Genomic DNA, 55,210 nt, shown 5'->3' with positions numbered 1-55,210 from the left:
CAGCAACTTGGTGAGCGCCTCGGCACCTTACGGAGAATTTGTTCCAAAATAAAATGGTTTGGGGTTGTAGTTCTGAAGTACAATGCCTCTGGGTTCAATTCCCAGTACCCCAAAACAAAATGCTGTTTTTCCCAAAGGGAATACACCAACGGCTATTTTTCGGTGAGATTTCGGCGCTCTTCTCTTCTGGGGCTTTCAGGTGCAGCACAGGCGACAGCGGCTCCCTCCAGTGGCCGGCGCGGGAGGCGCAGGGAGGCGCGCCGCCGCGGCGCCTGCGCATGCGCGCGGCCGTTGGCGCGGCCGGAACCCGATTTCCGGGCTGGGCGCCCGGCGGAGCGCTTTAGGTGACGCACCGGACGTCGGCGGCTGGCGGAGCCGGGCGGCGAAGCTGGAGCGGCGGTGGCGGCGGCGGCGGGAGGCCGGGGCCGGGGCTGAGGCCGGGGCCGGGGCTGCGAGGCCCGTTGGGCGGCAGGCGGCGGCGGCGGCCCGGGGGCCGAGCCCGGAGGCGGGCGCGGCCGCCATGTCCGAGAACATCGTGAGTGCGCGGCGGGCGGGCGCGGGCGCGGGATGAGGCAGCAGATTCGCCGGCGCCCTGGCGGGCCGCGGGGCGGTGCCCGCCGGCTGCCCCGCGCCGGCCCCGGGTGCCCGGCCGGGCGGAGAGGCGGGCCGGGGGAGGCCGAGGTCGGGGCCGCTCCGGGCCTCGGCCTCCTCCCGGCGGCGGCCGCGGCGCCCCGGCCCTCGGGCGCTCCGCCGCCGCCTCCCCCATCCCGGGGAGCCTGAGTCACGCCGGGGAGCCGAGGGGCTCGGCGCCCGGGGACCCTGCCCCGCGGGGAGGCGGCCTGGGCGCCGCGGGGTGGGGCGAACGCGACCACCTGTTCAAAAGCAGAAGTAGAGCCGCAATTAAGCAAAACAAAACAGGCCGATTACACGGTCACCGCACGCGAGCAAGTGCCACACTCCTCTTCCGCCCGAAAGTGAGAAATGTCAGTGCGGCGGCATGGAGAAAAAGCCGGCAGACGGTCGTTGGTTGACTTGTGTCTCCTTCCGAGGAGATGCGGCGGGCCAGTTGATAGTCTGGTTGTACGGAGGACTTCGGTCGACAGTAAGGAACCTGTGGGATTGCTGGGGAGAAACCCAGTAATGTCCGTGCTTTGGCCCCAGGACAGCCGCGCCTGGCTCTTCCCCTCTCCTCTAGGCTTCATTCAGGGCCCCGCCTGCCTTTGCCTGTGTTTCCCCCCCAGGAAGTGAGCCGGGCGAATACCTGGCCCCTTGATGCTTAAAAAAACCTGTTTACAGCAAGCCAGGCGTGCTGGTGCGCGCTTGTAATCCCAGTACTTGGGAGGCCGAGACAGAAAGATCGCAGGTTCAAAGCCAGCCTTGGCAATGTGGCGAGGCTCTCAGAAACCTAGTGAGACCTTGCTTCAAAATAAAGAAAAAGTCGGGCTGAGGGCATAGCTTGGAGGTAGAGTGCCTCTAGGTTCAATCCTTAGTGTCCCCCCCTAAAAATATGTTTACTGCAGCAACTTAGATCCCGTTTCAAAATTTAAAAAATAAAAATGAAAAAGGAATAGGGGAATAATTCGGAGGTAGAATGCCCCTGGGCGCAATCCCCACAAGCACAAACACAAAAAAAGTTTACTGGCCTTGATAACTTTTCTAGAAATAGGCTATGGACATTCATTTAGATATGCTTTCACATTTTCTACGTAGTATAATAATTTTTACTGAGTTAAAGTAACTGCATGGTGCTGGAATGTAGCTCAGTGGCAAATAGCTTGCCTGGCAAGTGCAGCCCTAGGTTTGATCCCCAGTCCAAAAAGATAAAAAAAATAAAGACCCCTTTTAAAGTAACCTTGCGTGTTAGTCATACTACTGTACTTTGGTAGGGCTGTCATGGGCAGTATTGGGTTCTGTGGTCAAGTTGTGCAGGTTGTGAGGCATGACAACAGACGTTTCTTCTGAAATTGATTTGCGTGTGTGTGTGTGTGTGTGTGTGTGTGTGTGTGTGTGTGTGTTTCTAGGGATTGAACCTAGGGGTATTGCATCTCTGAGCAACACCCCTAGCCCTATTTTTATTTTATTTATTTTTTGTGGTGCTGGGGATTGAACCCAGGGGCATTCTACCTTTGAGGTACACCCCCATCCTTTATTTTATCCTTCCTTTCTTTTTCTTTCTTTTTTTTTTTTTTTTGCAGTACTGGGGATGGAACCCAGGAGTATTCTACCTTCAAGCTACACCCTCAGTCCTATTATTATTATTATTATTATTTTTGTGTGTGTGTGTCTCTCACTCTGTGTGTGTATATATATTATATACACACATTTTTTTTGTGATACTGGGGGTGAAACTCAGAGGCTTTCTACTTCCAGACACTATTTTATAATTTATTTGGAAACAGGGTCTCACTGAGCTGCTGAGAGCCTGACTAAGTAGCTGAGGCTGGCTTTGAATCTGTGCGATCCTCCTGTCTCAGCCTCCCAAGTGCTGGGATTACGAGTGTGTTCCACCACACCCGACTAGTCTTTATTTATTTCTTATTTTTTGGTTGTATTGGGGGTGGAACCCAGAGGCTTTCTACCTCTGGGCTATACTCCCAGACCTATATTATACTTTATTTGGAAACAGGATTTCACTAATTTATTTTTAAATTTATTAAAAATTTTAAATTTATTATTACCTCTAAGCTACATCTCCAGCCCTTCTTTTTTTTTTTTTTAGTACTGGGAATGGAACCCAAGGGCATTCTACCTCCAAGCTACACCCCCAGTCCTATTTTTTATTCTTTATTTTGAAACAGGGTCTCACTAAGTTGCAAAGGACCTCACTAAGTAGCTGTAGCTGAGGCTGTCCATGAACTGCAATCCTCCTGTCTCAGCCTCCCTAATGCTGGGATTACAAGTGTGTGCCACCACGCCAGACTTATTATTATTTATTATTTTTGATGGTACTGGGTACGGAATCCAGGGCATTCTACCTCTGAGCTATACCCTCAGCCTTATATATTATACACACACACACACACACACACACACACACATATATATATGTATATATATATGTATATGTGTATATATACACTACACACACACACACACACACACACACACATATATTTCCTTTTTTTTTGGTGGTACCGGAGATTAAACCTATGGACATTCTACCTCTGAGCTACACCCCAGCCTTATTTCTTATTTTATTTATTTATTTATTTATTTATTTATTTATTTATTTATGGTACTGGGGGTGGAACCCACAGGCTTTCTACCTCCGGGCTATACTCCCAGACCTATTTTATACTTTATTTGGAAACAGGGTCTCACTAAGTTGCTGAGGCTGGCTTCAAACCTGTGTGATCTTTCTGTCTCAGCCTCCCAAACACTGGGATTACAAGAGTGTGCCACCATGCCTGACATTCTTTATTTTTAACAGGGCTCAGTAAGTTACTGAGGCTGGCTGTGAACCTGTGATCCTTTTGTCTCAGCCTCCTGAGTACTGGGGTTACAAACTTGTGTCACTACTCCTGACCTGAAATTTATTTAAAAAATATTTTAAAATAATTTAAGTAGAAGTCTCTTAAAATATCTGTGCGTACGATTTGTGTCTTGCCAGTTTTCCAGCTTCCCAAGAAGTTGTGTGTGTGTGTGTGTGTGGGGGGGGGTGTTGGAGCTATAACTCTAGTTCTTTTTTCCCCCCCACAGAATGGGGATTGAAGCCAGGAATGTTCTACCTCTGAATTACACCCCTAGCCCTGTTTTATATTTTGAAACAGGTTCTCAGTAAGTTGGGGAGGACCTAAGTGGCCGAGGCTGTCTGTGAACCTACGATCCTCCTATCTCAGTCTCCCAAGTACTGTGACTGCAAGCGTGCGCCACCATGCCTGGCTCTTTGTATTTTTGAAATGGTCTCACCAGGTTGATCAGTCTAACTCCTTGCGGAGGCTGTCCTGGAACCTGTGATCCTCCTTTTTTAGCCTCCCAAGTACTGGGATTACAAGTGTGTGTTGCCATGCTGGGCTAGCCCTTTTTATTTTTTGTCTCACGAGGTTACTGAAAGTCTCACTACATCGCTGAGGTCCTCAGATCTGTGATCTCCTCTTCCAGCCTTTTAGGAACTGGGATTACAGGCGTATATGACCACACCAGGCTTCCCCAAGAAGTTTTTCTGGATGATTTTATTTCTTTTATGTGGTACTAGAGTTTGAATTCAGGTCCTCTCGCATGCTAGGCAAGTGCTCTATGCCTGAGCCACTATCCCAGCCCTTTTTATTTTGAGGCAGGGTTTTGCTGAGTTTTCTGTCCTGGCTTCCAGTCAATTTGTGGTCCTGTTGCCTGAGCCCTACAAAGAGCTGGGATTACAGGCCTCTACTGCCTGGCTCTTGGCTTTTTTTTCTTCCTCTTATCTTAGTCTGACCTTGAACTCCTGAGCTTAGCTTAAGCATTCAGCTGAGTAGCTAGAGCTTACAAGCTTGTACTACTGTGTCCACCCTAGTTTTCTTACAAATAGTAAACCTGTTGCCCAAAGGTTGTGTGTCCGTGTGGCTGGGCTGGTCCCTTCCTTGTATATTTTGTAAATGAGAACATCCCTCAGTGTAAGTTTTGGTCATTTTTGTGAAGCCCCGACTCCCATGTCCTATTGTAGAGGATCAGATGGAACAGCTTGTGCTTTAGAGTGCTCAGTGTGACCCCGAAGCCCCTGTAGAGCGGGGGTGATGTTCTATTTCTGGGTGATAAGCTGAAGAAACATTCTCTGAACCTTCCACAGAAAAGCAGATTCCTTTACTTTTTTTTTTTTTTTTTTTGAGGGTCTGGGGATGGAACCCAGGGGTATTCGGCCTCCGAGCTACACCCCCTGCCCTATTTTTTCTTCTTTATTTTGAAACAGGGTCTCACTAAGTACCTGAGGCTGTCCGTGATCGTCCAGTCTCAGCCTCCTGAATGCAGGGATTGCAAGCGTGCGCCACCACGCCCGGCTAGTATCCTTTACTTTTTAACCTGAGTCTGTTAGAAATGGATTCCTGAATGAAATCAGTGGAGATATTTACCTATGGAAATGTTTTCCCCATGTTTTGAATCCAGAATGAATTGAACTCGAAATCAAAAGCCAAAAGAATTCATTGAATTTGTACTTAACACAGAAGAGTGAGAGAATAAAGCAGATGTGACCTAGAAGCTAAATGGCGTAGTACTTACACTCTGTGTGGCACTGGGGGGCTCCTGAGCCCTTCTGCCTCTGGGCCGCACCCCCAGACCCATTTTATGTTTTTATTTGGAAACAGGGTCTCCTAAGCCAGCGAGGCTGGCTTTGAACCTGTGCGACCCTCCTGTCTCCGCCCGGCTACTTTATACTCTGATAGTGATTATTCAGAGTAAAACCTTATAAGTCGAGCACATACAGGGGCCTAGTCAAGAGAAAGTATTAGAAGATGAGGAACGAGCTATTTTAGGAAAATGTAGATTATTCTTAATTAGTTTAATGAAAGTGGCAAAGTTCAGTAGCCCATAGCCATTGGGTTTTTTGCATCTCAGTGGAAACTTTGCTGTTTTTGTTTTTGTGTTTGTTTTTGTTTTTTGGTGGTACTGGGGTTTCTGGAAACCTTTCTACCTCCGGGCTACACTCCCAGACCAAACTTTGTTTTTAAACAGTGCCTTGTGACAGTTTCCCTCTGTAGGTCAGTAATTGCTGAGGGAAGGCTGGCCAGCTTTCTGGCATGCTCCCTCCCCCTGCTGCTCAGGTGCTAGGGCAGCAGCTGCCTTGTTTGCAGCAGGGCATGCCAGTTCGTGCGCTCTGATTAGAGCCAGGGCTGGTACGTAGAACAGCACCCACAGATGGGCTTAAGCCATGTAAAAATCAACCTAGGAAGTAATGTCCTTGTTCAGTAGGCTTGCAGGCCTGCTGAGCTTTTCTGCCGTGCTTTGAAAAAAGGTCTACATAGTGTTTGGCATTGAGGATTGAACGCAGGGGCATTCTACTTCTGTGCTCTACAACCAAACTCCCCAACCCTTAAAATTTAATTTTGAAACAGGGTCATTCTAAATTGCTGAGTTTGCAGGGCGTGGTACTGCCAGGTGTGTGGTGGCGCACGCTTGTAATCCCCGTGCTTGGGAGGCTGAGACAGGAGGATCACACAGGTTCAAAGTCAGCCTCAGCTGAGTGAGGCTCTTAGCAAATTAATGAGACCCTGTTTCCAAATAAAATATAAAATTGGTCTGGGAGTATAGCCCAAAGGTAGAAAGCCCCTGGCTTCCACCCCAGTACCACAAAAAAAAAAAAAAATTTTTTTTGAGGCTGGTCTTGAACCTACGTTCCTCCTGTCTTAGCCTCTCAAGTACTGAGATTATAGGTGTGGGCCACCACCACTCCCAATAGTGTTTTTCTTTTTCTTTTCTTTCTCCTTTTCTTTTTTTTTCTTTCTTTTTGGTACTGGGGATGGAACCCAGGGGCTTAAAAACACTTCCACCCCAGCCCTGTTTTTTTATTCTTTATTTTTTTTTTTTTTTTGCAGTACTGGGGATGAAACCTAGGGGCTTTTTACCTCTGAGCTACAGGTCTCACTGAGTTGCAGAAGGCCTCTCTAAGTAGCTGAGGCTGTCTGCGAACTGCCATCCTCCTGTCTCAGGCTCCCGAATGCTGGGATTCCGATTACAAACATGTGCTACCACAGCTGGCTTTTATTTTGAAACAGGGTTTCACTCAGTGGCAAAGGACCTCACTATTTTTTATTCCTTATTTTGAAATAGGGTCTCACTAAGTTGTGGAAGGCCTCACTCAAATAGCTGAGGCTATTTGTACAGGGATTATAAGTGTGTGCCACCATCCCCAGGTTGGTTTTTGTTTTTAATATATTGGTACTAGGGATTGATCCCAGGGCATTCTATCTGTGAGCTACACACCCAGCCCCCTCTCCCTTTTCTTTTCAGTGTCTTGCCAAGTTTCTAAGGTCTTTGCTAATTTGCTGAGGCTGAACCTGCAGTCTTCCTGTCTCAGTCTCCTAAGAACTAGAACTGGGATATCAGGTGTGTGCCGCCATGCCTGCTCTGTATTAGGACAGTGCTCTTATGCTGTCACCCATGTGTTAATGAATCTCACCCCTCTGCTGCTTCTACCTACAAAGATTGAGTTCAGTATTAAAACGGAAGGTGAAATTTTGCTTTCAATTTCAGTGACCCAGATACTAAAAGATGGCAGATTTTATTTTTATTTTATTTTATTTTTTTTGTGGTACTGGGGATGGAACCCAGGGTCATTCTATGTTCGAGCTACACCCCTAGCCCTATTTTTTTTTTTTTTTTTAATTTAAAACAGGGTCTCACTGAGTTGCAGAGGGCTTCACTAAGTAGCTGAGGCTGTCTGTGAACTGCGATCCTCTGTTTCAGCCTCCGGAATGCTGGGATTACAAGTGTGCCCACCACGCCTGGCTAGATGTAAGTTTTAATAATAGTTCAGCCTCACTAGGCAGTACAGTAATCATCATCTTGTTTCATTTACACTAGATAATTCGTGTCCAGTCCCCGGATGGGGTGAAGCGGATCACAGCAACGAAGAGAGAAACAGCGGCAGCGTTTCTGAAGAAGGTACCTGTGCGAGGGCACGTCTCTCGAGGTCTTGTTTACCGTGCTCTTGCTCCGTGTGGGCTTTCCCTTGTCCTCATTTCCTCTTTCCTCTCACGCCTGTCGTCTTTTTTTGGGGGGGTTCTGGGGATTGAACCCAGAGACGTTCTACCTCTGAGCTATGGCCCCAGCTCTTTGTTTTAATGCTTTATTTTATTTAGTTTTACTTTTTACTCTTGGTGGTACTGGGGATGGAACCCAGGGGCCTTCTACCTCCGGGCTACACTCCCAGATCTATTTTATATTTTTTATTTGGAAACAGGGTCTCTTAAGCCAGCAGAGGCTGGCTTCGAACCTGCGCTATTCTCCTGTCTCACCTCCCAAGTGCGGGGATTATAAGTGTGCACCACCATGCCCGGCTTTTATGCTTTATTTTAAAACGGTCTCACTAAGTTGCAGATAGCCTCACTAAGTAGCTGAGGCTACCATTTCAAAGATGGTAAGATCTTATTTTTTGCTGGCATGGTGATATTCAGCTATGATCCCAGTATGTAGGAGTCTAAGATAGGAGGATTGTTGAGGACAGCCTCAGTAAGTAGTGAGGCATTCGTCAACCTAGTAAGGCCCTTTTTCAGAATAAAAATAAAATATGGTTGGGGGTGTAGCTTGGAGGTAGAAGGTCCTGAGTTCAATCCCAATAAAACACATGCGTGGCCGGGCGTGGTGGCACACGCTTGTAATTGCCGCGCCTGGGAAGCGGAGACAGGAGGATCGCGCAGGTTCTAAGCCAGCCTCTGCTGGCTTAGAATAGGTCTGGGAGTGTAGCCTGAGAAGGGTTCCATCCCCAGTACCACACAAAAAACAACCAAAAAGCACGCGCGTGCGTGTGCACACACACATACACGAGGATTGTAGGTTTGAGGCTAGTCTCAGCAACTTAGTGAGACTCTGTTTCTTTCTTTTTTTTTTTTTTTGTCATGTCTGGGGATGGAACCCAGGGGCATTTGACCTCCGAGCTACACCCCCTGCCCTATTTTTTTTATTCTTTATTTTGAAACCAGGTCTCACTGAGTTGCAGAGGGCCTCACTAAGTAGCTGAGGCTGCCCACGAACTGCGATCCTCCTGTCTCAGCCTCCAGAATGCTGGGATTACAAGTGTGTATCACCACGCCCGGCTGAGACTCTGTTTCAAAATAAATAGGGCTGGCTGGGTGTGGTGGTGCATGCTTGTAATCCCCGTGCTTGGGAGGTGGAGACAGTAGGATTGCGCAGGTTCGAAGCCAGCTTTGCTGGCTTAGGAGACCCTATTTCCAAATAAAAATAATAAAAATATAAAAAATAGGTCTGGGAGTGTAGCCCGGAGGTAAAAGGGTTCCCAGAAACCCCAGTACCACCCCCCCCAAAAAAAAAAAATAGGGCTGGGCTTGAAGATAGAATGCCCCTGGATTCAATACCTACTATTTTCCTATCCCTGAAAAAAGTATTAGAGGTGTATCTTGGAGGTAAAATACCTCTGTGTTTAATTTCTGTTACGAAAGACAAACAAACATAACATACCACCAACATAGAATTTACCACCTGTATTTTTTTTCTGGTGATACAAGGGGCAGTCTATTTCAAAGCTATACCCCCAACCCTGTTTTGTGTTATTTACATTTAATTTTATTGGTACTGGGGATTGAACTCAGGATCATTCTACCTCTGAGCTACACACCTAGTCCAGTTTTAAGGGTTTTTTTTTTTTTTTGGTGGTACTGTTTTATCATTTATACAAGACCTTTCCTTCTCTTTTTTTGTGGGGGAGGGATGTCTGGGGATTGAAACGAGGGGCATTCTTCCTCTGAGTTACACTCCCTAACCCTGTTTTGTTTATTTATTATTATTATTTTTGTTTGTGTGTGTGTGTGTGTGTGTGTGTGTGTGTGGTACTGGGGATGAAACCCAGGGGCTTTTCTACCTCAGGGCTATACTCCCAGACCTATTTTTTATACTTTACTTGGAAACAGGGTCTCACCAAGTAGCTGAAGCTGGCTTTGAACCTGTGCGATCCTCCTGTCTCAACCTCCCAAATACTAGGATTACAGATATTACTATCACCTTCAGCTCTTCAGGCTTGTTTATTTTTGTTTTAAAACAGATCTCACGGCCAGCTGTGGTGGCGCACGCTTGTAAACCTAGCATTCTGGAGGATGAGACCGGAGGCTCGTAGTTCGCTGACAGCCTCAGCTACTTAGTGAGGCCTTCTGTTAATAGGCCCTCCGTAACTTAGCGGGACCCTGTTTCAAAAAAAAGAATAGAAAATGGGGCTGGGGGTGTAATTCAGAGGTCAAATGCTCCTGGGATCCATCCCCAGACCTGCAACATAATTAAATAAATAAAGCAGATCTCACTAAGGTCCTGAAGACTTGGCTAAGTTTCTGAAGTTGGCCTTGAACTTGAAATCCTACTTTTTGGCCTTCCAGGTATTGGAGTTAGAGCCTTGTGCCACCATGCCCAGCTTATTACCCTTCCTTCTTTGGTCCACTTTTTTGCAGTAGTAGGGATGGAACCCAGGGGCTCTACCCCTAGCCCTATTTTTTATTCTTTATTTTGAAACAGGGTCTCACTGAGTCGCAAAAGGCCTCACTAAGTAGCCACCATGCCCGGCTACTTTTCTCATTTGAATTGACATTTGTATGAGCAACACAAATTTTCTTTAAGTAGAGCAAAATAATGAGAAATTTGGTTAGTAAAAACTGTTTCTGAGCAGGGCATGGTGGCGCACGCTTGTCATCCCAGCATTTGGGAGTTTGAGACTGGTGGATCGTGGTTCCCAGACAGCCTCAGCTACTTAGTGAGGCCCTCTGCAACTTAATGAGACCCTTTTTCAAAATAAAGAATAAGAAATAGGGCAGGGGGTGTAGCTCAGAGGTAGAATGTCCCTGAGTTCCATCCCCAGGTCTTCAAAAAAAAATGTTTCTGGCCAAGAGTGGTGCATGCTCATAACCCCAGTACTTGGAAGGCTGAGACAGGAGGCTCGCAGGTTCACAGCGAGCCTCAGCTACTTAGTGAGGTCCTCTGCAATTCAGTGACACCCTACTTCAAAATAAAGAAGAAAGAAGATAGGCTGAGGGTGTAGCTCAGAGGTAGATGCTCATGGGTTCAATCCTCAGTACCGAAAAAAACAACAACCATAAGACCAAAAAACTGTGTCTGGCTGAGTGTGGTGGGACATGCTTTAATCCCAATACTTGGGAAGCTGTGATGGAAGGATCACAGGTTCTAGGCCAGCCTGAGAAGCTTGGTAAGACCCTCAGAAACCTAGCAACACCCTTTCTAAAAATAGAACTAAGATAGAGCTGGGAGCCATGTGTGGTGGTGTGCCTATTACCCCGTACTTGGGAGACGGAGGCAGGAGGGTCACAGGTTTGAGACCAGCTTCAGCAGCTTAGGGCCCCCATAAGTTAGTGAGACTCTGTTTCAAAATAAAAGAACATAGCCAGGCGTGGTGGCACACTTTTGTAATCCCAGCATTCGAGAGGATGAGGCCGGAGGATCACTGTTTGTGGACAGCCTCAGCTACTTAGTGAGGCCCTCTGCAACTTATTGAGGCCCTGTTTTAAAAAAATAAATAAGCCGGGCGTGGTGGCGCACGCTTGTAATCCCCGCGCTTGGGAGGCGGAGACAAGAGGATCGCGCAGGTTCAAAGCCAGCCGCGCTGGCGTAAGAGACCCTGTTTCAAAAATATAAAATAGGTCTGGGAGTGTAGCCCAGAGGTAGAAGGGCTTCCAGGAACCCCAGTACCACCAAAAAAAAAAAATAATAATAATAATAAATAAATAAATAATAAAAAATAGGGCAGGGGGTGTAGCTTGGAGGTCGAATGCCCCTGGGTTCCATTCCCAGACTCAGGAAAATAAATAAATAAATGAACATAGCTGGGCGTGGTGGCACACGCTTGTAATCCCAGCATTTGGGAGGCTGAGAAAAGGAGGATCACGGTTCTCAGACAGCCTCAGCTATTTAGTGAGGCCCTGTTTCAAACTAAAGAGTCAAAAATAAGGGCTGGGGGTGTAGCTTGGAGGTAGAATCCCCCTGGGTTCCATTCCCAGTGCCACACAATGGGATGGGGGTGTAGCTCACAGGTAGAATGCCTTTGAGTTCCACCCCCAGTACTACACACATACACACACAAAATACTCAGAATAATTTCTAAATTTAGAGTCTTTCATTTTCACTGATGTTTGATAGACTGTGGTATGTATAGCAATATTTATCTGATTAAATATCTGTTGTTTGGGGCTTTTTCTAGGTAGCAAAGGAGTTTGGCTTTCAAAACAACGGCTTCTCCGTTTACATCAATAGAAACAAGACGGGAGAGATAACAGCATCATCTAGCAAATCCCTCCATTTGCTAAAAATCAAGTAAGTACCTACCCAGGAGAACGGAGACGAGAAGACCTGGGCTCCTATGGCCCTGGAGGCTGTCCAGTATACTCTAGGTAGGGTGCCTGCACATGGTGAGCCCTGGAAAGACTGTCACTGAGTGGAGTTATTATTATTATTTTTTTGGTATTGAACCCAGGGCAATCAAGCTATATTTCCAGTCTGTTTTATATTTAATTTTTAATTTTTTAATTAATTAATTTGTTTATTTTTTGTGGGTCTGGGGATGGAACCCAGGGACATTTGACCTCTGAGCAATACCCCCTGCCCTATTTTTATTCTTTATTTTGAAACAGGGTCTCACTAAATTGCAGAGGGCCCACTAAGTAGCTGAGGTTGTCTTTGAACCGCAGTCCTCCTGTTTCAGCCTCCCAAATGCTGGGTTTACAAGGGTGCACCACCACGCCTGGCTATATTCTTTTTATTTTTGAAACAAGGTCTTACTAGGTTGCAGAGGGCCTCACTAAGTTGCTGAGCCTGGCCACCAACCTGTGATCCTACCGTTCAGCCTCCAAAGTACTGGGATTACAGTGTGGGCCACTTGCTTGGCTTGGGTGTTTTGCCTCTGAGCTACACTGCCAGCCTGGTTTTGTTTGTTTCTACACTAGGGATTGAACACACAGGCATTTTCCCTCCACATTACACTCCCAGCCCTGTTTTGTTTTGTTTTGTTTTTATTTTTATTTTTATTTTTATTTTTATTTTTATTTTTATTTTTTGTGGGTCTGGAGAAGGAACCCAGAGGCATTTGACTTCCAAGCTATACCCCCTGCCCAATTTTTTATTCTTTATTTTGAAATAGGGTCTTGTCTCACTGAGTTGTGGAGGGCCTCACTAAATAGCTGAGGCTGCCCATGAACCGTGATCCTCAGGTCTCAGCCTCCTAAATCTTGGGATTACAAGTGTGCGCCACCACGCCTGGCTTTGTTTTATTTTTTAATGTGGAAACAGGGTCTCACTAAGTTGCTTAGAGCCTTGCTAAGTTGCACAGGCTGGCTTTGATCTTGCGATCCTCCTGTTTCAACTTCCTAAATATTGAGATTACAGGCATGTGCCACCGCACTTAGCTCTAATTTTATTTTGAAATAGAGCCTCACTAAGTTGCTGTGACTGTTCTTGAACCTCCTATCTTCCTGTCTCAGCTTTCCAAATACTCAGATTGCAGATGTGTGCTACTGTGCTTGGCCGAAAAGAAAGTTTTAAGTATAGAACTTAAAAATTTTTTTAATTGAAACATAGAAATTGGGACAGGAAGATTTTATTCATTTATTTATGGTACTGGGGATGGAACCCAGGGGAATTCTACCTCTGAGCTACACCCCCAGCCCTATTTTTTATTCTTTATTTTGAAACAGGGTCTCACTGATTTGCAAAGGGCCTCACTAAGTAGCTGAAGTTTTCATCAAACTGTGATATTCCTGTTTCAGCCTCCTGAATGCCTGGATTACAAGTGTGCACCACTATACCTGGCAAGGGACAGGAAGATTTTAAGGTCAACCTTGATGATTAGGGAGACCCTGTTTCAAAATAAAAAATAAAGTTGGGTGTGGTGGTGCACACTTGTAATCTTCATTCATTTAATAATAATAACTGTTGTTGTTGTTGTTGTTATTATTATTATTATTATTATTATTGCGTTACTGGGTTTTGAACACGGGCATTCTACCTCTGTGCTACACTCCCAGCCCTATTTTTTAATCTTTCATTTGAAACAGGGTCTCACCGAGTTTGGAGTACCTCACTAAGTAGCTGAGACTGGTCACGAATCCGCGATCCTGTCTCAGCCGCCCAAGTGCTGGGATCATAGGTGTGCGCCACCACGCCAGCTCCTTTTTACTTTTAAGTATATCATTAGTGGCACATGCCTATAGTTCCTACCAGTTGGAATCTGAGGGAGAAAGAGTTCAAGTCAAAAGTCAAGCCGGGCGTGGTGGCGCACGCTTGTAATCCCAGTATTTGGGAGGCTGAGACAGGAGGATCGCGGTTTGCGGACAGCCTCAGCTACTTAGTGAGGCCCTACCTCTGCAACTCAGTGAGACCCTGTTTCAAAATAAAGAATAAAAAATAGGGCTGGGGGTATAGCTCAGAGGTAGAATTCCCTTGGGTTCCATCCCCAGTACTGCAAAAAAAAAAAAAAAAAAAAAAAAGAGTTCAAGTCTGAGGACAGCGTCAGAAACTTAGTGAGATACTGTCTCAAAAAATTAAAAAGGAGCTGGGTGTGGTGGCGCACAGTTGTAATCCCCACACTTGGGAGGGGGAGACAGGAGGATCGCAGAGGTTCGAAGCCAGTCACGCTGGCTTAAGAGACTCTGTTTCCAAATTAAAAAAAAAAAAACTATAAAATAGGTCTGGGAGTGTAGCCTGGAGGTAGAAGGGTTTCCAGGAACCCCAGTACCACCAAATAAATAAATAAGTAAGTAAGTAAGTAAGGGCTCTGGATGTAGCTCAATGGTAGAGGACCTGGGTTCCACCTCAAGTACTAGGTGCCTGGGATAAATCTTTGATTTTCTTTCAAATCTGCTGTTGGCGATGTCCTCACAGGGGCCATGCTGCTTCTGCTGCTCCTTCCTGGAGTGTTCTGGTCCCTGAGGCTCAGTGCTGCGGATGGCAATCCAAGCCCCGGAGTCTAGGGCTTCTGTTTCGGTCTGTTGTTATCTCGCCCACCCTGGCTGCTGCTGGCTTCCTAGTATCTTTTTGTTTGTGGGTATTTTTTTTTCTTTTTGGTGGTACTGGGGTTCCTAGAAACCCTTCTACCTCTGGGCTACACTCCCAAACCTAGTTTTATATTTTTTATTTGGAAACAGGGTCTACAAGCCAGAGAGTCTGGCTCCGAACCTGAGCGATCCTCCTGTCTCTGCCTTCCACCATGCCGGCTTTTTTTTGGTTTTTTTGAGAGGTTATATTTGACTCAGTTTTAGGGAATGCTGAAGGACCCGGGGCTTAGTGGCTTTTCTGCAGGCAAGGCTTGCATTTACTTCCGAGGCACACGGAGGTGCTGTGGAGCTGGGCTGCTGAGTTCCTGTGGTGTCCTGATTGCAGTAGTATCCTGGGTTCCACCTGGAGCCACACAGCAGGCTGATTTCCTGCTTGGTTCCTCACAGGCTACTCCCCAGCTCTGGTGGGAGGCGTTGGGCAGGGTCCTCACCCCGCCCTCAGGCTGTCGATTCCCCAGCTCTGTGGAGGCCTTCAGCGGGGCCCGCTGATCACTAGCTCTAAGCCTGAGGAGCCACGGTTCTGGCCCTGAGTTTGGCCAGTGGCAACTCCACGCTGTTCCCTTCTGTCCTGGTTGACTGTTGCTAGCCTGGACCAGGGGGGATTTCCTTCATTTTCTTTTCCTTTTGTTGTGGTACATGGGAATTGAACCAGGGACATATGCCTTTGAGCTACACTCCGTAGCCTTATTATATTTTATCTTGATACAGGGTCGTCACACTAAGTTACCATGCGTGGCTTTGAGCCTGCAGTCTTCCTCTCTCAGTCTTGGCTTCCCAAGTACTAGGATTCCTTTATTTTCTTCAGAGTTGAGTTGTTTGTTTGTTTGTTTATATATATATTTATTTATTGGTGGTACTGGGGTTCCTGGAAGCCCTCTACCTCTGGGCTACACTCCCAGACCTATTTTATATTTTTTTATTTGGAAACAGGGTCTTTTAAGCCAGCGAGGCTGGCTCTGAACCAGCGCGATCCTCCTGTCTCCGCCTCCCAAGTGCGGGGATTACAAGCGTGCGCCACCATGCCCGGCGAGTTGAGTAATTTAAAAAAATATTTTTTCCTTTGGTACTTGGGGATTGAACCCAGAGCCATCCTACCTCTGAGCTATACCCTCAGCCCTTTGTTATTTTTCTGTTTTGAAACTAGGTCTCACAAAGTTGCTGTGGGCCTCTCTAAGTTGCTGGGCCTGACTTCTGTGATCCTCCTAACTCAGCCTCCCAAGTATTGGGATTACGGCATGTGCACCATTCTTGGCTGAAATCAGTTATTTTTTTTTTCCAAGTGTGTTTGTTAAAGTTGATCTGAAGTGAGCCAAGTATTTTATTAGCAGAGAGTGTCTGGTGCTGTCACACTCTGCAGTGGAAGCAGAAGTCTTTGATTGCGTTTGGCAGTCACGTCACCTCTGACCCATGGAGGACGAAGGAGGGAAGCGGGGCCGTAGTCACGCCCCTCAAGTGCACGTCTTTGCGGGTTTTGTACTTTTGGCTACTGCTCCTCTGGTTTGCTGTGTGCTGTGCCAGTCCTCAGTCTTCTTTCTGTGCATCTTGGTGAGGAGGTGGCATTTTTTTGTTTTTTTGCAGTACTGGGGATGGAACCCAGGGGCATTCTACCCATGAGTGACACCCACAGCCCTATTTTTATATTCTTTATTTGGAAACAGGGTCTCACTGAGTTGCAGAGGGCCTCACTACGTAGCTGAGGCTGTCCGCGAACCTGGATCCTCCTGTCTCAGCCTCCCCAGTGCTGGGATGACAAGCATGTGCCACCACGCCTGGTTTAGGAGATTACCTATTTGCCAAGTGGGCCGTGCTGCCTTTCCTCCAAGGTCGGCCCTGATGGAGTGCAGGAGCTACCTGTCACAGGTGCCCCAGGGTGCTGCTGTGAGCAGCTCGCGAGGGGAAATCTCCGTTAGCCGTGATTGGTAGGCTCCACAGGTTGCAGCGTGAGTCTGATCCTTTATACAGAAAGTGACAGACAGCAGATATTACCATGGGAATGAGACTCACGACAGCCTTTTTGGAAAGTGGCACTTCAACAGCCTCAGAAGCAGAAAAGGGCGGCCCTTGAGAATCTGCCCCGGGGGAGTGCAGTCTGCCTGTGGGCGTGTGCGGGTGCTGGGGAGACGGACTGTCAGACAGCACTCACCGGCAGTGTGATGGGAACCTCCGGCAGCCGGGTGTGTGCGTAGTGGAGGCATTTGTCCACGGGGCTTTGGTGGCGTGTTGGGGGAAGGAAAGGTGTGAGTGAAGCGATGCGGTTTTACCAACTAGGCTCTCCGTCTGTGTATGGCCTGGTCGATCAGTTGGCAGGCGGCCGGCCCTGACAGAAGGCGGAGGCGCCCCTCAGGCCCAGGTGAGCTCGGTGCTGATTCTTCATGTCTGTGAAGCTAGATGGCAGCATTGTTAGAAAAATGAAAAGAACCTGTTGCCTGTCTGTATTTATTGACTTTTTTGTGGTACTCAAGATTCAACTCAAGGGCTTTTTATAAATTTTTAATTGGGACTGGGGGTGGAACCCAGGGGTTTTTCTACCTCTGGGCTAGACCAATTTTATACTTTATTTGGAAACAGGGTCTCACTAAGTAGCTGAGGCTGGCTTTGAACCTATGTGATTCTCCTGTCTCAGACTCCCAAGTGTTGGGATTACAAGCATGCGCCATCATGCCTGGGCCTAGCCCGCCCTTCCTTCCTTCCTTTCTTTTTTTCTTTTTTTCTTTCTTTCTTTCTTTCATTTTTTTGTGGTACTGAGGGTGGAAAAGGGACTTTTCTACTCCCAAACCTATTTTATACTTTATTTGGAAACAGGGTCTCACTAAGTTGCTGAGAGCCTCACTATGTAGCTGAGGCTGGCTTTGAACCTGTGCGACCCTCCTGTCTCAGCCTCCCAAGCGCTAGGATTACAAGCATGTGCCACCATGCCTGGCTCTTATTCTTTATTTTGAAATAGGGTGTCACTGAGTTGCAAAGGGCCTCACTAAGTAGTAGCTGAGGCTGTCTGCGAACTGCAATCCTCTTGTCTCAGCCTTCGGAATGCTGGGATTACAAGTGTGCGCAACCACGCTCAGCTAACCCAGGGGTATTCTATCTCTGAGCTACACCTCCAGCCCTATTTTTTTGTGTTTGTGTGGTATTGGAGATTGAACTCAGGGGCATTTTACCCCTGAGCTGCACCCCCAGCCCTATTTTTTATTCTTTAATTCGAAACAGGGTCACGTAAGTGGTGGAGGGCCTCACTAAGTTGTTGAGGTTGGCCGAGAACTTGTCATCCTCCTCTCTCAGCCTCCCGAGTACTGGGATTACAAGTGTGTGTCACCACTCCCAGCTGCCGGTCTTTATAGTGCCAAGAAACAGAAAGAGAATTTTGGTGCTCTAATATTGGGAACGTCATCGGTCTTCAGCATGGTAGCACTGGCCTTTGTAGATGTCAGTTCACATATTCAAGTTGAGCTGTGCAGCTCAGGTGGTAAAGAAGGTGACATTGGCTGCTTTTCCTTTGAACAGGCATGGCGACTTGTTGTTCCTGTTTCCTTCGAACCTTGCTGGACCCTCCTCTGAAATGGAAACGTCGGCCACGCTGGCATTAAAAGCCTATGGAGCTCCCAGTGTGGTGGAGGATGAGATTGATCAGTACCTCAGCAAGCAGGATGGGAAGATTTACAGAAGCCGAGACCCACAACTGTGAGTGTTCTGTGCTCACTGTGCGCTGCGTATGCATGCCTGTGTGCGTTTATTGGGGTGAAGCCACGGGCATTCTGCTTCTAAACTACACCCTTCAGCCCTTTTTTATTTTGAAGCAGGGTCTCATCAAGTTTCTGAGAAACTTGCTAAGTTGGTGATTTTGTTACGATCCTTTTGTCTCTGCCTCCCAAGCCCTGAGAGGTAGAGTACATGCCTGTGCCACCATACCCGGCTTTGCCTTGGTCTTACCAAGGCATTAGGAATATGTTGATAACATATCCCCTGGTAATCTGGGCGTGGTGGAGCGCGCTCATAATCCCAGTATTCAGGAAGCTGAGATTGGAGGATCGTGGTTCGCGGACAGCCTCAGCTACTTAGTGAGGCCCTCTGCAAATTAGTGAGACTCTGTTTCAAAATAAAGAATAAAAAATAGGGCAGGAGGTGTAGCTCGGAGGTCAAATGCCTCTGGGTTCCATCCCCAGATACACACACACACACAAAATAACACAAAACCATATCCCATATTAATAAGTATTTGATGAAAACATGGAGGTTTTGAGTTTGATTATCTATTTTTAGAATAAATTTCATATAGTTAGCCAGGCATGGTGGTATTTACCTGTAATCCTAGTACTTGGGAGACTGAGACAGGAGGTTGCAGGTTTTAAGCCAGCCTCAGCAATTTAGCAAGGCCTTCAGCAACTTAAAGTTTCGAAATAAGAAAAAGTCAGGCTGGGTATGTAGCCCGTAGGTAGAAGGCCCCTGGGTTCCGTCCCCAGCACCACATACACATACACACAAAAAAAAGATTTGAAAAGTGACCAGGGAATCGGACATTGTGGCACATGCCTGAGAATCTAATACTTGGGCGGTGGTCAGGGAGATCACAGGTTTGAGGCCAGTATGCCTTAACTTAGTGAGACCTTGTTTCAAAAAAGTGTGTGTGTTTTTGGGGGGTGATACTCATGTTGCTCAGAGGTAGACTACCCCTGGGTTTAATTTCTAGTACTAGAAAAAGAAAAAAAAAGAAAGCGATCCAGGGGCAAGCAGGGGCTCCTGTCCCCTGGCACAGAGGTGAGCTGAGGGGCGGATGGTTGTGTGCTCCAGTGTAAGGGCATATTCCCAACGTCGGCCTTGGTGACCCGGTGACCGTGGCGCCGTGTGCACGTGTGTGCTCTCCAGCCCTGGCGGGACATCTTCGAATGTGTACTTGCTACCAGGCATACACAATGTTGATGCGCGTGTGGGGTGTTTAGAATTTTTGCAATTCTTTTTAAAGAAATCAGAAACATCTGAGTTGGTGATGGTGCAAAATTATCTGAGCAGGCCGTTTGTGTAGAGGAGTCTTTTTAGAAGCTCACTCTGTACATGTGGTGGGTGCTGACAGAGCTACTGGGATTTCAAGTGTGGCACTGGCAACTTTTCGTGTGTTGTGTGGTCCTGGGATTGAACCCAGGGGTGTTCTGCCTCAGAGCTACACCCCCAGCCCGATTTTATTTTTATTTTGAAACAGGATCTCACTAAGTTGCTAAGGCTGTACTCAGACCTGCAGTCCTCCTGTCTCAGCCTCCCAAGTACTGAGACTACAGGCAGGTGCCAAAGTGCCGGCTAGTGCCATTAAACAGTAATACCCATGAAATAAGATTTGATGTGCTGGTCAGTTTTTTCTAATATGTATCAAAGTAGATATTAAACTATTAAAAACATTATTTGATGTAATATGTCTCAGGCTTAGAGAATTTTTTTTTTTTTTTTTTTTTTGTGGTACTAGGGATTGAATCCAGAGACATTCTACCTCTGAGCTACACCCCCAACCCTATTTTATTATTTTGAAACGGTCTTGCTAGGTGGATAAGTATCTTGGTAGTTGCGGAAGCTGTCCTTAAACCTGTGATCCTCCTATCTCAGCCTCCCAAGTACTGGGATTACATGCATGAATCACTATGCCCAACTTGAGAAATGTTTTTTATTAAAGTATGAGGTATATTTTAAATATCAAAAGTGATGAGAGCTAATACTCACTGGGATTACAGGCTTGTCCCACTATGCCCAGCTCTACATAAAACTTTTTTGTTTTTTGCGAGTCTGGGGATGGAACCCAGGGGCATTTGAACACAAGCTCCACTCCCAGCCCTATTTTTTTTATTCTTGATTTTGAAACAGGGTCTCACTGAGTTGCAGAGGGCCTCACTGAGTAGCTGAGGCTGTCCGCGAACCGCGATCCTCCGGTCTCAGCCTCTCCCACGCTGGGATTCCGAGCGTGTACCACCACGCCTGGCTACATAAAACGTTTTAAAGCGTTTGGATGCTAAGATTTGAAAGGTGGAGCTGGTTCTGGTATTTCGGGTCTATAATCCCAGTACTTGGGAGGCTGAGGCAGGAGGATCATAGGTTCATGTGCAGCCTCAGCAACCTAGTGAGACCGTTTCAAACTAAAAATGAAATGGGGCTGGGGGTGTAGCTCAGAAGTAAAATGCCACTGAGTTCAATTCTTAGTACCACAAAAACAAAACTAAATAAATGAAACCCAGAAAGGGCTATGGGTAAAGTTCAAAGGTAGAATGCCCCTGGGTCCTATCCCCAGTGCCAAAATATGAAATGTTGGGAGGCGGCAACAGAAAGGTAACTTGCCTCTTGCTCTGCCTTCGCCCTCTGCTCTCAGATGCCGCCATGGCCCGCTGGGGAAGTGTGTGCACTGTGTCCCGCTGGAGGTGAGTCTGCTCAGAGGGAGCTGCCAGCCAGTCAGCGTGCTGGGCCACTGACGCCAGGTCTGTCCAAGCAAGAACCTCTCCATCTATTGCCCTGGGCCTCCTCCCCCTCACAAGCAGCAGACGGGACCTTGGTTTATGGGATGACCTTGTGGGTGGTTAGGAATGGCTGAAGCGTTTGTGTGGCTGTGATGAAGGGGCAGCGTGCACACTCGGCTCCCTGGCAATCCTTCTTAAACGTGACACTGAGCCGGCCTGTCACTTTGAGCTTGTCATTTTTTGATTTACTGTGTTCTGAGTCTCACATCTCCTCTGCGGATGTGTCCTGGTGAGATTGAGAGTCCCCGTAATAATGCTGACTGGCAACCAGGCGACACTGAACTCATGGGAGCAAGGCCAGCTCTTTCCTTTTCTTCCCCTCCCTTCCCCTCCCTCCTTTCCTTTCCTTTTTTTTGGTGTATGTGTGTATGGTACTGGGGACTGTACCCAGGTGGGTTGTGCCTCTGAACTATACCCCCAAACCCCTTTTACCCTATGGGGATTGAACCCGAGTGAGTTTTACCTCCAAGCTACACTCCCAGTCCTTTATAATTTTTGCTTTTTGTTTTTGTTTATTTATTTATTTTTTTTGAAACAGGGTCTTGTTGGGTTACTGAGAATCTTATACTGTTGCTGATACTGTCCTCGAACCTGCAATTCTTTTGTCTTAGCCTCCCAAGTGCCGGGATCACAGATATGTGCCGTCATGCCCGGCTTTTATTTTTTATTTTGAAATAGGTTCTTGCTATGTTTTATTTTGTTTCCTTTTTTTTTTTTTTTTTTTTTTTCTGTACCAGGGATTGAACCCAGGGGCATTCTACCTCTGAGCTACACCCTCAGCCTTATTTTTTTATTCTTTATTTTTATTTTTATTTTTTTGGTGGTACTGGGGTTCCTGGAAACCCTTCTACCTCTGGGTTACACTCCCAGACCTATTTTATACTTTTTTATTTGGAAACAGGGTCTCTTAAGCCAGTATGGCTGGCTTTGAACCTGCGATCCTCCTGTCTCCACCTCCCAAGCGCGGGGATTACAAGCGTGCGCCACCATGCCCGGCCTTTTATTCTTTAATTTGAAACAGGGCCTCACTGAGTTGCAGTGGGCCTCACTAAGTAGCTGAGGCTGTCCACAAACCGTAATCCTCCAGTTTCAGCCTCCTGAATGCTGGGATTACAAGCGTGTGCCACCATGCCCGGTTTCCAGCCCCATTTTTTATTCTTTATTTTGAAACAGGGTCTCACTAAGTTTGGAGGGTCTCATTAAGTAGCTGAGGCTGGCTGAGAATCTTCGATCCTCCTGTCATAGCCTTCCAAGTACTGGGATTACAAGCGTGCCCTACCACGCCCAGCTCCTTCCCTTTTTTTAACTCCCCCAATACTGGGGATGGAACCCAGAGGCATTCTACCTCCGAACTACACCCTCAGCCTATTTTTTATTTATTTATTTAATTTTATTTTATTATTTTGTTGATGGTACTGGGGTTCCTGGAAACCCTTCTACCTCTGGGCTACACTCCCAGACCTATTTTTATACTTTCTTATTTGGTAACCGGGTCTCTTAAGCCAGCACAGCTGGCTTCAAACCTGTGTGATCCTCCTGTCTCTGCCTCCCAAGTGCGGGGATTACAAGCGTGTGCAACCACGCCCGGCGACAATTTTGTCTTTAATAGATGTTCATTGTAATCTTGAAAAGGTAACTGGCACACAGGAGCTTGGTTCTAATGTAGATGACTGCTCGTCCTGCATTGCCTGTGTGGCCCTGGCGCAGGGCAGCCTGTGCCCCTGACCCGCAGGCGTGTGACCACTCGCTTCCTGTGTGTCTTGGCAGCCATTTGATGAGGACTACCTGAACCACTTGGAGCCTCCTGTGAAGCACATGTCCTTCCATGCCTACATCCGGAAGCTGACTGGAGGGGCTGACAAGTAAGCAGCCGCGGAGGCCTTGGCCAGCAGGAGAACTCTGGTTCTCCTGGGCATGGGCATGGGCATGGGCATGATCCGCTAGGCACAAGCTTCGGGATCCGGAGTCTTGCCCCTCCTAGAAGCAGCTGGGGAGCTTGCCACGGTCACCTGCCGCACTCTGGAGGGTGTGGCCGTCGTGTCCGTGGGTCTGAGCTCATTCTCTGCCTTTCGTAGATAGGGCCACCCCAGAGAATGTCAGGCCCCCATGTCAGCTGCGGCGTCCTGCCCCAGGGCCTGCTGCTCCTCAGCTCCGGTCCACGGGCCGGGAGGGCGGGCAGGCGGGCAGCGGGTAGCCTGCGCACCGCAGTGGCCTGAGGGTGAATTGGGAGCATTTGGTGGTTTTGCCCCACCCCAGCTCGTCCCTCAGCTGCGCTGTGTCCGTTGTGCCGGAGCATAAGGGACCTCAGAGGGACTCTTGTCACTCCTGTCAGTTCAACGGAGGCGGCGCCCAAGTCAGCAACATCTGCTGGAGAAGATCACATTGGCCTGATGTATCTCTGACAACCTGCTGACATCCTAAAAAGACTTTAAAAGTGTTAGACCAAGAGAAAAACACCACCACAACTCACTTTTGCTGTCTGTGGGAAAGCTCTGGGCTCCCTCGGCCAGGGCCTGGCTGGCGACAGAGCGCGGAGTGGGGCCCTCAGCCCTCGCCAGTGTGGGTCAGGAGCAAGCTCCGTGGAGGTCTGTGGGTGCCACTGACTTCACTAAGGCTCCCAGAGTGGGTGGTGTGTGTGGCAGCCTACACGTTAATTAGCTTGTCAGCATTTTCACAGGGGAGATATATTTCAAAACACAAATGCCAAAAAATACATAGTTTTTATCTGCACACGAAGACATTGCATCATAAACCTTACATATGTATGACTTTTTTGTCAGTTGTATTTCATTAAAGCCTGGGAATGGTGCAAGCCTATAATCCATTTCTTGGGAGGCTGAGACAGGAGGACTCCAGCTTTGAGGTCAGCCTCAGCAATTTAGCAAGACCCTGTTTCAAAATAAAAAACTAAAAGGACTAGGGTTGTAGCTCAAAGGTAAAATTAACCCCTGGGTTCAATCCTCAGAATGACTGGAATTACTCGAGTGAGCTGTCATTGAGATAACCGGTGTTGCTTACACAGATTCACTCCAACTTCAGAACAGTTCCTTGCTTTTTGGTGGTACTGGGGATTGAACCCAAGGGCATTTGACCTTCTAGCTGCACCCCTAGCCCTTTTTACTTTTTATTTTGAGACAGGATCTCGCTAAGTTGCTGAAGCTGTATAGAACCTGCGACCTTCTGGTCTCACCCTCCCAAGTGCTGGGATTATAGCTGTGTGCCACCATGCCTGGCAGGAATTGTTGGATAGGAGTCTAAGTACTGAGCTCATAACATCACAGTTGCTGAGGAATTTATGGAGCTTCCTTTGAGCAGCGCATATTAGAGTAGTAGGAACGTGGCCGTTTTCTCAAAACCTTCCTGCCTGTTAGAATTCAGAGGAAAAGCTGCATGTCTTAGGAGGAGAGCGAGTGTCCTGTGCAGCACGGAAGCCGGCTGTAGAGTGAGCCAGGGCTTGAGAGCGCGCCTCCTAGAGCGCTCTGGCGCGTTCCCTGCACGCCCAGCCCCGTGGGACACCGTCCAGGAGGTGCGAGGTGTCGCCTGCCCCACGCCAGCCTCCTGCCAGACTTCTCACCGCCATCCTGTGTGACTCAGTCGTTCCTCTGCTCCCTTAGGGGGAAGTTCGTGGCTCTGGAGAACATCAGCTGCAAGATTAAGTCAGGGTGCGAAGGACACCTCCCATGGCCCCACGGCATCTGCACCAAGTGCCAGCCCAGTGCCATCACGCTGAATAGACAGGTGAGACGGCTGGTGCCGCCAGTACTTGTTCTATCGCAGGGAGGGGATGTTCTCTAGGAGAAGAACTGCCACCAGCAGTATGTGTCACACACAGCAGATTCCTAGGTATTTTGGTTTTAGTTTTGGGGTTTTTTTGGTACTGGGGATTAACCCAGATGCTACACCCCCAGCCCAGTTTTATTTCTTATTCGGAAACAGTGTCTCATTAGGTTGCTGAGAGCCTAGCTGAGTTGCCAAGGCTGGCTTTGAACCTGTCATCCTCCTGTTTCAGCCTCCCAGGTACTGAGATTTAAAGTGTGCACCACCATGCCTGGCTTTGAGTGTTGTTTTGAAACAACTTGATAGAAGATATTTTGGAGTGGTTTGTTTTAGAAAACAATTTGGTTTCAGTGGAATATTATTATTCAGCCCTTTGTTGTTAACTGCAGAAATACAGACATGTGGACAATATCATGTTTGAGAATCACACTGTTGCTGACCGCTTCCTTGACTTCTGGAGGAAGACAGGGAATCAGCACTTCGGGTACTTATACGGACGGTACACGGAGCACAAAGACATTCCCCTGGGCATCCGGGCCGAGGTGGCTGCGATTTACGAACCCCCTCAGGTATGGTGCAGCCCGTGCTTCTGGGCGTCTGTGTCCTCCCTCCGCGCAAAGGCTGTGTGGGAGCCCTCCCACTGGCATCTGCCCATCTGCGTTGTCACACATGACACGGGTGCTTTCTGAATTACTGTAGAGTAGCATCACACTCCCGAGTGTGGCTGTGCTCTGACATAACAAGTATGTTTATCTGTTTAAGCAAATTGAACCGGTACTGACACAGCACTTTGACCTGTCCTCAGGCCACGGTGTGCAGTTGCACAGGACTGTGGACCAGTTGCCTCGGCTCCTCTCCATAGTTTTGGCTCGCACCTCGAGCAGACAGCCACTCTGTGAGTGGTAGGACTTGTAGAGCAGCAGTGCCCCAGACTTACTCATGTTCTTTGACCACACACAGGTGCCAGTCTCAGAATAGCCACCGCCAGAATAGGGCAGCAAACAGCTGGAGGTTTCCCTGGGGTAGAGTTGTCCCTCTGGATTCACAGTCACTGGCTTAAAGGCACTGAAGGTCCTCGCTGTGTGAAGATGCCACCGATCAGCTATCCATTTTATTTTCAGTTTTTAAAATTTGTTTTGGCTAGGTGTGGTGGCACATGCTTGTAATCCCAGCATTTGGGAGGCAGAAACAGGAGGATCGCAGTTCACGGACATCCTCAGCTACTTAGTAAGGCCCTTTGCAACTCAGTGAGACCCTGTTTCAAAATAAAGAACAGAAAATAGAGCCGGGCGTGGTGGCGCATGCCTGTAATCCCTGCGCTTGGGAGTCCGAGACAGGAGGATCACACAGGTTCGAAGCCAGCCTCGGCTACTTAGTGAGGCTCTCAGCAACTTTGTGAGACCCTGTTTCCAAAATATTAAAAAAGGGCTGGGAGTATAGCCCAGAGGTGGAAAGCCCCTGGGTTCCACCCCCAGTACCACCCCCCCAAAAAAAAAAATTGGTTTGTACTTATATATACCTATAAGTTTTAATTTGTTTTATAATTGTGTGTTTATATGGTACACTTAATTATATTGATTTTATTGCAAAAACAACTAAATACCTAATTTTAGCTAACGATATGCATGCTGACACATTTAGAGGGAGGTGAAGATATATCTGTGCTTCATTGTGAAACCCGACCAAAAGCCACGTCGGGTGTGTGGGTGCGCAGAGCGGAGTGTAGTACGTGTTCTCCGTTGACTCTCGGTGGGTGGAGATGTCCGCTGTAAAATCTTAAAACTTGGCTCTAGGTTGGAAATTTTGTTTTTTGTGGTACTGGGGGTGGAACGCAGGGGCTTTTCTACCTCCGGGCTGTACCTCCCAGACCTATTTTTTCTACTTTATTTGGAAACAGGGTCTCACTAAGTTGCTGAGAGCCTCACTAAGTAGCTGAGCCTGGCTTCGAACCTTTGGCAGGGGCATTCTACCTCCGGGTGACACTCCTAGCTCTATTTTATTTTTATTTTGAAACAGGGTTTTGATAATTGCTGGAGCTCTCTTCCAACCTGCAAGCCTTCTGCCTCAGCCTCCCAAGTACTGGGATTACAGAGGTGTGTCACCATGCCTGGTTTACAAGATTATTTTTTTGTACTGGGGCTGGAACCCAGGCCTATTTTTAAATTTTTATTTTTTTATTTATGTATTTACTATTATTATTATTATTATTATTATTATTATTATTTTATTTTTTTATGGGTCTAGGGATGGAATTCAGGTGCATTTGACCTCTGAGCTACACCCCCTGCCCTATTTTTTATTCTTTATTTTGAAATAAGATCTTGCCAAAGACTAGCTCCAATTCAGGGGTTCTCGAAGGTGGTGAGGAGTTGGCGACTTGAAGGGATGAGAGACAGCCTTTTTGGGGGTTTGGACACACTCCTCAGTAGAAGGACCTTTCCAGCAAACAGGCAGTATAGGCAGCTTGGCTGCGCCCGAGTCGTCCTGTGAGCTGGACCCGGAGCTCTGTGGCACCGCCTGTCTTTTGAAGCTGCAGCATGTCCTTGGCATGTCTCAGGAGGAGAAACACTGCAGGGAGCAGGCTTTTCAGTGTTCCGCTGCCCCTCCCTCCAGCAGGAAGGAGGCCCAGCTGCCCAGAGCCCGGGGTGGAAGGGCACGGAGGTGCTACATTGGGCTCTGTCCTGATCCCATCTCCTCTCTTTGGTTCTCAACAGATTGGTACACAGAATAGCCTGGAGCTTCTGGAAGACCCCAAAGCTGAGGTGGTGGATGAGATTGCTGCCAAGCTGGGCCTCAGGAAGGTATGGAACTTCTGCTGGCTGGGCCCTGTGCTGGGCTGTCCAGGTGGGCAGGTGTGTGGCCAGGCCTGGTCTGGGGCATACCTGCGCAAGGTCAGCTGTGGGCTTGACTATTTGGAGCCATGCTTGTGTTTGTTGGGCACAGCTAGCTTTGACAGTCCTCTGACTTAGAGAGAGGTGGAGACATTTCCTTGAGCATTAAAACACAATCCCAGAGCAGCTGTCTTTAAACTGCCAGTCACATTTGCTAAGGATCGCCACGGGGAGCTGCACTATGCTCTTCTCACTCACGCTCGTCTTAATTTCTAGGATAGGTAGAAAGTGTTTCCTTCCCGAGTTGGTTGATCTGGCTCATCTCGGACTCTGGGTAAAGGTCCTGGGAAAGTTCTATCAATTTTTACAGACACACTGAGCTATGAATTTGAACTCATCTAGAATGTTAGTATTAGGGAGCCCGAGACAGGAGGATCATGGTTCTCAGACAGCCTCAACTACTTAGTGAAGCCCTTTGCAGCAGTGAGATCATGTTTCAAAATAAGGAATTAAAAATAGGGCTAGGGGGGTGTAGCTCGAAGGTAGACTGCCCCGGGTTCCATCCCCAGTACCGAAAAAAAAATAATTGTATTAATCGCTATGTACATTTTATACTTTATTCCTAATGAGTTTGGACAGTGAGAAGCAATCTGTATGGATGATTTTATCCCTAAGGATAATGGGGGTGGGGGCACGGAAATGTGACTTAAAAGCCCAGGAATATGCTGGGGGTGGTGGGCACGCTTGTAATCCCAGAATTTGGGAGGCTGAGATGGAAGATCATGGTTTGTGGACAGCCTCAGCTACTTAGTGAGGCCCTCCGCAACTTTGTGAGACCCTGTTTCAAAATAAAGACTAAAAAACGGAGGTCGAATGCCTCTGGATTCCATCCCCAGATCCCTCCCCCGCCACACACACAGCCCAGGAATAGCTGGAGGTGGTGGCACATGCCTGTAATCCCGGTACTTGGGAAGCTGAAATTGGAGGATCATAGGTTCATAGCCAGCCTTAGCAAGTAGTGAGGCTCTCAGCAACCTAGCAAGATCCTGTTTCAAATAAAAATAAAGTAGGGCAGAGGTATAGCTTGGAGGTAGAATGACCCTGGATTCAGTCCCCACCTAAAAAAAAAAAAGTTTAGGAATGTTACAGCAATATCAGGGTGAAATTTTACCCCGCCTTTTTTTGTGCTACTGGGGATGGAACCCAGGGCCATTCTACCTCCGAGCTACACCCTCAGTCCCATTTTTATTTTTTATTTTGAAACGGGGTCTCACTGAGTTGCAAAGGGCCTAAGTAGCTGAGGCTGTCTGCGAACCATGATCCTCCTGTCTCATCTCCCAAATGCTGGGGTTACAGCATGCACCACCATGCCCAGCTCCTGCAGTCCTCCTGTTTCATCCTCCCAATTGTTGGGATTACAGGTGTGTGCTACCACCTGTGGCTCAGTAGAACTCTTTCTATGGTAAGTAAATGAGCTCTGCTTTTTGCCCACCCAACAGCATGCAGGAGAGGGCACTCTTGCTGAGCCGGTTTGAAAGTTCTGTATGGCCTGGCAGCTTAGCGGAGGAGCCCCTCACCCAGGCTCCCACTGTTCTTAGGCTGCCTGAGCAGAAGCCAGGAACCATTGTCGTCTGTGGTAGGGAGACCGAGACACTTTCCTTTTTCATTAAGGTTGGCTGGATATTCACGGACCTCGTCTCAGAAGATACCCGGAAGGGCACAGTTCGATACAGTAGAAATAAGGTGAGACGGAGACAGGAATGTTTCCAGGCCCTGCAGCCTGGCACACAGCCCTTACTCCCATCTTGGGGTTTCTGTACATCTCCCTCCAACTTCAGATCACATTATCTCAAGGTAGTCTCCTTTGTGAGTGAGGGCTGGGTCTGTGGGTTGTGTCCCTTGAGCGCAGCCCACGTCAGCCGCACAGGTCTGTGTGGGTGGGTTCCCAGTGCTTGTGGCTTTGCTGCGTGGGAGGCATTCTTCAAGGCCCAGCATGGCGGGAGTTCTGCTCTGAGTGTGAACACAGCCTCTGAGACGCTGCACTTTAGCGCTTCCTAGTCACTCAGGAAGAAAGAGCCATCGTGACGTGATGCCGTACGGTGTCTCCTCTCATCTTAGGATACCTACTTCCTGAGTGCAGAAGAGTGCATCACCGCAGGAGACTTCCAGAACAAGCACCCCAACCCCTGCCGCCTCTCTCCTGACGGGCACTTCGGGTCCAAGTTTGTGACTGCAGTGGCCACAGGTACCGGGGCCAGAGTGCTCCAGTAAATGACTGCCTCGGCGCCTCTCCTCTCCAGCAGTTTTTCCTCCTCAGCTCAGTTGCATTAGGGCTTCTTTTTTCCCTTTTTTTTGTGGTGCTGGGGATTGAACCCAGAGGCCTTCTACTTTGAGCTACACCCACCCTAATTTTATTCCTTATTTGGAAACAGGATCTCACTTAGTTGCTAAGACTGGCTTCAAACCTGCAATCCTCCTGTCTTAGCCTCCTAAGTACTGGGATTACAAGTGTGCCCCGCCATGCCTGGCATAATAGGGTTTCACCAGTGCACATGTGAGTGTGTGTGTGTTTTACTGGGGATGGAAGTCAAGGACATTTTACCTCTGAGCTACACTTTCAGCCCTATTTTATTCTTTACTTAGGAACAGGGTCTCACTAAGTTGTGGAGGGCCTTACTAAGTAGCTGAGGCTGTCCTCAAACCTGCAATCCTCCTGTCTCAGCCTCTTAAGCACTGGGGTTACAAGCGTGTGCCAACACGCCTGGCTTGTTTCTTTTTTTCCTTTTTTTTGTGGTACTGGGGGTGGAACCCATGGGCTTTTCTACCTCTGGGCTATACTCCCAGACCTATTTTATATATTTTTTGGAAACAGGGTCTCACTAAGTTGCTAAGAGCCTCACTAAGTAGCTGAGGCTGGCTTTGAACCTGTGCGATCCTCCTGTTTCAGCCTCCCAAGTGCTGGAATTACAAGCGTGTGCCACCACGCCTGACTGTAGTAGGGTTTCTGAATGGACCTGTTCCTCCTTTGTTCTGTGGTGAAAATACTGACACTCTCATCCACAAAGCTGACATTGCCAGGGTCTTAGCACAGCTCCCCCTTGTCCAGTGCTCACCACACATCCAGGTTAACTCTGTGAGTGTGGTGGTGGGGGGTGTCGAAGTCAGGGGTACTCTATTTTATTTTTAAGACCTATTTTATTTTTATTTTAAAACAGGGTCTTCCTAGGTTGCTGACAGTCTTGCTACTTGCTGAGGCTGTCCTTGAATAATCCCAGGTACTAGGATTGCAGGTGTCCAGCGTCACGCCCGGCTTCCAGGTTAATTCTTGACATTTAGAGCTGAGCCTGAGGGCTGCCTATGCCTTTTGCAGCAGTCAGAGGTGACTGCTGTCTGCCTGCAAGAGAAGGCCTTACTACTTCCATAACTCATGCCATGGACATTATGAATGGGGTTGGCATTCTAGAAGCCCTTTCTGTGAAGCTCTTTGTAGGGTGAGCATGTATGTGTGGGGCGCTCTGTGTTACATGTCACGTATATCATAAGTATATAAAGATTACAGATTGGGGTGATAGAAATATGCCATGAAGTCTTATAATGTGCTTGAGATGCATGGCTTTTTATTATTTATTTATTTATTTATTTATTTATTTATTTATTTATTTGGTGGTACTGGGGTTCCTGGAAACCCTTCTACCTCCGGGCTACACTCCCAGACCTATTTTATATTTTTATTTGGAAACAGGGTCTCTTAAGCCAGCGAGGCTGGCTTCGGACCTGCGCGATCCTCCTGTCTCTGCCTCCCAAGCGCGGGGATTACAAGCGTTCGCCTCCACGCCCGGCATGGCTTTTTAAATATGCTTGTAATATGCTAGCCAAAAAAAGCCAGACATAGGATGATACAAATAAAAGGAATAAAGCCGGGCGTGGTGGCGCACGCTTGTAATCCCAGCATTCGGGAGGCTGAGATCTGAGGATCATAGTTCGCGGACAGCCTCAGCTACTTAGTGAAGCCCTCTGCAACTTAGTGAGACCCTGTTTCAAAATAAAGAATAAAAACTAGGGCAGGGGGTGTAGCTCGGAGGTCAAATGTCCCTGGGTTCCATCCCTAAACCCACAAAAAAAATAAAAATAAATATGCTTGTAATATGTTGACCAAAAAAAGTCAGACATAGGACAATACAAATAAAAGGAATAGGGCTGGGGATATATGTTTTCCAGTGGTAGTGTACTTACCTGACAGACACAAGGTTCTGATTCAGTCCCTGGTATCACACACAAAAAGGAGTTTAGAAATTAGAGAACCGAGTCATAAATGCAGCGTGTTAGGTCAAGTTATTTTTTGTCTTGTTTTTTTTTGTTCTAGGGATGGAACCCAGGGGCTCTCTGCCACTAAGCTACATCCCCAGCCATTTTCATTTTATTTTTTAAAATTTGAGACAGGGACCGGGCGTGGTGGTGCACGCTTGTAATCCTAGCATTTGGAAGTCTGAGACTGGAGGATCGCAGTTCACAGACAGCCTCAGCTACTTAGTGAGGCCCTTTGCAACTCAGTGAGACTCGGTTTCAAAATAAAGAATCAAAAATAGGGCAGGGGATGTAGCTTGGAAGTCAAATGTCCCTGGGTTCCACCCCCAGACCGGCAAAAAAAAAAGAAAAAAAAAAATTGAGACAGGGATCTGAGTGTGATTTAGTGTCACATGCCTATAATCCCAGTATTTGGGTGGCTTAGACTGGAGGATCCCAGGTTCGAGGACAGCCTCAGCCATATATCGAGTCACTCAGTAACCCAGTGAGTCCCTGTTTCAAAAGAAAAAATGGTCAAGTGTGTGTGGGGCATGCTTATAATCCTAGTACTTGAAAGGTTAAGAAAGAAGGATCACAGGTTCAGGTCCAGCCTTAGTAATTCAGTGAGGCCATCTGCAATTTAGACCCTATTTCAAAAGAAGAATAAGCTGACATGGTGGTACATGGTTGTAATCCCAGTACTTGGGAGGCTGAGACAGGAGGATTACAGGTTCGTGGCCAGCCTCAGCTACTTAGGCCCTCCACAACTTAGTGAGAGTCTGTTTCAAAATAAAGAATAAGCCAGCCGTGGTGGCGCACGCTTGTAATCCCAGCACTTGGGAGGCTGAGACGGGAGGGTCGCACAGGTCCATAACCAGCCTCAGTCACTTAGTGAGGCTCTCAGCAACTTAGTAAGACCCTCTTTCCAAATAAAGTATAAAATTGTGGGAGTATAGCCCAGAGGTAGAAAAGCCCCTGGGTTCCACCCTCAGTACCACACACACAAAAAAAGCCGGGCATAGTGGTGCACGCTTGTAATCCCAGCATTTGGGAAACTGAGACAAGAGGATCGCAGTTCGTGGACAGCCTCAGCTACTTAGTGAGGCCCTTTGCGACTCAGTGAGACCTTGTTTCAAAATAAAGAATAAAAAATGGGGCTGGGAGTGTAGCTTGGAGCTAGAATGCCCCTGGCTTCCATCCCCAGTACTGCCAAAAAACAAAACAAAACAAAAAAAAAGAAGGAAAATAAAGAAAAAAATAAGGCTGGGGTGTAGCTTGAAGGTAGAATGCCCCTGGATTCTATCCTTAGTATCACAAATAAATAAGTAAATATAATATAAAGAATAAAATAGGGCTGGGTGTAGCTCAGAGGTAGAGTGCCCCTGGGTTCAGTTCCCCATACCAAAAGAATTGATTTTGAGACGGTCTTGCTGAATTGCCGAGGCTGGCCTGTACCTTCATTTCTAAATCGGAGAGCACAGGTGTGCGCCACTCTACCCGGCTCTCGGTCAGATTACTGTGTGTGGTACTGGGACTTGGCCCCTACCTCTGAGCTACACCCCCAGCCCTGCTTTATTTCGAAATGGCCTCCCTGGGTTCATGAGCGTCTCACCACTTACCCTTGAACTTGCCATGCGTCTCAGCCTCCCACATACTAGGATTACCCGGCTGTTTTGATTTAAGCACTACCTTGATCCTCTGGAGGCCTGGTCTCTACCTTTAGGGACATGATAATCCAGTTTTATGAAAGCAACCCCAGTAACACAAACTATTCCAAACAGCTCTCATGCTCTTGTTGAAGAAACTTTCACGCCACCAGGACTTTTTTTATTGGTGGTGCTGTTGGAGGTGTAACTCAAGGCCTTACCTCTGCTAGGCAAAGGCTCCCGCGCCCGCCCTCTGACTGCCCAAGTTGTAAGACCTGCTGGGTGTTAGTGAGGCGTGGTCCTTGATGTGGGACCATTTGCCCTGACGGGGAGCAACGTTGGCAGCGTCTTCCCAGTCTGTGTTGAGGACTCCTAATCATCAACCTCGCACGGGGTTCATATGCCTCTGTTGTTTTGGGCCCACGCAGTCCTCCTTGCACCAGGGCTGTGGAGAGAAGAGGCCCGGCTAGGGGTGCTGGGTGGGGAGAGGAGGCGTGGTGAGCTCCGCGAGCGTGAAGGTTGCGGGGCGCTGTGCGTCCCTGTCTCCGCCACCGTGGTTCCGTGGCGGAGAGTGGTCGTTCTCACAGCTGCCAGGCTCACCTCCCTTTTTCGGATGCTCAGTGACATGGTTTGCTCTGGCTGAGGCACATGGGCGCCGTAGCCTGCCTGCACAGAGCCTGGAGAGGAGGCAGAGGGCCTAAGGTCAGCGTGAGGAGAGAGCACAGGAAGCTGCCCGGCTCGCTCCCTGTGTCCGCCCCTGGGGACCATGGTGACCACCCTGGAGAGGAGCCGGCGCTGCCCTGTGCGCCTGGCTGGCAGGCTGCTGGCCGGGCTCGAGGCAGGGTTGTGCTTTCCTGAGCCATTCCGTCCTCTGCAGCCGGCCAGGCGCTGCATGTGCCCTTCTCTCCGCCTGTGTGCCTGCAGTCCTAGGGAGCTGAGCAGCTGTTGAACATGCATGTATGTTTGCTGGTTACTTATAAAAGAGCCCTGATTCTAAGCTCAGGTCATGATAAATACAAGTTTTGCTTATATAAGTGTGTAGGAGATGTTGAAGGTTTTTTGTGTGAGATACCTCTGTACCAGGCAAGTTGCCTGCCATCTTGAACTCCAGCCCGTGAAAGCTGGCAGCGTTCCCATCATCAAGACAAACCGGAAGCACCTCAGAGACACGACTCGCCTTCACACCAGGAACTGCAGCGTCTGACTTCCAGGCTCCTGTTTCTGTGAGAAATTGTCTAAAGAAATGGACTAGCTGGGCGTGGTGGCGCACGCTTGTAATCCCAGCATTCAGGAGGCTGAGATCACAGTTTGTGGACAGCCTCAGCTGTTTAGTGAGGCCCCCTTCAACTCAGTGAGACCCTGTTTCAAAATAAAGAATAAAAAATAAAGTAGGGGTAGTATAGCTCGGAGGTCAAATGCTCCTGCAAAAAAAAAAAAAAAAAAAAAAACTGCCAAAAAAAAAAAAAAGGACTAAAGAAATTGGCACATTTTTTTTTATATAGTACTAGGAGTGGAACCCAGGGGCTTTTCTACCTCAGGACTATACTCCCACCCCTATTTTATACTTATTTGGAAACAGGGTCTCACTAAGTTGCTGAGAGCCTCACTGAGTAGCTGAGGCTGGCTTCGAACCTGTGCAATCCTCCTGTCTCAGCCTCCCCAGCGCGGGGATGACAAGCGTGCGCCACCACGCCCGGCTGGAAACCGGCACTTTTAAAAAGTTAGTTTCCAACGTTTTGCTCCCACCTTCAGTTACCGAATGACACCTCTTGTTGAGATTCTGGAAATCATAAAGCCTCAGGAATTGGCACTAGGGGAAGATGCTGGAACCCCGAGGCAGTGACTGGCCTCACTGATAGTAAGGTCTGCGCTCAGCTCTCTTTTGTGCCCGGCCGGATGGCCCTTCGGTGCAGGTCTGCCTTTCCAGGCATTGTCTGAGGATTGCCTGCAGACCCTCCCCTGAGGTTCTGGTCGCTGCAGCTAGGACCCAGGTTTTTGGATTCTAAAGAATGTGTGCGTGCTTTTCTGTGCACCAGCTCCCTGCCCAGGGGCATTAGGCAGCCCTGGAGCTGCACAGAGTGAAGAGAGTTCTCACGGTTCCCTCCGCGCAGGCAGGCCGGCCCTCACACCGGGGCCCATGCTTGATGGCACTAGACAGTTTCGGGGTGGGTGTTAGCGAATGCTCACTGTCTGCGTTCCCGGCTCTGACAGATGGGTCACAGGCGGCGTGGAGGCGTGAGCAGAGCCTGGAGCTTAGCCAGCCCGGATCGCCTGCGACACTCGTGAGCATGTGCTTTTGGGTCCCAAGCGTCTTGCAGACACGGGCTGGTCTGACAGACTCTCTCTTGCAGGTGGTCCAGACAACCAAGTCCACTTTGAAGGGTACCAAGTGTCCAATCAGTGCATGGCACTGGTCCGCGACGAATGTCTGCTTCCGTGCAAGGATGCCCCTGAGCTAGGCTATGCCAAGGAGTCTAGCAGTGAGCAGTACGTGCCCGACGTGTTTTATAAGGTAAGAATACAGTGGCACCAGGGATTCAGGACACAGAGGACGTGCAAGCCTGTCTTGTCTCCTCTAATCTTATGCGCTCTGATCCTATTAGCCAATCGTTGGCCATGGGGGTTGGAGCCTGGCTTGTGGACTGTGGTGGCTGTCACATTCTAGGGCTTGTTATTAGCTACTCAGGCTTGTGACATTGAGGTGTTTAAAAGTGGACTTATGCTGGGTGTGGTGGCGCACCCTTGTAATCCCCACGCTTGGGAGGCTGAGACAGGAGGATCGGGCAGGTTCGAAGCCAGCCTCAGCTACTTAGTGAGGCTCTCAGCAACTTAGTGAGACCCTGTTTCCAAATATAAAGTAGATCTGGGAAGATAGCCCGGAGGTAGAAAGCCTCTGGGTTCCATCCCCAGTACCACAAAAAAAAAAAATTGGATTTATAAGCCGGGTGTGGTGGCGCACGCTTGTAATTTCCGTGCTTGGGAGGCGGAGAAAGGAAGATCACACAGGTTCGAAGCCAGCCTCAGCTACCTAGTGAGGCTCTCAGCAACTTAGTGTGAGACTCTGTTTCCAAATAAAGCATAAAATAGGTCTGGGAGTGTAGCCCAGAGGTAGAAAAGCTCCTGGGTTCTACCCCCAGTACCACACACACAAAAAAAACGTGGACTTACTTGTGCCGTGTTTGGGATACATGACACCAAGTCAGACCGTTGTACCCAGACAGCTTCAGTGTGTAGATGACGAGAGATGTTTGGGACCACTTAGAACTCTGCCTTCCACAGGCACTTCTAGTGTGTGTGTGTGTGTGTGTGTGTGTGTGTGTGTGTGTGTGCGTGCGCGCATGCGCGCGCGCGCTCTCCTATAGAGACGCTGATTACACATGCGTTTGGCTGGCTGAATTTGCATAGTTCACTCAGTTTATTATTTATTTATTTACTTTTTTGCAGTACTGGGGATGGCACCCAGGGGCAGTCTACCTCCGAGCAACACCCCTAATCCTATATTTTATTCTCTATTTTGAAACAGGGTCTCACTGAGTTGCAAAGGGCCTCATTAAGTAACTGAGGCTGTTTGTGAACCGTGATCTCCTGTCTCAGCCTCCCAAATGCTGGGGTGACAAGCGTGCGCCACCATGCCCGGCTGGCACTGAGTTCATTTTATTTTAGTCTTTTTTTCTGTTTCATTTTGGATTTTTTTATTATGTCTTCATAAATCTTCTGCAGTGTCTAATCTGTTAACCTCTAGTATGTGTGATATGTGTGTACATATGTATGTATTACACATGTATGTACATATGTATATATGTATGTGCTTATTTTCTTTTTTACTAGGGATGAAACTCAGGGGCATTCTACCTCTGAACTATACCCCTGAGACCACCCCTTTTCTTTTCCTTCCCTTTTCTTTCTTTCTCTTTTTTTCCCCTGTATGTGGGCACTGGGGATTGAACCCAGAGGCATTCTTCCTCCAAGCTACCCCCCAGCACTTTTTAATTATGTATGTATGTGTTTATTTATTTATTATTTATTATTATTTTTTGGCGTGTCTGGGAATGGAACCAAGGGGCATTCTACCTCCAAGCTACATCCCCTGCCCTATTTTTTATTCTTTATTTTGAGACAGCGTCTCACTAAGTAGCGGAGGGTCTAAGTAGCTGAGGCTGTCCACGAACCGTGATCCTCTAGTCTCAGCTTCCTGAATGCTGGGATTACAAGTGTGCGCCACCATGTCCGGTGTGTTTTTACTTTTAAAATTATTTGTGTGTACTGGGGGTGGAACCCAGGGGCTTTTCTACCTCCGGGCCATACTCCAGACCTATTTTATACTTTATTTGGAAACAGGGTGTTACTAAGTTCCTGAGAGCCTCACTAAGTAGCTAAGGCTGGCTTCGAACCTGCACGATCCTCCTGTCTCAGCCTCCCAAGTGCTGGGATTACAAGCGTGCGCCACCACACCCGGTCTAATTTTTGTTTTAAAACAAGGTCTCTCACTAGGTTGCTGAGGGTTTGGCTAAGTTGCTGAGACTGGCTTCCAACCTGTGTTCCTTCTGTCTCGGCTCCCAAGCGCTGGGATTACAGGTGTGCACCACCGTGCCCGGCTCATCTAGTATATTGCCCTTCTCGGACATTGTAGTTTTCATTGCTAGTTTACCTTGTCACTTCATTATTAGTTTTTGTCTTTTTTTTTTGGTACTGGAAGTTGAACATAGAAACATTCTTCCTTCAAGCTACACCTTTGGCCCTTTTTATTTACTTGTTATTTATTGTGTGGTTTTTTTGCGTGTGTGTGTGCATGCATGTGTGCATATTACTGGGTATTACATCTGGGGCGTTCTACCTCTGGGCTCCACCCCCAGCCTGATTTTTATTTTTTATTTTGAAACAGGGTCTCACTATGTTGTGGAGGTCCTCACAATTGCTGAGGCTGGCCATGAGCCTGCCACCCTCCTGTCTCAGCCTCCCAGGTGCTGGGTTACAGGTGTGCGCCAACACACTTGCTTTTATTTCTGTTTTGAAAAAGGATTTCACATGTGGTGGCACACGGCTGTAATCCCAGTACTTGGGAGGCTAAGATAAAAGGATTGAACCCAGAGGCATTCTTATCTCCAAGCTACCCTTTCCCCTAGCCCTTTTAAATTTTTTGTTTGTTTTGTTTTTGGTGTGTGTGTGTGTGTGTGTGTGTGTGTGTGTGTGTGTAACCCCAGGGGTTTTCTACTTCCGGGCTATACCCCAGCCCTATGTTTTTTTTTTTTTTTTTGCGGGTCTGGGGATGAAACCCAGGATCATTTGACCTCCAAGCTACACCCCCTGCCTTTTTTTTTTTTTTTTTTAAATTCTTTATTTTGAAACAGGGTCTCACTAAATTACGGAGGGCCTCACTAAGTAGCTGAGGCTGTCCACGAACTGCGATCCTCCGGTGTCAGCCTCCCAAATGCTGGGATTACAAGCATGTGCCACCATGCCCAGCTCCCAGCCCTATATTTTTATAATTATTTGGTTCACAGCCAGCATCAGCAACTTAGTCAGGTTCCTTAACAACTTAGACCCTGTTTCAAATTAAAAAATAACATAAGATAGGGGGTGTAGCTCAGAAGTAGAATGTGCCTAGGTTTAATCCAAATGCTACCAAAGAAAGAAAGGAAAGAAGGAAGGAAGGAAGAACGAACGAAGCTCTTGTCCTTATCTCCTGACCCCGTCACCTGATTGGGCAGCTGGCAGAGTCTCCTGCATGTTTGAGGCTTGTCTGAGCAACTTAGTGAGACCCTATTTTAAAATAAAAAATAAGCCGGGCATGGTGGCGCATGCTTATAATTCCAGTACTTGGGAGGCTGAGATTGGAGGATCACAGGCCCAAGCCAGCCTCAGCAACTTAATGAGACTCTGTTTCCAAATAAAAAATAGAATAGAGAGCTGTGTGTGCTAGTGCACACCTGTAATCCCAGTTCTTGGGAGGCTGAGAGTCTAGCCTCAGCAAGTAGAGAGACTCTTAACAATTTAGTAAGACCCTGTTTAGAATAGATATGGGGGTGTAGCTCAGAGGTAGTATCCCCTGGGTTCCATCTCCAGTACAACAACAATAACAGGAAGGGAGGAAGGGAGGAAGGAAGGAAGGAAGGAAGGAAAACAAAAAGGGCTGGGGATATAGCTCAGTGGTGGAATGTCCCTGGGTTTAATTTCCAGTCCCGAAAAATAAATAAAATAGGGAAATAAAGAAGTGCTCCTCGGGTTCTGTGCCCACTTAGGGCAGCAGGTTTTATTGTTTTGCACTTCAGCTCTGAAGGCTTTGGCACAGAAACCTGTGTAGATCCTGGGGCCAGTCTGTTAGGATGGGCTAGAACAACTTTTTTTTTTTTTTTTTTTTTCACTACTGGAGATGGAGCCCAGGGGTATTCTACCTCTCTGAGCTATACCTTCAGCCTTATTTATTTATTTATTTTGGTGGTACTGTGGTTCCTGGAAACCCTTCTACCTCCAGGCTACTCCCAGACCTATTTTTTTTAATATACTTTTTTATTTGGAAACAGGGTCTCATAAGCCAGCTCGGCTGGCTTCGAACCTGCGCGATCCTCCTGTCTCCGCCTCCCAAGCGCGGGGATTACAAGCGTGCGCCACCACACCCAGCTAGCCTTTCTTTTTTGAAACACGGGCTCACTGAGTTGCAAAGGACCTAAGTTGCTGGGGCTGTCCGCAAACAGCAATCTTCCTGTCTCAGCCTCCCAGTGCTGGGATTACAAGCCTGCGCCACCATGCCTGGCTTGGGACTTCTTTCCTGTCTGCGTGCTGAGCACAGGCATGACCCACAGCATTTAGAGCAGATGTGACGTCCAGGCGTGAGGCGGTTATCTCCTGCCTTTGCCTTCAAAGACAATTTAGTTAGCTCTTTAGGCCATGCAGCCTGCTCACCATAGCTCCCCAACAAACAGAAGACTCCGTGTCTCCCCCTCAGTCCTAAGATTCAGGTGTGTCCCTGTAACATGCACAAAGCTTCGAGTTTCCCTTTTGAACTGGGCTGTCTGCTTCAAGGCCCTGTGTCTTAGATGCTGCAGAGACACATGCCCCTCTGGGCTGTGTTGAGCGGCCTGGTCTGTCTGGTGTGGCAGCCTGAGGGAAGCACTGGGCTCTTCCACTCAGGCTCTGGGCGTTGCAGTGCTGAAGAATTGCCCCAGTTGAGGCCTGCGCTGGCCGGGGACTGGACACGAGGTGTGTCCTGCCCGTGCGTGCTTTGTGCAGAGGAGCACAGCTCGTCTCAGCCTGTTCACAGCTCGGTGCAACCTGAGCGCGTCTTGGGGAGCCAGCAGTGTGTGGCGCTTCTGAGGCTGCACCTCTCCAGGCGGGTGCTTCTGGGAGTGTGCTGTGTGAGCGTGTGCTGAAGGTGTTGCACGTGACCCTTCTGTTCACGGCGATCACCTGGCCTCTGGAGCTTCGTTCTGAGTCCCTGCAATGAGCCATGGCTCTCCACCCTGAGTCTGACCACCACCTTGTTGGTCTCCACCCTGGTTGGTGTGCTGCCTCCACGTTGCTGCCCCTCCACAGGGAGCCTCATGTTTGCACTGGCAGGAGGTGTCCTCGGCTCCTGGGGCAGGGTCCGCTGTTGGTGACCTGAGGGAACTGCTTAAGAACAGGTGATGGGGCCGGGCGTGGTGGCGCACGCTTGTAATCCAGCATTCAGGAGGCTGAAACCAGAGGATCGCGGTTCGCGGACAGCCTCAGCTACTTAGTGAGGCCCTCTGCAACTCAGTGAGACCCTGTTTCAAAATAAAGAATAAAAAAATATAGGCAGGGGGGTGTATCTCGGAGGTTGAATGCCCCTGGTTTCCATCCCCAGACCCGCAAAAAAAAGGAAAAGAACAAGTGATGGTTATCCTTCAGAAGGGACTGGCTGTTCAGTTCTGTTGCGGCATGGTGATTCATTGCCTGCTTTTAAAAATAGGCATTTCCTCTTCCTTAAGCGATAACCTCTAGCTTCCGGTGAAAATAAGCTGGCCCACTCCAAAGCTGGGTGGTGTCTAGCCCAGGGCTCTGCCTGTAATTTTGCAGGTCTGCACTGTGGTCTTTTCCAGGTTCCTACTCTACCGTGGCCTCCAGGGGGCAGAGAGACTCCAGGAGGTGCAGGCAGGCCTCCCCCTTCCTTCCTCATGGTGGTGAGCTCTGCAGCTGGGGTGTCATTGGCTGCTGCTGGGCTCCATGGACCATAGTGGAGGCCTTTCCCTTGGGCCTTGTCACTGTCCAGCACTGGCAGCCCTGGCCCGCTTTGCTGCGGATGCCCGCTGAGCATCCGTTCACCTGTGTGGAGCGAACACTTGGGAACTATAGCTAGTTTATTTTGCAAGAGTGTAGGAAATGCCCAAGAACTGCTTGGCACCACTTTGGGAGCCTCAGATCCATTGAGAATAAGGGTCTTCCTGCCCCTGGAGTGGGCTGTAGCAGAGAGAGGTGGCTGTCAGCTGACGTGGGACAGGCCTAGGGCTCCGATGTGCAGTTGAGAATGGAGCGTTTTAATAGGGTAGAGCAGGTGTTGGTGGGACCGACCCTGAATGTGCTCGGATTATAGGCGTGCGCACCACGTCCGGCTGTGGATTGCTTTTAATGGTATGAAATCAATTTTATTTTATTTATTTTTTGCGGTACTGGGGATGGAACCCAGGGGCATTCTACCTCCGAGCTACACCAGCCCTGTTTTTTATTCTTTATTTTGAAACAGGATCTCACTAAGTTGCAGAGGGCTTCACTAAGTAGCTGAGGCTGGCAGCAAACCAAAGTCCTGCTCTCAGCCTCCCATGTACTGGGATTACAAGCGTGCACCACCATGCCTGGCTAAAATCAAATTTATTTTAATGAAAAAGTAGAAATTGTAAACTCATTAGAAGATGGAGCTTAGCCGGGTGTGGTGGCGCATGCTTGTAATCCCAACATTCAAGAGGCTGAGACCGGAGGATCGCGGTTCGCAGACAGCCTCAGCTACTTAGTGAGGCCCTCCGTAACTTAGTGAGACCCTGTTTCAAAAATAAAGAATAAAAAATAGGGCAGAGGGTGTAGCTCGGAGGTCAAATGCCCCTGGGTTCCATCTCCAGACCCGCAAAAAAAATAAAAGAAGATGGAGCTTGTTATCTTTGTGTGGTAGCTAATACCTATTATCCCAGTACTTGGGGGGCTGAGACAGGAAGATTGCAGTTTGGACATCAGCCTCCGCAACTTGGTGACACTCCATTTCAAGATTAATATAAAACAGGGATGGGGGTTAGCTCGGAGGTGAAGTGCTCCCGGTTTGATCCCCAGTACCAAAAAGAAAAAGTGCCTGCTGCATGCCCTTCACCCATGCTTCGGGGACTGTGGCTTGTGGGTCTACACCATTTATAGAAGATGGCCCTGGGCCTGCCGCCTGAGTGGGTCACTCCTGCACTCTCTTGCGGTGGCCGTGTACCCCCCATGTTGGGCAGGGCAGGCGGCAGCCCAGAGCCGAGACTTGGGGCCGAGGCAGCAGCGTCCACGCTGCTCCTCGGGAGCCGCGTGCACCCGGGAGGCCATCGAGCCAGAGCGGTGGTAGGTGGTGAATGGTGGCCAGGAAGGCACAGGGACAAGGACGGGGGTTCTGGGCTACTCCTGCTGGCATGGCGTGAGGAGGTCAGCAGGAGGCAGCCCGTGCTGTGGCCTGGGGCAGAGTGCAGCTCTGAGATCTGTGGACAGGCACCGGCAGTGGGGCTGGGCGGTGAGGTCTGTGCTCTATAAGTTCCCTTCTGGAGCCGGGCATGGTGGTCCACACCTGTAACCCCGGTTCAGATAGGAGGATCACAGGTTCAAAGCCAGCAATTTAGCGAGGCTCTCAGCAACTTAGACCCTGTTTCAAACTAAAAAATAAAATAGCATTGAGGGTGTAGTTCAAAAGTAGAATGCCAAGCTGGGTGTAGTGGTGCACACTTGTAATCCTAGCACTTGGGAGCCTGAGACAGGAGGATCGCAGGTTCGAGGACAGCCTCAGCAAGTAGTGAGTCTCTCATTAACCTAGTGAGATCCTGTTTCCAAATAAAAATAAAACACGGCTAGGGGTGTAGCTCTGAGGTAGACTGCCTCTGGGCTCAATCCCCACCACCACCAAAAAAAGAAGATCCATTCTGGGGTGCAGGGTGGCGTTGGGAACCCAGTAGAACTGGTGCTGCTTCTGATGTCTGGCTTTCAGGCATGTAGAAGTTACACGGGTGGAGCCCAGGAGCGAGAACAGAGCTCTGGGCTGTGGGAGGACAGTGAGTCCAGGTGGAGGCTTGGTGTCTGGGGACAGGACGGTAGCCCAGGGGCAGTGGTCATTGAGGCTGGGAAGCCTGGCAGAGATGGGGGCTGGTCTCAAAGCTGCCTATGCAGAAGGCTAGAGTGAAGCCTTGGAAGAAGAGGCAGATTGCCAGCGGAAGCCTAGGTAGCATGTTGGGCACACCGGGACTCGGCCCTGCAGGGGCCAGCCACAGAGGCTGCCAAAGGCGATGTCTGGTGGGAGGGCATAGCCTGCTGACCAGCAACCTGGGCAAGGACTGTGGGCTCCGAATGCAGCTGTGGCGCACCATTCTAGCAGCTGGCTGTGGTGGGGAGCTCCTGAGCCACGAGCTGCATTCTCAGCAGAAGGCTGTCTTGGCGTCTGCTGTGAGCAGTATGGTGGCTTGTCCTTCTCTGCTTCCAGAACTGGAATCACTTTGTGGAATGTCACCCAGGGCATCCTACCTCGGAGCGACACCCCAACCCTATATTTTATTCTTTCTTTTTTTTATTTTTCATTTTATTTGTGTGTGGGGAGGGTACTGGGGGTGGAACCCAGGGGCTTTTCAACCTCCGGGCTACACTCCCAGACCTATTTTTATATTTTATTTGGAAACAGAGTCTCACTAAGTTGCTGAGAGCCTCACTAAGTGGCTGAGGCTGGCTTCGAACCTGTGTGATCTTTTTGTCTCAGCCTCCCAAGCGCGGGGATTACATACAAGCATGCACCATCATGCTTGGCCTGACCAATAATTTTTGAAATCTGTGAATGACTTGTGTATCATCTTGGTGCCAGGTAGAATCCAGTTTTATTTCTCTAAATGATTGTTCAGGTACTGAAGAGTACACTTAGCCTAGATCCATGTATTGGTGTCTCTTGCATCTTGACACAGTAGCATGGCGCTGTCAGGCCCAGCCTGAGGCTCTAGGTCTCCGAGAGCAGGCAGGAGTTGGGTCTGAGTGTACCCTGACCCTGAGTGCCAGCTGGAGTGAGGAGCAGAGCCGAGAGCTGCGCTCTGAATGCAGATGGCCGCTGGGTCTTGGGCGTGGCTAGTCTAAGTCACCTCTTGTTTCTTGCTGTTCATCAAAACAGCGGCAGAAGCGCAGTGGTGAAGGCCAGGTGGCCTGGACCCTGGGCGTTTGGCCAAGATGGCACGGGCGAGTCCTGAGACCTCCAGCTGGTGCTCCTGTTTGCTTCTTAAGGGCGCCCTGCGGACATTATTGGCCCGCGCTGCGCTCGAGGCCCCAGGGTCCAACAGCGTCTCCGGTCGGGTGCTGGTGCCCTTCACAGGAGAAGCTTCGTGCTCACAGCTCTACTCCTTTTCTAGCAAGAGGGCGCAAAGCATCGATGCCCAGCCACGCCTCCCCGCTTCCACATGCCGCCTGTGGCTGGTGCTGGGGTGTCAGGAACCACGGTTTCTACTCCTGGTGTCTTGTTCCAGCTGGAGATAGGACTGCTGACACCTTGCTGGCTGCCAGACTCAGATTCAAGACAGCTTCTTCCTCACATGCTCCTCTGACATTTGCTAAAGCCGTAAAAAGTAATGGCCTTTAAAAATGGTGTACAGGACTTGGGATTGGCTGGCAAAACATCCGAGTGGAGGCATGGGGGAGAGATAGAAGCTACCTGTTTTTACCCCAGGGAAGAAAGGGGCTACAACACCTTTATTTTCTTGGAGAGCAGAAAAGGTACAGTTGGGTAGTTAAATTTGAACGAGAAGAGCATGATACACAAAAGAGAGAGGGCATTTAACAAGAAAATCCCCTAGGGGGGAAGATTAAAGTGAACAGGTGCTGGAAAATGTTTCTGCATATTAGAGCTTAATTAGATTTGAAGATGAATTCCAGATGGGCTAATTATGTGTGAGTTGTTGCAGGTTATTTCTTGTAGGGCCAAGCATGTATTTTTGGAAATGGTGATTTAGTTTGATTGGATTTGATTCTTGCCTCCTACCATATCTCCTCCATCAAGACACTGCCTCTTTGGGGCTCTAGGACCCCACACTGTGGGCCCACACTTTTGGGGCTCCTGTCACAGCCAGCAGAGCCACAGAATGTGGAGCTGCCCTGCCTGCGCAGCCGCTCGTATGGGGAAGAAAAGCGATCCTTATCCAGGTCGACTGCGGAGTTATTTCAGCTTCAAAGGAGGCACCCGGAACAAAGCTGTGTATTTGCTGGAACATGGCATCTTCAGGGTAGGGAACAGCCTACTTAACATAAAAACCAGGTCGAAGTTCCCTCGTCCTGCATTGCTACTGGCGGGATGAATTTGGGCCATTTCCTCTGGGGCGGCAGAGGCGAGTCCTGTTGAACAGCAGCCCTCTGGGTGGCGAGTAGAGAGAAAAGACAGGAGCATACTGATAGATGCAGACATGTTTCCAACCTGAAATTGTAATGTTGAAGGAAGGGGGTCACTTGGGCCAATGGCATCCTGTTAGGATGGTGGGCTGGGTTTGGCTTGGGGAAAGCTTGCTGCGATGATTTCAAGACAGCGTGGCTCTCTGCCTTCCCAGAAGGTGTTGGATGTGCGGCCGGCGCCTCGCCACACACCTTGGGGCGTGCGCTTGGCAACCAGCTCAGGTCTGGGAGCCTCAGTAAATGTAAACTTTTATGTAAGGCCCTGTAATTGGAAGTTATGGATGTATAATTTATGTATGGCTCAGTGAATGATTTATATAATGTTAAGTGATGATTTAGATAGAAAATATGACCCCTCTTGTAGAATCTTTAATGAAAAGCATCGGCTCTTAGGAATTTATTTCTGGAGCTCTGTTGGAACTCAGCATGTTTGACATAAATCAGATCTAATTGTCATCTTATGATTAATGAATATATGCTGGCCATTTTTCCCCATAATTAAACTTTATGTTCCGTGCATTTGACAAAGCAAAACTTAGGTTTAGACTTTGACAGATTAGTGGCTGGGGTCTACTACATATTCGTGCACGTATGTACTTATTTGTGGGTCTTTATTTTGTTAGTGTACACGTACTTGGTTTCCAGAAAGTCCGGTTTCCGGAAGCATGAGTTTCTGCGGTGAAGTGTGGGGGGAGGGCCCAGGCCTCACCTGAGGAGGCGCACCTCAGGCGCACCGCCCAGCAGGCACTGCCAGTGTGGTTCCCGGCTGGCTGTGGCGCTGCTCTTGAGAGGAGGCCTGCGGGCTGATGGGCTGCAGAGCTGCCTTCCTTCCTGCCTGGTGGCCTCAGCAGGAGTAACAGCCCCTGACAGGCGGGGCTTGTGTGGGAGGGGCACGTGTCCTTCACTCAGGAATACTCGCCTTTTTTCAGGACATCGACAAGTTTGGAAATGAGATCACCCAGTTGGCCCGGCCCCTCCCTGTGGAGTACCTGATCATAGACGTAAGTGCTCCCTCGAGGACCGGACACTGCCTGGGGGCGGGTGTTGGATCAAGGTGTCTGTGCGCTGCCTGGCTGGTGGCCGCCTGGTGTCTCCTGGTGCAGGGGCTGCTCTTGGAGCACAGTAGCTGTATGCCCCGGGGCACGCCTATGACTGTGCCCTTGAGAAGCCAGGGCCAGCAGTTTCCTGGGTGGGGCTCCAGTAGCCATGAGGTACGGCGGCTCCCTAGAGGCAATGCGCCTTCCCGAGGTGTTCATGGTGCCAGGGATGTAGCCCTTCCACTGGCCGCCGGGCAGTGCACGCCACAGAACAGTCTGGTGAGCATGCAGCAGACGGGCGTCACTGCACGCCGAGGCCGTGTCCAGAGTGGGAAGTGGCCGTGTCCAGAGTGGGAAGTGGCGTTGCTGCATGCCAGGGGCTGCGCAGCCTGGGCATGTGATCGGGAAGTAAAGCATCATTGCGTTTGGAGCAGCAGGTCCCCTGAGCCAGCCCACTGACGCTCCCCACCGCATTGACAGCTCTCGAGAACATATTTATTACCTAAGCCGTAAAGGCATCTGTGTTTTAGACTACCTAGGGTGTAATTAAGATGGAAACAGATTGATGGGACATACACTTGGGGGCGTCGGCAGATTTAGTATCCGCTTCCTCAGGCCTTCTCCCCGGCCGCGCCTCCCATCCTGCCTGCCTTTCACACAGGAGGCGGGGTTCTGGCTGCAGTATACTCTTGGAGCACTGTGGTGGCCAGGGGCGCATTGCCCGCAGCCCTTTGGCCCTGTGAGGCGAGTGAGCCAGAGTCATGAGAGCAGCACCTGCAGAAGCGTGTGCGGCTCCTGGCCCGGCATCTGCTGTCCTTGAACCTAGGGTCGGGGCCGCTGTTGCAGGCAGGAAGGGGCTTCTGTGGAGCTGTCCGACTGATGACCCCAAGGCCGGCTGGGTAGGGAGGGCTAAGGCCCGGGACAAGGAGCTGGGCCCCCGGGGTGGCCGCATGGGCTGTATGGACTTGGGTGCCCTTGCCTCCAAGGGCCACTCACAAAGCAACTAATGGCTCAGTGGAGTGCACTAGCTTGCTCACTCCCACTCCCACTGTTCCTGCCTTCCCAAAAGGAGGGCTGGGCAGCCCCAGGCTCGGTGTCTGCAGTGAAGGGGCACTCCCAACACTGGAGCCCTGTGTGAGGCTGGGAACGGGCTGCGTGCGTGGTGCGGCCAGACGCCTGTCTCCCAGAGGAGCAGCGAGGCCACGGTCCAGCGTGTGTAGCCGTGGCCCCAGCTCACACCGCTTGCCTCTGAAGGACCAGCGGCTCGGGTCAGGGGTGCGCCTCCTCCCAGAGTGCTGACGCTGGTACAGCCAAGTCCAGAGAGCCAGCCGCCTTTGCTGATGCAGAAACAGACCAGAACAGTGTTTCCATTCTTTTTGTTTTTGTTTTTGTTTTGTGGTGGTACTGGGGTTTCTGGAAACCCTTCTACCTCCGGGCTACACTCCCAGACCTATTTTTTATATTTTATTTGGAAACAGGGTCTCTTAAGCCAGCGAGGCTGGCTTCGAACCTGCGTGATCCTCCTGTCTTCGCCTCCCGAGCACAGGGATTACAAGCGTGCGCCACCACGCCGGCAGTGTTTCCGTTCTGTAATAGTCTCGTGACCCTCCACTGCTGGTCGTGTGGAGGGCGCTGCAGCAGTGAGGTAGTTTAGAGCTCACATGCGGGCGTTTTCCTACGTAGTGCATCTGACAAACGGGATGGAACCTGTGTCTGAATTGGCTTCTACACATCCCCCACTGCCCTAGCTTCTGCTGATAACATGTTAGAGTTAAGATGCCCGCTGCCACTTTTAGAGCGCATCTGAACCAATTGAAGGACTTGGCGCATCTTGGCTAGAGGCTCTCAACTCGTGCTTACCCATCTCCAGGGGAGGGGCCTGCGATCCTCAGCCCTGCCTGGAAAGCCCGTGATCAGCTGGGAAGCTTCCCGGCAGCTGCTGGAGGGCTCGCTTTCTGAGATTGGGCAACGGCTGACTGTGCCCCCGAGCCGCCAACGGGAGCTTTGCGTCTCAGCAGCGGCCTCCTGTCTCCCTCCTTTCTCCTCCTTAGTTCTGTTAGCTTGGGCCAGAGGCAGAGCAGCCTCTCAATCGCTGAGGCAGCAGGGCAAGCGCTGGAACACGAGGCTCATGCCCGGGGCGACCGCTAGACACCACAGAGCCGGTGCTGCTGGGCAGCACACTTCCGAAAACAGCTCTTGAGTTTGTCTCTCCCTGACAGAGTTTTGAATTTTGGACTTGGGGCCAGTACTGATATGGAGCTCTCCATTCCACTCTGAGCTCGAAGGGCTCTGGGAACCGCTGTGCATGTATGGCCGCCCTGGCCTGCGCTGGGCTTGGGTGGGCTTCAGTGTCCCCATGCTGTTTCAGCACAGCTTATCATGGTTTATGTTTTTGCTCATTAGATCACAACAACCTTCCCCAAGGATCCAGTTTATACTTTTTCTATTTCGCAAAATCCATTTCCTATTGAAAACCGGGATGTACTGGGTGAGACCCAGGTAAGCTCATTGTTTTGGAAGCTTAGCTTAAAGTGGCTGTTGGTCTAGCATCAGACTCATCTCTCCAGAATGTGCCGCGCTCCCAGGCTCCTCCATGCCCTTGTGACAAGCCCCAGGCGTCCCCAGGTGCCCCTCCTTGGCCAGGTGGTAGATGGCCACGGTGAACCCCGAGAGCCCCCGGGCCTGTAGACTTGCCAGAAGTACCATTCTCAGCTGACTTCTTAGATCTTCCAAAAGTCACTCGTGACTTTGTGTCCTCTGCCACAGTCTCTTCCTGGCATGTTAGTAAATACGTTTATGGGGCCAAGCCAGGAGACGGCCTGGCTTCCCTGCCCCAGTCCCGTTTCTCAGGCTCCTGTACAGGCATCAAGCTGTGTGGCGCCACTGTGGCCTAGTGCGTGGTGCCAGTGGACACGGCTGTGTCCTGCGGCTGGCCCTCCCTCCCTCCCAGTTAGGCCAGGTCCAGCTGGCCCTTGCTGCCACGTGCACACGGGCTTGGCTGAGGAGCGCCTTTCCTGCAGTTTTCTGAGTTGGTGATTTGCTGGTGCAGCCTCTTCAGTGCTCTGGCTCCTCACTGCCCAGCCGCCCAGGGGCCTCCTCCTCTCCACCCTAGGGCCGACACCTAGGGACAGCTCCTGCCTTCCCTCCTCCCTTGGCACTACCGCGTTTAGGGTGTACTGGTAGGAGATGGTTCTCCTTCTGGTCTGCACTGGGCACTTGTCATGGAATACTGCTGTTTCCTTCTCTCTCTCCTGCCTCCTTTGCTCCAGGACTTCCACAGTTTGGCCACCTACTTATCCCAGAACACCTCGTCTGTGTTCTTGGATACCATCTCGGATTTCCACCTCCTGCTGTTTCTGGTCACCAATGAAGTCATGCCTCTGCAGGTACGGACTCACTGCCAAGTGGGGCCCCTGGTCTCCCTTCGTCTCCTCGAGCCAGGCTGTGGTGGGAAGCTGGGTGAGGCCTGCCCTGAAGGGTCACCTTCCCTGATTCCCTTGGGGTAGTCGCCTGGAGGTGGAGTGGGTGAGCTCCGCCCTCAGAGCTGAATTCGTAGTGGGCGACAGTTCAGGCCACCCGGCTCGACGGTCTCAGCGTCAGCTTCTGTCCTTGCTGGCATCCTTCCTCCCAAGGCAGTGCTGGCATGTTGCCCTGGCTCAGGCCTGGCGTGCACAGCTGGCACTTAAGACGTGCCGAGGGACGGAGGGAGCAAGTGCTCGCAGACAGCAGGGCGGGGCCGCAGGCCATCGGGCAGCCTCTGCATGTGCCGCGCGTGGCGTCTGCGGCAACACCGGACAGGGAGGTGCCCTGTGTGCTGCCTCAGTGCCTTTCCCCAAAAGTGACGGTGCAGCCCTCCCTCCTCGCCGCCTTGCAGCCTTGTGATTTGCCTGTGTCTGTCTGTCCCTGAAGCACCACTCATACTCAGCAGTGGTTACCCTGCGGCTCCTCGTCCTGTCCTTCCCTAGCCAGCCCGAGGAGCTGCCCTGCCGTCTGAGGACAGGCAAGGCTCCCTCTGCACGGAGCTCCTCGTTCCTGAACGTCACCACTGTGCAGTCACTTGTTAGAAAACACTTCCTGGCCAGCGTGGTGGGCACGCTTGTCATCCCAGCATTCGGGAGGCCGAGACCGGAGGATCGTGGTTCAACAACAGCCTCAGCTACCTAGGCCCTCTGCAACTTAGGGAGACCCAGTTTCAAAATAAAGAATAAATAGATCTGGGGGTGCAGCTCGGAGGTAGAATGCTCCTAGGTTCCATCCCCAGTACCGCAAAACAAAAAAAAAGGAGACAGAAAACACTTTCTGGAGGTCCCGGGCCTTGGCTGTTTTCAGCCTCTCACTATAGAAGCTGCTTTGGTTCTTTGCCATCGGCCCTGGAGATCCAGGATGTAGAGTACAATTTCCAGACACGGAGCAGAGGAAGGGCCGGGGCACAGCGTAAGGTAGCAGGACGAGTCTCACGGCCCTGGCTCCCTCCACTGTCGGCCTCGAGGACCCGGGGTGTGGGCTTCAGCCCATGGCAGAGAGGGGCGCAGTGCCCACCCAGGACTGTGCGGGGAGAATTTAAATTTGGGCTTTCTTTAGCACTTGAATTTATAGAACTAAGTTGTAGCCTTTTGCATGTTTTATCATGTCAGTCTATAAGATTGTTTAGATTCTCTTTCTTTTCTGCTTGCTTGGTATGGTGGCACACACCTGCAATCCCTGTGCTTGGGAGGCTCAGACAGGAAGATGGCAGCTTTGGAGCCAGCCTCAGCAATTTAGCAAGACCCCACTTCCAAGTAAAAAATAAAAGAGAGCTGGGGCTGTAGCTCAGAGTAGAATGCCCATGAGTTCTCTTCCAGAACCACACGTGTGGCATGCGCTCATGCGTACGTGGTCTCGCTAAATTGCTGAGGTCTCACTACGTTGCCAAGTCTGGCCTCCATCCTGTGATCCTTATGACTTAGCCTCCCAAGTACAGGTTTTACAGGCATGTGCCACGGAACTCGACTTGAAATATGTTTTTCTCTTCTTTTTGTTTATGGAGGTTGAACCCAGGGGCATTCTACCTCCAAACTACACCCCCAACCCTATTTTACTTTTTACTTTGAAACAGAGCTCATTGAGTTGCTATGAGTCTCATGAAGTTGCTAGGCTGACCTCAAACCTGGGATCCTCTTCTCTTAACCTCCAAGTACTGTGATTATAGGTGCGCCATCGATGACACCTGACTCTTCAAATATGTCTTGATGTTGAAGAGGGCACCTGTTGGCAGGAGACAGTCTCCCTTAGGCAGGACAGGGTGGGACGTTCCTTTTGCCTTTTTCAGGACAGCATCAGCCTGCTGCTGGAGGCAGTGAGGACCAGGAACGAGGAGCTGGCGCAGACGTGGAGGAGGTGTGAGCAGTGGGCGACCATCGAGCAGCTGTGTGGTGAGTGTCCAGCCAGGCGACGCAGCCGCGCAGGCTGCAGACATGGGTGCTCTCAATGGTTGGGTGTGTCCCCAGATAAGGTACGCCCATCTGTGCGTGTTCCCGAGCCTCAGTCTGAGAAGGGATCTTTCTGACCGCTTAATGTGGGACAGTGGGAGCCAACCCTCCCACTTTGATGGTATGAAAAGGAACCCAGCGTCCGTGGTAACAGGTGACAGGGCCTGGCTTTGTCACCCGCAGCAGCTTGTGCCCAAGAGTGCTTTGTGTTTATCAGTAGTCACTCCTTGTAGGATTTATAGTGGAATGACAGAGTATCACTTACAAAAGTCTCCTGGGCTGGGCTTGGTGGTGCACACCTGTAATCTCAGCTACTTGGAAGGATGAGGCAGGAAAATCCCAAGTTCAAGGCCAGCCTGGGCAACTTAGCAAGACTCCATCTCAAAAATAAAAAGGCCTCGGGATGTGGCTCAGTGGCAAGCACTCGCCTAGCATGTGCATCTGAGACACCTGGGGCGGCTTGTGTGACTTAAGGAGAAGTTCTAGGAATGGTTAGTATCGTTAGTCTTCAGTGAAATGCAAAATAAAACAGGTGAGCTGAGCATGGGGACGTACGCTTGTAATCCCAGTACTTGGGTGGCTGAGACAGGAGAATCATGGGTTCGAAGCCAGTTTCAGCAACTTAGTGAAACCCTGCTTAAACATAATTTTTTTTTTTTTTTTTTTTTTTTTTTTTTTTTTTTTTTGTGGTCCTGGGGATGGAACCCAGAGGCTTTCTACCTCCGGGCTACACTCCCAGACCTATTTTATATTTTATTTGGAAACAGGGTCTCACTAAGTTGCTGAGAGCCTCACTAAGTAGCTGAGGCTGGCTTCGAACCTGCGTGATCCTCCTGTCTCAGCCTCCCAAGCACAGGGATTACAATCGTGCACCACCAGCCCTTTTAAAATTTTATGTTTAGCCGGGCGTGGTGGTGCACGATTGTAATCCCAGCATTTGGAAGGCTGAGACAGGAGGATCGCAGTTCGCGGACAGTCTCAGCTACTTAGTGAGGCCCTTTGCAACTCAGTGAGACCTGGTTTCAAAATAAAGAATAAATAATAGGGCAGGGGGTATAGCTCGGAGGTCGAATGCCCCTGGGTTCCATCCCTAGACCCACACACAAAAAACAAAAAATTAAAAAGGGGTCGGTGTAGTACAGAGCTAGAACACTTCTGGGTTCAATCCCCAGTACTGCAAAAAGAGAGAAAGAGAGAGAGACAGCAGACAGTACCAAGTGCTGTGGAGGACAGGGCACAGCTAGGACTCGGCCTGCAGGTGGGTGCAGTCCTGGAGAGGTGTGTGCGAGCGTCTTAGGTAGCGCCATGGGCCTGTTCCCTGTGGTCCTCCGTCCTGCTGTTGGGCTTTTACCAGGAGAAATGAAAGCACTGGTCCTCAAAAAGATCGTAGGAGAGTGTTTACAGGAGTTTTGCCCTAATAGCTTCAAGCCAGAAACCACCCAGATGGCCATCGACGGGCAAGGTGCATCGCACACAGCAGCATTCAGCCATAGAAAGGGGTGCCCGCAGGCGTGGGGCGGGCGGGCAGTGAGGGCTCCCGTTCCTCGCTGCCCCTGCCCTACAGTAGGTGTTCAGGCAGGAAGCGGCTCCCGCGGGTGATGAGTGCTTGCCTCTCTCCCTGCCCACAGGCACGGTCGGCGTGCAGCTCCCGGGCCTCCACGAGTACGGTGCCGTTGGGGGCTCCGCGCATGCCACCACTACCGCCATGTGGGCTTGTCGGCACTGCACCTTCATGAACCAGCCCGGCACAGGCCACTGCGAGATGTGCAGCCTCCCCAGGACCTAGGGCTCCGGCCCTCTGCTGGGTGGGACTGGGCCAGCCCAGCCCTCCGAAGCCAGGCGCACAGCGTGTCTCCTGGAAGGCCCGACGCTGGCAGCCCTGAGGGCAGAGCTGGCATCTGGGGCCCTCCGAAGCATCTCTGCACCGGTTCTGGAGAGAGAGCCCCAGCCAGCGTGCTGGGGCTGAATACACCTCAGCTGGAAGCAGGGCGGCCCTCCCCGAGAGCACCCGACACGCCTCACCCAGCTACCGGCCCCCTTCGTGGCGGGAAGACGGGCACCTCCAAGCTTCACCTGCGATCGGGGTGCAGGGAGGGCTTGCTGCTGCGCCCGGCTTTCCCTCCCTTCCCAATGCTTTCGTTCTCGCCCCTGCCCCCGTTTCTGGTTGGGAGCCTCTGGCTGCCTGTGTTCTGTTGCTCTGGGGCAGAGGCCCTGCCTGTGAGGGACGTGGCCTCCTGGGCCTGGCCTGCAGGGGACTGCACCGCTCGTTCCCTCACCAGAGCCAGGTGGGATTCTAAGGTCTGCGTGGGTTGCAATAACAATTATCAGTAATTCCTGCTCAGAAGACTTTTATTTATTGTTTTAAAGATAAAACTGCACAAAGGGGAGTGAGAGAGACTAGTTT

At 49.8% G+C, this 55,210-nt stretch overlaps 1 protein-coding gene across 1 annotated transcript; it reads left to right on the top strand.

The window, feature by feature from the left end:
* Window positions 1-997: 997 nt before the first annotated feature.
* NPLOC4 (NPL4 homolog, ubiquitin recognition factor) lies at window positions 998-54,592 on the top strand (the record flags this gene model as incomplete). Its single annotated transcript, XM_080714160.1, has 18 exons — window positions 998-1,102; window positions 1,242-1,244; window positions 7,492-7,572; window positions 11,840-11,952; window positions 18,186-18,362; window positions 21,025-21,073; window positions 22,937-23,031; window positions 24,784-24,907; window positions 25,336-25,515; window positions 27,661-27,747; window positions 29,449-29,520; window positions 29,896-30,022; window positions 36,059-36,219; window positions 47,231-47,302; window positions 49,742-49,837; window positions 50,608-50,724; window positions 52,647-52,749; window positions 54,435-54,592. The coding sequence occupies 18 exons, from the start codon at window positions 998-1,000 to the stop codon at window positions 54,590-54,592; spliced, it is 1,920 nt and encodes a 639-aa protein (XP_080570286.1).
* Window positions 54,593-55,210: the final 618 nt, after the last annotated feature.

The sequence above is a fragment of the Muscardinus avellanarius genome (assembly GCF_963383645.1).
Source record: "Muscardinus avellanarius genome assembly, chromosome: 16".
NCBI classification, from domain to species: Eukaryota; Metazoa; Chordata; class Mammalia; order Rodentia; family Gliridae; genus Muscardinus; species Muscardinus avellanarius.
Note: the sequence above shows the minus strand (reverse complement) of the source record. Positions and strands in the feature narration are given on the sequence as shown.